At 32.1% G+C, this 51,498-nt stretch overlaps 1 protein-coding gene across 1 annotated transcript; it reads right to left on the reverse strand.

Moving 5' to 3' along the window:
* Positions 1-881: 881 nt before the first annotated feature.
* On the reverse strand, positions 882-41,465 carry LOC143047301 (protocadherin Fat 1-like). Its single transcript, XM_076220342.1, has 24 exons — positions 41,369-41,465; positions 34,941-35,030; positions 33,517-33,684; positions 25,864-25,939; positions 23,983-24,149; positions 21,874-22,059; positions 19,906-20,021; positions 19,025-19,193; positions 17,355-17,488; positions 16,402-16,573; positions 15,557-15,690; positions 14,584-14,755; positions 14,152-14,285; positions 13,404-13,575; positions 12,613-12,749; positions 11,893-12,061; positions 11,478-11,636; positions 11,107-11,247; positions 10,616-10,738; positions 6,315-6,497; positions 5,491-5,678; positions 4,108-4,474; positions 2,229-2,589; positions 882-1,672 (listed from the first exon to the last, which is right to left on the reverse strand). Exons 1-24 carry the CDS (start codon positions 41,412-41,414, stop codon positions 1,621-1,623), a joined length of 3,816 nt encoding a protein of 1,271 aa, XP_076076457.1. The 5' UTR covers positions 41,415-41,465; the 3' UTR covers positions 882-1,620.
* Between the last annotated feature and the right edge of the window lie 10,033 nt (positions 41,466-51,498).

A 51,498-nucleotide genomic window follows, 5' to 3' on the forward strand; every position in this document is an offset into this window, starting at 1 on the left:
TTCAGGTGCTATTGAATGACAAGCAAGTCTTCTCCAAGTCTGCTATCACACAATTTCAAACGAGATTTCAGGTGCAACAGAAGGCCAAGCAAAGCAGGTCTTGCTCCACGTCTGTTATCAATCAATTTCAAGAGGAATTCCAGGTGTAATGGAAGGCCAAGCAGGTTTTGCTCCACATCTGCTATCACACAGTTTTAAGACAGATTTCAGGTACAACGGAAGGCGAAGCAGGTCTTGCTCCACGTCTGCCATCGCACAATTTTAAGAGGAAATTCGGGTGCAACGGAAGGCCATGCAGGTCTTGCTCCACGTCTGCTTTCACACAGTTTTAAGACAGATTTCAGGTGCAACAGAAGGCGAAGCAGGTCTTGCTCCACGTCGGCCATCGCACAATTTCGAGAAAAGAGGATGGATTTGTGGTCATTACAATCAAAACATATCTATAGACATATGTCATTCTAACCAACTCATGGACTCAGTATAAACTTCAACTTAATCGCTTGGAACCAAATTTCCGTCAGGAAAATCCTTTTAGAAAAAACAACCAATGTAATATTATGTTTACTTTACATAGCAAAATTATTTTATTCAGATAAACTGAGACACATATACATGTATTACATGAGATAATAAACATAGTCGACACATGATATCGACAGATATGAATGATGGCTGCAACTCTACAGAACAATATTTACATAATTATATACATGAATTTATAATTGCAATATTCTAAATTGTTTTAAATATAACAAAATGCAAGACGTCCTTTCATTTGCTCAACATATGAATATCTACAGTAATACTTAGAGATATATATTCCTTACACTGGTGCTGCCGAAATATTGCTACAGACAAATGGACAGTTCATAATAAGGAAGTTCTCTTTAAGTTTCGTTTTCAACAGACTCTTATTTCAATTTATATATGTAAATTAAGAGATTGATCAGATTGAACTGTATTTATGGAATGCTTTATTTCATTTTCTATAGCAAAAGCTGCGTTTTTAAAGGTTACCCAACTAAGAACTTTTACGTCTAACATCAGATTTTCTTAAATAGATATCATCAATCTCCTTGATTTTTTCATTTTTTCAGTAGACGTATTTTTCAACAAACACTCGGCAAAATTTGCCCTTCGGCATATACATTTTTCCCTTTACACCATTCCCATTTGGGTGACCGTCATTGCATATCTTTAACACTTGTGTCCATTGATATATTTCAAATGTCTTAACCACAATCCCATCCTTTTCCCTCGTATGTGACATCCCATAATTAGCCTTATCACATATCATGAGCATCAAGACGAGTGCTACTAGTGTAGCAAGACCTGTATGGCCATTTCAGGGTACCTGCAATCCTCCATAGCAATTACCATGGAGTTGTCAGTTTATATCCAATGCATGGGTTTTGAATGTCACGATGGTACATTCAGCGTTTTGTTTGATAAAATTGATATTAAGGTTGTGTTTTTTGTAATAAATACATATACCAAAAGAATTCGTTTGAACAGGCTTGCAAAGCTATTAATATCTAGGATTTTTATCTAAATGAGATCGTGAATAGTTTTATCTTTCATTTAACATTTCGTTTTAAAAAAGTACGTGCTCCGACGAAACTAATATCTTTCAAGTCGTCTTCGAGGTCTTCTTTTTCTTTTATTTTTATTCCTGAAAATAAATGAAAGAAGATTACATAAAAGATAAGATACAACATTAAGATTTTTCATCTCGAATACATATATATAACTCGTTTGAAATTCTTTTTTTATTTGTTGCATCGTGAAATTCAGTTATATGCAATGAAAGTCATTAACAGGTTGTTGTGTGATGTCTTAGAACGGAGCAGGCTTAATTATGATGCATGCCCGTTTATTAATTCAATTCTATCGGTATTGCTTTTCTGTGGGAATTGCTAGTACCAAGTCTGTGAATTGATATTAATTTTCTTTAAATACTAGGAATTTAGTGTGATATGATCATCGGTACTAAAATTAAACTTAAACGTAAACTTTGAAAGGTTTTACACTAGTCATTTCGGGGCCCTTTATAGTTTGTTGTTCGGTGTGAGGCAAGTCTCTGTGGTTAAAAAAAGTACTTTGACCTTAATGGTTTACTTTTACAAGTTGTGACTTGGAGTGAGAGTTGTCTCATTGGAACTCATACCACATATTTGATCGCTTTAGAGTTTCTAAAGGCTGCTGGATTATTCAATAGATTTACTTACTGTTTGGATGATTTGCAAGAACACTTCGAAGTGTATAGTGTGTGAATAACAACAATCAATGTAATTGACAGGACAAACGTCAATGGAACAAACCAGGCCATATTTGGAGCATACGAAAAGAATGTCATGTACTGTATTTCATTTTGTGTTGAAGCTGTAGGTTCATATGGAACAGGAAGCATTATATAAACTGCAGCTGTATCTTGGTTTCCATCAGAGTCCACGGCATAAACTGTGAAATCTAAGACTGAACCTTCAGCATAACTAGTTAGACTTTGGATAAGTTTTATTGAACCGTTATCGTCAATTTCAAACAAAGCATTGCTAACGCCTTCCTGTGTAAGGTGATAATGGACATCGCCTGTAAAATATTTCAGTTGTGTACTAAATGTGTCATATCATTTAACATAACTTTAGTAGTTATAAAACTATACATTTACGTACTTCATTCCCAAACTGAAGTTTGTTCTAGCAAAGCATATGAATACAGGATTTTAAAGAAAAATACTGTGTTAATTGTTCATAATCGATATGGGTATGTTGAATACAAGTATGGTCATCAATGCATTCATCTATATTTTTTTTAATTTAACAAATGATTGTGGATTTATCCTTCTGATTGATTGCATTGCTTGGTATCACGCCCGACATAATGTTTTTTTAGAACTACTATGTACAATATATGAATATTTACACCAAAATTAGAAAGTACGACCAGTAAATTTTGTTGGAAAATTGGGAGAAATCAAGATAATTCTAGCGTGGGCATCTACATTATGTGTTCAGTATTTTGGTAAAAAACATAGGTTCTACCTTGCAGAGGAAGGAGTTTTCACAGACATAATGCTATCTTCGAAACGTTATTTTAACAATCTAATCATTTCAAATGGTATCACAACTTAGTGCATTTTTTTAACAATATAAAATCATTGAATGAATATGAAACAACGCTGACCCCTGAATTGGGTCAACGAAGCCATAACATATGAACCGACGTTAAGTGTGACCCTAACTTGTCAAGACGTTTCTAGAATGTAAAATACGCAAACACAACCCGATAATTCGTTTTTCGGTTGTCTGCACATTGAAATTGTGAAATATCAGCTGATCGACACGATATGAAGACTTATTAGCTCGTTCGCTGTGCTTACACGTCAAAAATGTTTATATTGTGACTATCAGCTGATATTTTACGATATCAATATGTAGACAACCTGATAATCGCTATTTAAAGTGTGCTTGTGACCTAATACGATATATATGGGGCCTTTGAATTTAAATACACTGTGTAGCGAATTCATCTTACAGACTATCTAAACATGTAGTATTTAGACTAGTGGCCTTAAAATTGATCAAGTCTGCAATATAAGGAGCCTACTTCTATTGGTCTATACAAACACAAATGCCAACTGCAACAACAACTAATAAGCTTTTAATGTGTTTACTGCATTTACTACGATCGTTCATTATTAATTTATTCCGTCTTCAGGCAAAACGTTTAAGTCGGGTTGTTTTCATAAAAGGTCATACCAACACTACTAAGGGTGAAATGAAATAAACCAGTCCCAAATGAAATGTACATCGTCTCCACGTTGGAACTTTTATACAAAATAAAATTCTTTAAATGTATAGGTAACATGAAGCTACACTATATATTTTAAATGTTTATATTTAACAAAACTGTGTGTGTTGCATTGTCGTTTGGTTTTTTGTTGCACTTCAGTGTTTCTGTTGTTTCGTTGTTTTCCTCTCGTAGTTGATGTGTTTACTTCAGTTTCAGTTTGTAACCCGGATTGGTTTTCTCTCAATTCGAATTATGACTTTCAAACAGCGGTATACTACTGTTGCCTTTAAATGCACAGTTATCTTATGTACTAACCATTACTTCCAATATCAATGTCTGTTGCTTGTGTCATACCAACAACAGATCCAACTCCTGTGGTAATTGGTACAAAAAATGTGTATTCGGGGTGTTCAAATTTTGGTGAGTTATCATTGTCATTAAGCACAGTTATATTCAAGTAAGCAGTATCTGTGTACTCAGTATCACTAATGTAAACATCACAGTTAATTTGGGATGCAGTGCCAATTTCATCTAAATCATAATTAATTGCGTAAGATAAGAGTCCTGTGGTGGAATCCATGTCTAATCTACCTGTGTCGACGCCACAGTTAAAAGAAAATGTTAAAGTATCGCCATCTTCATCTGCGTACTGGTAATATGGATTTTGTAAAACAGTCCCTGCCTTAAAAAAACAAAAAGAATGGAATTAATTGCTTGTAAGTACAAGTTCATTTTAAAAAGAGTATACAAAAGGTTTTAGAATTTTGTTCATCAACTAATGGTAAAAAGTAAAATCACAAAAATACTGAACTCCGAGGAAAATTCAAACCAGAAAGTCAGGGTGTCTATTTTGCAGAAAATCATTATTAATGGGGGAACAACTCTATCAATAGTTAACTGAAAATTTCAGACATGTTGACGTATGGAAGCATCTTATCCTGCTGATATTTTTTTTATTTTTAAGTTCTATTTATCTGTTATAGTTTTCCAGATAATCATGATAATAGGCAAGAATTCAATTATAAAAACATTGTCATTAAAGGGCAATAACTTCAATAATGAGTCGACAAACGATTTCGGTAATTCAGACTTATTTGTAGATTTCGTCTTGCTGATCAGTTGTGCTATCGAAAGTTTCTATTTATCTAACATAGTTTTCCAGATAAAAGGCAAATTAGGAAAAATCGTCTATTATGCAGACTTATTTGCAGATTTTGTCTTCTTGTGTTGTTTGCCAAAATAAATTCTGTCTAACTATATATATTGTCGAGATAAACGTCGAAACTGAAAAAAATGGTAAAATTGTCGTTTAAAGCCAACACTCGAGATATAGTATAGAGGTCGCCTGACAGTTTTTTATTTATCTACAGAGGTTTTGAAAATAACAGACATAAACTTTATTTGACCTCTTTGTTCTTTTTTCAGCCATGTTGGTCATTGAACATGTTTTTTTAACTAGATAACCCATTATGGGTTGTGACTAAGTTGAGTCAAATTTGGCCCAATGGTTTCAGAGGTAGATGATATTCGTAAAACTGAAATGACGACAACAGAACCTTGTGATGACAAAAGCTCACACTGGACGTTCGGGCATATTGAGCTAAAAAAAAAGAGAGAATAAGAAACAACGCAAATGATGTGCAGAGTTCAATGAGCTTATGTTTAAATTAAAATCAGTGAAAACACTTTGGATCTTACAGTATTCTCTGTGTCTGTGAATTGATAATTTTTCTTTGTAAATGTTGGAGGTTCATTCACATTCTGTATGTTCAGAGTTATATTTGTAGAATCTTCCATCAGAGAATCTGAACCAGAAATCACCAACAGGAATGTTTTGAAGGGAATAATCTCATAATCAATGTTAGCCAGCGGTGTTATTATACCAGCTGAAAAAAGAGAATTTTAAATCAAATGGAGAATAGTGTTGTATAACGGTGACTTCGGAGTTCACGATTTCAATATTATTCTTTATTAACTATATTGAATACACAATAATTTCTACAATGTACAGTGTATTTTCACAGCATTGTCTGAATATGATTGTTCAAAACATTATTGCTATTAGAGAGGTTGGTAATATAATTTTCTTTGTCTTATATACATGTCAACTATCATATTTTTGTATATTTTTAGAAATAAACCCATCAAATATTTTCGAAGAAATATTTATAGTCAAGTCACACGGTGACTTTCTAGTGTACAATAACTGAATGATGCGATAATTTACTTCTGTATTCATGGGTAAATATATTTGGTATTATAAGATATTGAACATTGTGTATACGACAAAGATAAATTCTGTAAAGAAATCATCTACTAGTATATTATAGTACATGAATATGATTATTGCGAGAGAAAAAAATTGTAAAAACATATATTACTATCATTTTCAGTTAATGCTACAAAAAGGGGGTAATTTGTGATTTGCACATTTGCGGAATTACAGATTTAAAAAGATCTTACTATTTGAATATATATAATTCATTTTCACTTTAAATATTGTTAAGTAGATAAAAACATACATGACGAGTCAACTTGGAAATAAACAGCACCCTCTGGTGGCGAGTATGACACAGAAAATGTATGAACATCTGACACATCAGCATCTGTAAGCACTGGTTGAAATATTGTTGAACCAATATTTATTCCTTCCAATATGGTAACAGTGTGAGAAGGAGTTAGAAATTCTGGGGGACTGTTGATTTCTGGGAAAAAGCATTAAATTTGATGCATCAATATGATATTGATTACTCTACAGTGCAAAATTTCTATCAGTATATGCTGTTTTAGTAATTATAGATAAAAGTAGTATATGCCGATTTGTAATTATAGATAATCTGTTTATCGCTATTTTACCTATGACTAGGTTGTCAATTTCATGTCAATTTCGTGGGATTTTGTGGGATTTTGTCTGATGCTTGGTCCGTTTCTGTGTGTGTTAGTTACATTGTAGTGTTGTGTGGTTGTTCTCCTCTTATATTTATGCGTTTCCCTCAGTTTTAGTTTGTTACCCCGATTTTGTTTTTTGTCAATGGATTTATGAGTTTGAACAGCGGTATACTACTGTTGCCTTTATTTATTCATGTCAATTTCATTAGCAACGCCACATGGCTTCTTAGTTTCTAGCGATAATTTTCCAACTCAAGCGAGTAGCATGATATGTAAAATTATCACAAAAAGATCAAAAGAAAAATGCACAAAATAGCGATAAAAGAAGATATTTTGTAATTGACAATAAATGGCACAGAAGCTTTCAACTAGTGTTCACCATATGACTATCATCATTAAAAATAACCCATTCCACAGAGTAAGCTAGCAAACGCCCCAAAATAACAAATGTAAGGCAATTCACATCAGAAAACGGTCAAACAACCTGATTGCTGTACCAAAATAAATAACGAAAAACAAATATGATATACATCAACAGACGACAATCACTAAATAACAGGCTATTGACTTAAGAGAGACACATATAGAGTAAAGTGGAGTTAAATATGTTTCTCTCCATATAAAGAACAGTAGTGTAATAGTACAAAATTAAAACAAACTATGATAAATCAGTTAAAAATGGCTTTACCCATCATATCGATACAAGGCACATGAAAACCACTTTTAGTTATTGGTGATGTTAATGTTTTTTATAGAAGTCTTCAAATATGACTCTATATGTGTGTCTGGGTGTATGAAAACGTTTTCAATCACTATTTCTTTTCTTTATACGTCATTTTGACTGGTTCGATGCCGCTGCTGGTGAGGCTTCCTCCAAGAGAGTATTACAAGATTAGTATATAATGTCTATATATCAAAATGGTGTTAAGAACTTGATATTTACTGATTGTGACCTATTCCTTATCTCGGTTTTTCATTTGAAATTCATGAATAACATGACATTTTATGCATGCATAGCAGGAGACGCTTATCCTATCGTTGCAAGCTGTTGGTTGGTTTGGTTTTTTAGCTCACCTGTCCCGGAGGGACAAGTGAGCTTATGCCATCACTTGGCGTCCGTCGTCGTCCGTCGTCTGTCGTCTGTCGTCTGTCGTCGTCTGTCGTCGTCTGTCGTCGTCGTAAACTATTTCAAGAATCTTCTCCTCTGAAACTACTGGGCCAAATACTTTCAAACTTTAACTGAATATTTCTTAGGGTATCTAATTTATAAATTGTATCCGAAGTTTTGATCTATCAACAAACATGGTCGCCATTGCTAAAAATAGAACATAGGGGTCAAATGCAGTTTTTGGCTTATAACTCAAAAACCAAAGCATTTAGAGCAAATCTGACAGGGTAATATTGTTTATCAGGTCAAGATCTATCTGCCCTGAAATTTTCAGATGAATCAGACAACCCGTTGTTGGGTTGCTGCCCCTGAATTGGTAATTTTAAGGAAATTTTGCTGTTTTTGGTTATTATCTTGAATATTATTATAGATAGAGATAAACTGTAAACAGGAATAATGTTCAGCAAAGTAAGATTAACAAATAAGTCAACATGACGGAAATGGTCAGTTGACCCCTTTAGGAGTTATTGCCCTTTATAGTCAATTTTTAACCATTTTTCGTAAATCTTAGTAATCTTTTACAAAAATCTTCTCCTCTGAAACTACTGGGCCAAATACTTCCAAACTTTAACTGAATGTTCCTTAGGGTATCTAGTTTGTAAATTGTATCCGAAGTTATGATCTATCAACAAACATGGTCGCCATTGCTAAAAATAGAACATAGGGGTAAAATGCAGTTTTTGGCTTATAACTCAAAAACCAAAGCATTTAGAGCAAATCTGACGTGGGTAATATTGTTTATCAGGTCAAGATCTATCTGCCCTGAAATTTTCAGATGAATCAGACAACCTGTTGTTAGGTTGCTGCCCCTGAATTGATAATTTTAAGGAAATTTTGCTGTTTTTGTTTATTATCTTGAATATAATTATAGATAGAAATAAACTGTAAACAGCAATAATGTTCAGCAAAGTAAGATCTTCAATTAAGTCAATTTGACCAAAATTGTCAATTGACCCCTTAAAGAGTTATTGCCCTTTAAAGACTTTTTTCACAATTTGTTCATCATGTTGACTTACTTTAAAAAATCTTCTCCTTTGAAACTGCTGTATCAATTTCAGCCAAACTTAGGCTAAACGAGTTTCAGAGTATCTAGTATAAATTTTATATTTTATTTCCTTGTATGTCAAGAAACATAGCTCCTATGGCTAAAATAGAACATAGGAGAAAATGACTTTTGAAGAAAATAGGACGATCCAAAAAACATTTAAATAAATTGAAAAGCCAAAATAATCATTGATGAGAGATTTAACCAAAAGAATTCAGGCTCTTGAGAGCCTCTTGTTTTAGTTGTGATTCTTACATTTTTGTTACTCCTTATTTAAAAATAGTGAGCCATTTTAACTCTTATACTTACATCTATAAAATGACTTATTAATACTTAAATAACGTATTCTTAATTACATTCTGTAGCTGTTCGAGAAACAATTGATTATCATGAAAGTGCCGAAACACTGACCTCTGAGTAGTTGATTGACGGGGAAACTAACAATGTTTTTTTTCTCAGATATAGCAATGCCATTCCCATGTTATATGGCCATACGATTCAAAGACCCAAAAGACACTTAATGTATTATTTCAGAAAGGATTGTAGTTTTCGCTGCATCCTGTGCACATAGAATGTGTAATCAAAGTTCTTTTATAGTTTTACTTTTGTTTTATCTTTTAGAATAATAAATATTAAACCACATTGTTCTTTTGGTCAGTCAGGAAAGTGTTCTACGATTTTTCAAATAACAAAGAAAAAAGTCTTTGCAATCATTATAGGATTAAACACATTTTTTCTAGAGGTTATTGATGTGTAAACCGGGGCGATTAACTCACAAACTGAATAAAAGTCCGAAGGACTTTTATGTCAAGTTTGTGAGTAAGAGACCCGGTTTACACATCAATAACCTCTAGAAAAAATGTGTTTAATCCTTATAATTCTGCATCCAAATATACGCAATTATTAATTCACATTATTTGATTGATGGCTGCTATATTTACCATCAAAAACACAATGGCATGTCGTAACTAAGCAGTGGCCGCCATTTTGACTTTCTAAAAACCATAAATGTCCGATAAATGCAACAGAATCTAAAATGAACTAGCACCTACCTCAAAAACTTCATTTTAATTAAATAATATCCGAATTTGAAGCGTACACGTAACGAAATAATCTCTCCCTTGGATATTTTCATTCGTATGACGTCGTGTTTTTCCATGACGTAAATTTGCCAAATCCTTCATGAAATTTCGCGGAATTTTATTCAAATTTTATTTTTATACATTTTCGAAGCTTTTGTGCATTTATTTGACTTCTTTTTTTTGTTAAATATGCATTAGAATAGAAACAACTGTTATGCAGTTGTTTTATAGTCTCAATTTGATGAAAATCCCAGTATCCCTGCAAGAATGTGTATCGCGCATGAATAGATTACGAAAGTAGTTTCGGAAACATGGTTTATCGAAGTGTAAACAAGAGAAAAATTCCCAATTGACCAATCCAATTCAAGTATTTATAGATATGCAAATGATATAAGAATTATGATAGTGCGTACTTTTGGAACAGTGTAAACATATCATCTATACACTTTCAAGCTGGGTAATAAATGTCAGGTTTTGTACATAATCATGTATTATATGATAATTAGTAATGAAATCATAATTCACATCCTTGCACTTACATGATTGATTCGAACACAATACAATAATGTGTGCACAAAACATTATTAAAGTGATAAAAGTATTACACTTGCTAGAATAAATCTAATCATAACCACGCACCTGTAATGCGTACTGATAGTGTTCGACTAGCAATCACATTCCTCCCATCTGATACACTGATGTAAAGCTCATATCCAGATACTAACTCAGCTGCTATGGAACGACTAAGTGATATTTCACCAGCTATAAAGAGTAAAAAAAATACAACATATGTCATTTGTTTAAATCAATTATACTTAAAAGATCATAAAACTTTCTCATTTAAAGTCTGAAAAACAACCTTGAAATAAGTACTTCTGTATTGCTTTTTATGTTTGTTCTTCATTTGGGTACTCAAGCATCATTGTATATCAGTCAATGCAATGGATGATACATCTTCGTTCTTTATTGTCTTGTCATTCTTCGGAGAATTTATATTTTAAATGTTAGCTTATTAGTCGACATCAAAGAAATGTTTGCGATATATTACAGCTGTATCTAAAAAAAATAATTTAAAAAATGTTTCATTACAATGTGTAAAAATCTATAAAACAAATTGTAAATATACTTACTATTTTGGTTTATAAGAAAAGGTGCGGTCAAAATACTAGTAGTCATGGTATATTGTAAGTTGTCATTTTCAGGATCTATACTTTGTACAGTAAATATAACCTGACCAATTGTCGTGGTTTTTGCAGATACGGTACTTTTATCTGTAGATATATAATTAATTCAACAATTTTTAAAAGTATCTATCTCAATTTTACCAATTATAAAATTGTTGATCTCGAACTTCTGAGAAACAACGACTAAGAAAGAATATTTTGCAAATTTGAAACTGACCAGTAAATAACGCGAACATTAATTCTATCGTGAACACTATGCTACATTACATATAAATTATAATAAACATTAACATATTTTTCTAATCAATGATATTTACCTTGGATATTAGTAAAATATGGTGGCATGTTACGCAGGATGTATATGTAAAACTCAGATGAATCATTTCTTTGTTGATCAGCACACACGATTTCCAATGTATACTGCCTTTGGGTGTCAAATACGAATCCTTGATTCCCTCGAACATATATCTCGGTTTCTGTGTTGAAAAAATGTAATTATTTTTAATTATTTAGTAGTTTTATATAAGATTGAGTGAAACTGTATTTTACAGAATAAATAATAAACGTGTGTTGATACAGATTTTAAGCGCATGAAAAATGATAATGATATAAACCTTCATCACGTTAGCCCAAACGAAACATTTTGACAAGTCAAATGACGTAAAAGTGAAATGACAAGGACAGATGTTACAATTTACAGTTCACGGAGTGAATTATTATTCGGATAGCTACCATACTGATTTGATCCAATTTGCAAATAAAACATAGTAGTGGCTGTTGTCAAAGTGCATGTTACTGTGTCATTGGTCGGGTCTGTAACAGATACGGTATACAATAAACTTTCTGCAGTGATGCTTTCTAGAATCTCAGAGCTCATTGGTAAGTTAACAATGGTTGGAGGCTGAAAAAAAAACAACAATACGAAATATAACTAAACGAAATTATTTTATTCTAAATGAACCAATGAAACAGTTTCTATTGTATAAAGTTAAGGTATTATACATTGTAGACAATTCAGGGAAAGTTTAATATTGTTACCAATTAAATCAATACTATGAAAATACAACACATATACATGCTTTTAGTAATCGAGGAAAGCTGGTCATCGATACTATAAATCTTTAATTAATATGCATCTTTATTTAATATGCATCCACATGTGGATCAGGATCTGCTTACGCTTCCGGAGCACCTGCGATCACCCCTAGTTTTTGGTGGGGTTCGTGTTGCTTATTTTTTTAGTTTTCTTTGTTGTGTCATGTGTACTATTGTGTGTCTGTTTGTCTTTTTCATTTTTAGCCATGGCGTTGTCAGTTTATTTTCGATTTATGAGTTTGACTGTCCCTCTGGTATCTTTCGTCCCTCTTTTATTGCATACAATAACAATATCTAACAAATATAACAAAGTCTAAGAAATATGAACATCAGTATACTACTGTTGCCTTTATTTACCTCATTTTGAATGATATTGACTGTCAGTACGTCAGTGACATTTCTACGATGATCAGCACATTCTATGTCAAGTGAATAAGACGGTGTTGAGTCATAATTTAGAGATGTTCCTCCCTTTAGAAATACTCCGTACTCATCTGTAAAATATAACACTTAAAGGTATATATATTTTATAGTGTGTCATCATCAATAAGAAGGCGTGGTATGAGTGCCATTTATATAACTCTCTATCCAAGCTACAATCTATAAAAAAGTTAACAATTATAGGTAAAAGTACGAGCTTCAACAGTAGATTTTTTGTAATGTAAATTGTACCAGTTTTACAGCGCCCTCGTATGGTCACTTCTGGAATGCTCAATGTAAAATTATTTCAAAATCCAAAATTTTATACAAACATTAGATTAATTGACTTAAATCATTTCAAACGAATAAATGTATTTACTTTAGAATCCGTGTTTTTCATCCAATCGATTAACAAAGAGCTCTTACATACTAAATATTTTTGCATCACTTGTTTCAATTGTCTTTTGTATGATAGAAAATAAACATTGTAATTTGTTACATTAAACTTATTCAACTAAACTTATACACCTCTTTGAAATTAAATGATTAAACATATTCAAAGTTAACAAGTATAGCCCCTTCATTGGCTTAGAACATATGTAATTTATTTTAAACTCGACTCGATGTTTGCCCTTCTAAACTTGTATCACGGTATTTCACATAATGCTGCTACTTTTAAATATTGACACCAGATAAAAACTGATAATATTGTTAAAAGAACTACAAACCTAAGGCAGGTGGTAATTTACTTAATTCAAATAAAGCATTGTTTGAATTTAATGTGCAAGTGATGATATCGGCAGCGTTAACGTCCGTTACGTTCAGGTTATGTATCAAAGTCCTGGTACTGACGTCCTCCGATATGCTTTCTGTATTTGGTAAACTGTTTATTTCTGGTGGCTACAAAAGATAAATGTATTTTTTTCTTGAATTGAAAACAAATCGTTGTAGGTCGGGATAACTTTAAAACACTTGTACCATAACTTTTAATGATCCCCATTCATAAAAAATGACACATAAAGAATAAATTGTAAACAGAAATTTATTTAATTAGCATAAACAATTTCAATTAAAATTAACTCTATTTAATTTATGCTTTGTTTTAAATACTTGCCATATACTTTCTATTTCCAGTTTTGATTCTAATAGTCATGAACAATTTTCTACATATAAAGCAAATGCTTGTATAGTGATGATAAATGGAATTTATTTGAAGCAAAGCAGACGTTTTCAGTTAATTACAAATGTGTGTTCAACGTGGGGTTTTTTCATTGTCCTACTTTTTAGGAATTTTAGTGGAAGAAACACTGTGTAGATATTTCCTTTTTGTTGCCGACAGTATGAAAAAGACTGTATTTGTTGTTGCCATTTGTTGGTGGTTGTAAGACATTTGATTTGCTGTCTCTGACATATAATCCATATCCCCTCTTATTCAAATGTAACAGTTGTTTTCTTTAAAGAAAAAAATAAACGTACAGTGTTTCGTATTAAATTAACAGTAAAGGTGCCAGTATCACTCCGTCTGTTGTCACTACATTCTACCGTCAGTGAGTAAGTGGAAGTGGTATCGTAATCTAGAGTTGTCCCTCCTGTCAGGTAGATTCCATATGCTGTGAAAAATATTGCAAAAAGTAAAATAACATAAATATGGAACTCCGCAGAAAAAAAACATCTGTCTAGTTTCTTTATACATAACAGTTACCGATATGAAAATAAAACTAAAATACCCGCAACCGGGTCCACTTTTCCAACATTTTGTAATCTTAAAATGGGTACCCCGACCACGAAAGAGTATATTTTTACTTGTTTTTATGTGAATATAGGTATACGAAAAGAATGAAAACATTGCAAAGTGTTTTTGTACCCCCATCAAAAGTTCAGTTTTACTGTAAACTAGGTAAAACATACCAGTGTTAGCAGGAGCAATAAGAGAAATATCAAATATAGCACTAGTGGGATTCAGAGTACACGTTATCGTGTCACTCTCTGCATCTGTTACAGTTAGTGTGTGTAGCAAGGTGCTTGTGTTGGCATCCTCAATAAGGCTTGTTGAATCAGGTAAGTTTTGTATAACTGGTGGCTACAAAATAATAAATAAACAATATAGAAATCCAGGTGACAGGTCATTTATATTTTGAAAGTTCGGAAAGACTTTCAGAAATGCAGTTATAATTCAATTATCCAAAGTTGTATGCAAAATTTTAGCAAATCTACGACATAGCCCTGGCATTAACTGTTTCTTAACCTAAAAGCAACATACATTTTTGATGCATTCATGCAAAGGTCAATTTTTTTCCTCTTTAAATAACCATCTATTGTTTAAAGGAATACAAAGGAGTCCTCACATTCATTTATGTTTCTTAATGTTATTTGTTTATCATCAAACAAAGGTATTATCTTTTACGTATATGATTTTTAAGGATTTTACAAATTTTTAAGTTTTTTTTAAATTATTTTCAAATGTTGATACATAATAAATTTTAATTATTTGGGTTTAATCTCCACTGACTCGAACTTATTTTCGAAATTTGTTTACGATGCCCCATATTGATATCAGTTTCTTATAGACGTATATCTTCTTCTATTAAAATGTGTTCCAACCAATCCCTTTTGAATTCATATTCCACAATTGTCCAAATTAAAGCAACTACTCTAAGTGTTCAATTATGTTACTGATTGCTGTTCATTTTGTCATGATCATTTCCCTTTATTATCATATTATCCAAATGAAATACCAAAATGAAACCAGTTTGCCTAAACGATGATTGAAACCTTTTCCTTCTCAGCCATTTTATTTTTATGATTACAATATGAAAATCAAATGCAGCTTAATTGTTGAAAAGGAGTTTCATCATTCTGTTTTCTATTTTTTTAAACGTACAGTGTTTCGTATCAAATTGACCGTGTAGGTACCAGTATCACTTCGTCTGTTATCACTACATTCTACCGTCAGCGAGTAAGAGGAAGTGGTATCGTAATCCAATGGTGTTCCTCCTGTCAGGTAGATTCCATATGCTGTGTAAAAAGTAAAATCACAAAAATACTGAATTAAGAGGAAAATTAAAGCGGAAAGTCCCTAATCAAATGGCAAGATCAAAAGCTCATACACATCAAACGAATAAATAACAACTGTCATATTCCTGACTTGGTACACGCATTTTCTTATGTAGAAAATGATTGACTGAACCTGTTTTTATAGCGCTAAACCTCTCACTTGTATGACTGTCGCATCAAATTCCATTATTTTTGCAACGATGCGTTAAATATTGAAATCAAATTAGTACATGCATGGCTTACAGTATTGCTTTTCAATTAATAATCTGTTTGATAATGATTGAAATGTGCAATACCTTAAATTTCGATAATCATTCAACCGTAAATGAACGTAGAACACAAAGGAAACTGAAATGGACATCAAATTACCCGACAGACGTATTATTATCCTAAGTGACCTGAACTCGTAGTATGCTAATTTATTTTATTATAACATATAAACTGAAATCATAAAGTCAGCGTTACTTTCTCAGAGGGCTGGTACGTTAATTTGATTTAATTAGACTTTCCCTGTGCTATAAACGCTCCAGGTTTTAAGATTTAGGGATTTGAGCGTTCCTGGTGCAAATAAATATAGTATAGAGCTTCGGATTAATCACATATATTTTCCTTCTACATTCAACGAGATTTAATAGAAAAAGTATGATTAAAAACTTCTTTTAACTTACATACCAGTGTTAGCAGGTGCAATAAGTGAAACATCAAATATATTACTAGTGGGATTCAGAGTACACGTTATCGTGTTACTCTCTGCATCTGTTACAATTAGTGTGTGTAGTAAGGTGTTGGTGTTGGCATCCTCTGAAAGGCTTGTAGTATCAGGTAAACTTTGAATTACTGGCGGCTGCAAAATAAATTGGTGTATATTTTTATTAACTATGCTTAGTCTCATTTTTTATATTGATGACCATAAAACTACCAGTTCACAGATAACAGAGATGTTTATTGATTTGTTTTAAATTACACTTCTTGAATCAAACTGAATTTCAATGAAACTTTGAAGAAATATGTAGTGGTTGATTGCAACTTTATATTTATTAACTTACTACATATATAGAAACAAAACAAAAAAGAAGACAATAACAAACAAAACCAAAGAGTAAACCAAGACTCACATAACCAAAGGACATTTACATCAACAGTTATAAATAATAAATAAGAAACAACACGAACTCCACTAAAAACGGGAGTGAAAGCAGGTGCTCTGGAAGAACATTGTCTATATCATTTCAAACATGCATTGCATTGCAGGATTCAAGACAGAAGGCTTTAAAGGGTGTTAATGGTTTTCTTTTTCAAGTTCCATTTGATCTATGAAAAACTATGTGTCCATGGAAATAGGAATCATTGATTGATTCAAGTTTTTCAATAGGTTTTTACCCTCAGTTTTGTCCATTTTTTATACAGGTCAAACCTTTAAAATAGATACAAAATTAACATTGCATTCAGTTTTGTTTTATCAATGTTACGAAAGAAATGATCCGTGGCAGTTGAGAAAACTTTTGATTGACTTTTTACCTACATTTACATAAAGTGACACAAACCCAAATGAATAATTTGATATACATATATATATATTATTGATTATAGATTGTTATATCAATAAAAAATAATTAATACCTCACCTGATTTCTTATTAAATTAATTGTCAATGTGCCATCATCTGTGTCATCTCCATCGCTACATTCAACCGTTACTGTATGGGTTGATGTGGTGTCGTAGTCAAGTGTAATTCCAGCGTTTAAATAAACTCCAAAGTCTTAAAAAGGAAATGCAATCATAACAATAATAGATAATCATATATACTTTGAAACTTATGAGCAAACAATTTGAAATAGCAGTTCAAACTTAGACTCACAGTCGCAGATGTTTGAAATTTAAGCTTCATGCTTTCGATCTTATCAACATTGTATGTTGTATTTTTTTTTTTTTTTTTACTTTATAATCTGTACTATAAAATTTTAGCTTTCACTCAATCCAAATTAGTGGTCAACTTAAAGTAGAACTTAGAAAGGAGTTGATGAGTTTTTAAAAAAAGTAATTGATTGACATGTAAGTTCTAAAAACTATCTAGAGGCTATAAAGTGCATGAGTTGCTCACCTGAAATTTTGTGCATAATCAGCAATGATTACCTACCAATATTACAGACTAGAGTATATTATTCATGACTCTTTTTAGTTGATATTTTTTTCTGTTCTATTGACTCTTAATCTCCGATAGTTTTTGCATAAAAACAAAAACAAACTGTGTAAAAACAGTCATTCAAAGGCGTTTTGCTTTTCAAAGGATTGGATTTGTTTTGTTTTAGCTTTGTTAGTCTATTTGTAGTTTTTGTCAAGCTGATCATTTTTGCTGCTAACAGGTTCCCTTTAATTTCAATAGTTTTGGTAAACATTACCTTAATGGCAATAACTCTCTTATGGATACAACTCATAATTTTAGTAGTACTAACTTATTTGTAGAACTTGTCTTAGATATTATTAGTAGAGATCAATAATTCCTATGAGAAGTTAACGGCCATATTGTCTAATTTGTAGATCTTATCATGCTGGTCTATGCCGCTGTATTCATTATATGTTTGATCAAAATGCAAAAATGAAAACAACTGTCACTAAGAGAAAATTACTTCTATGAAGAATCGAACGACCATTTTGGCTATCTTGAATTATTTGAAGATCATGTACTTTTGATCATTTGCATATTAAACTTTCTCTTATCTATAATAGTTTTAAAGATAAACAGAAAGGCAAAAACATTTGTTAAATCACCATTTAGATAGGGGTTATAACTTTCCATGATTTCTCCCATGTTTGACTTATTTCTCGTGCCGATCATTATGACACTGAAAATTGTCTTCCTGGTTATTATATATTTCATGATAATCGACAAAAATAGTTAAAAATCGTCATTTTAGGCCAATAACTCCTATAAGAAGTAACTTAAAAAAAAAGATCTTATCAACGCCAGATTTATTCTGAAATTTCACCCGTAGTTGATGGTATGGTTGTGACAGAAATTGTATTTGCAGTTAATGGTGCGGTTGTAACAGACATTTTTTAACTGTACATGTGGATGACGTTATTGTTGAACAATAGAAAGTTTACCTGAAGTTGATGGTATGGCTGTAACAGAGAAAGTTCACCTAAAGTTGATGGTATGGCTGTTACAGAGAAAGTTTACCTGAAGTTGATGGTATGGCTGTAACAGAGAAAGTTTACCCGAAGATGATGGTATGGTTGTAACAGAGAAAGTTTACCTGAAGTTGATGGTATGTCTGTAACAGAGAAAGTTTACCTGAAGTTGATGGTATGGCTGTAACAGAGAAAATTGTTGAACCTCCAATATCTGTACACGTTAATGGATCAGTAACTGTGTCTGTGGCATTGATTGTAAAAAATAACGTACTACCCGCTGTATCTTCTGATATTGATACAGACCCTGGAAGGTTGTTCATTTCTGGAGGCTGAAGAATCAATGCAAATGGAGTATTGTAATAGTTTCCAACAAAATTTAGGGGACGATTTTCAATGACCATCGCGAATTATTTGTTAGTTTAAGTTTGTATTGATTGCCATCGGTTATCGACCAGTTTCTTTCGCCTGGGAAGATAAGATTTAGTGCTTGCTTCAAAATGGGCATGACGATCCGAAAGGAGTCCCATATACCTATTGTATTTGACATGTGGGGCAATGCTGAATTATTATTTGCTCTAAATCCTATTCAGAAATACTCAATTTGAACCATTTAAAATTAATAGTCAAGTCAAAATGTTTTATAGTTATTAGTAGATTATTTTAATACGTTTTCAAAAAAAGGGATTATGCTTTCCTTTGTTAAATAAATCCACAGATAAACATTTAGAAAATTCATACCGGTATTGGTTGGTTAAAAGAGGAGTAATGTTTTTTTTAATTATAGCAAGGGTTTTTTTTTTGTGTACAAAATTGTTTCTCTAACACATTTCTTACCAAGTTTCTCAATGTCTAGGTTTAATTATTAATCGCTTCTGACGTCTAATACATTGACAATTGTGAAACAATTTAAATGCTGCAGCACGGATTCTTTTGTTTCGTAAAATTTTAATAAACGAAGACATGTATTTTTGAAATGAAGAAAATTTATCTAGTTATAATATGCAATGAACAGTGCTATATACAACTTTTTGACACACTTACTCTGTTGTTTATTGTTATAGCTTTTCCTCCAGTTGATGATAAAGTGCATGGATCCTCGACCTCCATCATTACCAGATAAGTTCCAACAGGCGGTACAGCTTTAACTGTTATATCGTCTATCAAAAAGTATATGTGCGCTATATCATATACATTATTGTAAATCATATTCAATGAAATTGAAATGTTATAGATTTCAAGTGTCCGAAGTGCTTTCTTGTTAAACATACATGTACATCAGGTATGCTTGAACTTAAACATTTGATAACAAGAGATGTATTAACACGTACAAAAGTTAGGAGGTATATTGACAGAAAAGAAAAAAACAACATAGCCAAAAGTTATCAAGTTATCATAATAAACAATACAAACACGTAGCATTAAAAAAGAAATAAAGATTAATTATATTAATTATAATACTATTTTTGACAGCATGCCTCCTCTATAGAATTATCAATTCCAATATTATGGTTATATAACATTATGATTTTAAGTCGCCAATCACACACAGTTCATATATTGACATTATAATTGTTTCTCTCATTACACATTTCACTTATATTGTTATCAATGATAAGTAAAATATCACATTTTTCACAAGAAAATATTCCTGGACTTTTGACGCAATTCTTTCATTTAACTGCTTGTTAACATTATAAACACTATAAAATAAAAACTCATTTTCATTTGAAATTAAAATATGTTACCAAAATCCTACAGAAGACTAAATGGACTGTATACCAATTGGGTACTATCCCCGAGGGAATTAATAGCTTAGTTTCTGAATAATCAAACTTGGTTCTATAAAACAAAACAAAAGAATAAGCAAGAATGGACATTCTCGATGTGACTCATTTACAAATCGTGAATGTTGGTGGAATATCAAGATTTTGTTTAACCTTTTCAAAAGTAATTTTTAATCACAAAAATACTGAACTCCCAGGAAAATTCAAAACGGAAAGTCCCTAATCAAATGATAAAACACATCAAACAAATGGACAACAACTGTCATATTCCTCACTTGGTACAGACATTTTTAAATTTAGAAAATGGTGGATTGAACCTGGTTTTATAGCGCTAAACCTTTCACTTGTATGACAGTCGCATCAAATTTCATTATATTTATAACGATGCGTGAACGAAACAGACATAATCTTCCTATATCAGACCACATCTTCCTATATCTATATAATATCTAGTAATTGGTTGCTGTGTGTACATTGGAGAAAAATACCCTTATATCTAATCAGTTGGGGCTGCATTTCATTTTTATGCAGCTCAAAACACAGTATCTGTTTAAAGGGGAATAATCCTTACAGAACTTGATTGTTTCCCATATTACTTTCTCTTCCATGTGCATGCAATAACTGTTCAGTGTTCTATTGTGATGTATTTCATTTTATTATGTCATTGTTATAACACAAATCATTGTAATAATTGTATGAAATTTAAAACCCGCAAGGGTCCATAATTGGATTAATAAATTATTCTTATTTTTATTCTATTCTTATAATACGTGAAATTGTCAAAATAGGGGCACAGCAAATATCACCGTGTCACAATCTCAATCAGAACATACATTTCTTAACAAAGGCTGAAAAAGCAGTGCAGTGATTACGAATTTTTAGTTTGCTAGTCTCATTTAAGGCATGACATTTCAAATCATAAAAGGAAATGTAAGTTCTGGATTATCGTGTTAATAACCTCCTCATTTTAAAAAAAAACTTTACATTTTCAAACGAATTTGGACTCTAGCTTCACTGAAGTGAAATTTATTGTTGATACGCAGATCTGGTGCAGTAAATTGGTAGCATCAATATTATTTAAAGTGACTAACTCTACAGTATATATAAATAACAGAATTATTTCAATTTGTGATTGATGTTTTATTCTATACAAATGATTAGGCAACCTTAAAAACTATTTCGATAAGTGTATTTATAGACGTCAAACGGAATTCAATTTACTTACTTGAACCAGCCACAATTTCAAAATAAGTGCTTCCACTATTCGAAATTGATAATATTGTCAGTGTTAAGCTTCCAATGTCTTCTGGATCGCTGTCAGTGGTCGTAATTGTACCTGCGCTGTCTCCTATCGAAAGTTCATCGTTGAAAAATGTTGATGTACCTAAGCCGGACAATGATGGAGTGGCACCTAAAAAAAGTAACAAGATTGCAATTTTTTTGAAACTAAACAAAAATGAAATTACCAGAAATCAAGAAGACAATAAAAAAAAACCAATAGAATGATAATGGTATCAATTCAGAGTTATAGTCACGTAATGAATGCATCATTTTATTTACGATTTCTACATAATTCATATGTAAAAGTCTAGGATTGTGCCCCCTAATTCGTTAGGACCGTCAAACAATAGCAAAATATATAAGTAAGGGCATTATGTATTTGATACATAGGTATGCATATTAGTGTTTTATAAAATTATTGTTATTGCTATCATCTATACTGTTTAGCAAGTCATTATCTAAAACGCGTCTAGTTAAAAGGATAAGGGAATTAAATTAAGACAAACATAGTTATTAATCCGATGTTTAAATCTATGAAGCGTTAAAGGTTATGGTAAGAAACTAAAATTGAGGAAATCGCACTGCAAAAAGAGCGAGACCAGTGCGTTGTGTAGTCCTAATTTAACAAGATTATCAAATTTTAATTATACAAAGAAACACCACACATAAAAAGAAACAGGCTATACCAAGTCACAAATTTCAAAAGATTTAAAAACCTCAGTAATTTGAGGTAATTTCGTATACGTATGATCACTTTTTAATTTGGTCCATAATTATCTTGGTATGAAAAGAATGAAAAAATTAATGAATAACGCATAATGACACAATATCTGATATCAATTTAAGCACTTTATTCAATTACATCAGTACTACAGTCAAACTAGATGCATTAAAAATGTTCTTATGATAACTAAGATATATATGAAAGTTTGGGAAGTTACTGAAACCAGCAGTGCTTTTGTTTTTGATAACGAAAATGCAAAAACAACTTATTGGCTGCGTTTAAAATTGCCTGGTTACGTCATATGTTTCCAATTATAATATGTATCCTCTTCTCATGGTTTTTGAGAATGCATTGTGACATCACAATTTTTCATTGATAAGAGTGCATAGTACGAAATAATATGACGTACGAAAACATATGATCTGACCATATAGTGCAGATATGAATAATTCATAGAAATATGAAACAATAAGTTGTAATCCTTTATAACATAATCATTTACATTTAAATAAAATATGGGCTATCTACTTTGAAATTGAAATATCCAACTACATGACGTACAATTTATTTCACAAGGAATAATACACGATATCAACCAAAGTTTTGTGTTTACAAATCATTTTCACATTCAGATTCGTTTCAGATATGTTAATAATATGTGTATTTTATATCTATAACTCTTAAACTGTGAATATGAAAGTGAATGCTTTTTTTTTATATTTAAACGAAACGAAATTGTTTCTGAACTTAAAAAAAAGAATTAATACACAATATCTGGGCTTGGTAACAACAATAGTTATTATCTGCATCTTTGTCTTTGTCGTTGCCCTTTAAAAAATCAATCTTGTTATGAATAACGCAATAAAGAAGATGTAATCATAACAAAATGGACTTATTTATCAATGGTTGAAGTTACACATTTTCTAGCGTTTCTTTTGATGCACAGGTTAATCTAAGAAAATTATTGACTCGCTTACAAGTATACCAATGACTGGTGCTGTGTTTTTATCTTACGTTTCACTTTTCATGATTAATGGATTTAACATATTGACCTTCTCTTGCTTCATACTATTGTTGTCAATAGTAAATGATAATTATTAGTTTCAAACTTGAACAATAGAGTAAATAATTCCTGTATACCGTCTGTTCCATATGGTTTCCAGTCTCATTAATATATAGAAATAATTTAAACGCTAGTTTTAGATCTTGCCAGGTACGATTACCATTCTCGATAAAGGTAATCAAATAGTTATTTTAGCACATTATACAATATCATCATCGGAGATATTTTGATACTCTTGCCCTGTAAAACAATTGGTAAAGACTTACTTTGTTGAACGTATGAGTATATAGCATATTTTTCATTTTTGTCTGCCGCAGCTGACCAGTCTAGATCTTGATATGCTGTCATAGTTGATGTTTGTCCTGTTAGTTTCTTCCTATTTTTACCCCCTCCTTCGTCTTTATGAGTGATGATGAAATTGCCTGTGGAATGTCTACAATACACAAATGTACAGTAACACCGAATTGACAGATGGGTATATATAATAGTAGAAAAATATAGTATCACTTAAAAGTTCTTCGTATGTTTAAATATTAAAATAACCCTCCTGACTAGTCGGCGTTGTCTTATAAATACAGATCAAATGGCATTCAACCATCATAGATGTGTGTCTCCTAACAAGTAAAAACCATACTGACCAATTACATTGATAAATGTATATGTATATAAGAGTGCAGACCGGATCTTTCGCAATCTTTGTTATGACCACAAAATAGTGGTACTTGATCTTTCACGATCATAACTTTAATTCAGATTCAGCCACTATAAAATAAGATCCATGCATAGATTACCTTAGGCGTATTTGGTACAACGTTTTTTTTAATTTCCGGTCCTTAATTCTCTTCGTACTTGTCTGGCTTAATAACTTTTTTATCTGATCGTCACTGATGAGTCTTATGTAGACGAAACGCGCGTCTGGCGTATTAAATTATAAACATGGTACATTTGAAAACAAACATGTTTGATTATATGTTCATTTCATTTAGATGCTAAAGAGTAATCATCTGCCTCTTGTAGATTTATCAAAACGGTAATTTAATTTTTTTAGATACTGATCATAATGTTGTTACATTTTGACAAGCAATTTTATGTTTTTAAAATTGTGTCCTTATAATTCAATAAGTTTCCTCCGAGTTCAGCATTTTTGTTTTAAAGTGATTAAAATGATAACACAATGTTTACTGCTGTACCCTTATTTTCGATATTTTTTTACCTATTGTCTCTGTTTGTTTTGTTCACGCATCGTTGTCAATATACTGGAATTTGATGCGACTGTCATACGAGTGAGAGGTTTAGCTAGCTTTAAAACCATGTTCAATCCACCATATTCTACATTTGAAAATGCCTGTACCAAGTCATGAATATGACAGTTGCTATCCATTCGGTTGATGTGATTGAGCTTTCGATTTTGCCTTTTGATTAGGGACTTTTCCTTTTGACTTTTTTTTCGGAGTTCAGTATTTTTGTGATTATACTTTTTTGAGTAATCTATTGAATTTCCATGTGTCTTCTCGATAAGATTTCCTTCAAGATGATGAACTTTCCATTACTATGCAGCAACTTGTTTTTCTTGTCATGATTTCCTGGAATGAGGGTTGCTGCTCACAAATAAACTATTAAACCAAAAGTTCCAAGTGGTGAAATCATCCCTTCGTAAATTTAACAGACGCCATCACGAGTTGGTTGACCATTATGTTGTGTCCGTTTCACAGATGACAACGGATATGTTCCTACTGTCGTAACTATCATCCAGTCAACTATTCCTCTAATGTGACCTACCGAATTAGACTTATCACCGGGTTTGTACTAACATGAGCAACACGACGGGTGCCATATGTGGAGAAGGATCTGGAAAAACCTGAGATCAGTTTTAGGTATAGTTAGTGTTGCTCAGTCTGTAGTTTTGTATGTTGTTTTCGTGTACTGTTGTTTATATGTTGTTTTTTAAGCCATGGCGTTGTCGGTTTATTTTCAACTTATCAGTTTGAATTTCCTTTTGGTATCTTTCTCCTCTCTTTTACCACCCTTACTTGTTCTTTTGCAACCATTTTTCTCTGTAAACCAAATGAGTGAGGTTAACAACTTGTTATGTAAAGCGTTATAAAATGTAACCGAAACTCAAATTAAGCTTTAGGGAAATGACTTACAATCCCACATAGTCGTCTTTATTCGTCCGAATTCTCTGTCCATTGGAAATGGTTTGAATTTTCTCGCTATCAGCGCCTATAAAATAAAACGATTTCACTTTGTGTTTAATATTTGACATTTTATAAGGTCTAGAACCTAGAAATAAATATCATATAAGGTAAGCAAATTAACTTATTGGCGTATTGTTAGCAAATTTCTTTATATGGATTTCTTTAAATAAAATATATATGTAGGACTCAAATCTGTGGCGGGTTCCAAATCTATGGCAAATATGACGTTACAAACGCCAAACAACTCAAATCTATGGCAGATTTTTGTTTTCTCCAAATCTATGGCAGATCTTCACAATTGAATAACGCAATATTACATCGTCGCCATCACATATTGCGGAGCTCATAGATTTGAACACGATCCCAGATTAAGGTATTTCCCTTGACAACAATATGCGGCATTAAAGGAAGATGTGACATATTATCTGGAATAGGGACAAAATGTGCTGTACCGGCCGAAACCCGCGATGAACAAACTAGGGCATTGTTTTTTTAAGTACCGGATATTTTAAAAATAACAGTTATAGTAAATATTTTACTGTCTATGGCTGGCAAAGTTTATTTAGTGAAAGATAAAAATAACGGATACCAATTTGATTTAAAGTATCACCAAATAAACAAGATGTATTAACAATGATATAAGTATTATTTGAAAATTCAAACTGTTTATTTTTATTTATTTTTTTAATAAAACACTCCTTTCTTGTTTGTTAAAGGGACTTACTAGTTGTTTAATGAATGGGTTAAATAGGTACCATGATTATATTTTGTTTTACGGGGTACATCATTTTAATCCTGAAGTCTGTATTGAGGTATACTGTATATGAATTCATCATTTCCAAAAAGAAAATGGTTATACCATCCTGATAAGGTTGACCATTATGGAATGCTTATTTCGCAAACATTTATAGACATGTCGTACATTTCCACTTGTTTAAGACAAGTTACTGGTCGTATATGTACTGTCTTGTTCTACATTTGCACAAAATCGTCCATAAATTCGGAAACAAAACAAAATCTGCCATAGATTAGGAAATTACAAAACTTGCCATAGATTAAGATTGTAAAACATCTGCCATAGATTTGGGATGGCACGACGTCATATTTGCTATAGATTAGAAATCTGCTATAGATTTGGAACCTACTACAGATTTGAGTCCTACATATATATTGCCAAATCCTGCTGATTCTTTGGAATTTGAAATCGCATCACGGGTGTTATATTCAGAGCAGATGCCAATTTTGTTTTTAATTAAGACGATTTATATATAAGTTCGTCAGAACCGGTGGCAACTCTACGACAGATTTTATCCATCAGACTGATCTGATTATGTCACAAGACTGAAAACCCATTATTTATGACTTTCGAACTGCAGTTTACTACCGTTGCCTTTATTTAGCATGTCGAAATTTACTATTGTATTGTTTATTTGTGTATTTCTCTGTCCTGGATGTTTCTTGCATTTATTTGTACTGTATTCCTGTCATGTAATGGTGTTATGTTAGTGTTATATTAAAATTGCCATAAAAGTGCAAGGTTTGACTAGCAACAAACCCAGTTTCAACCTACCATTTTTCTTTAAATGTTCTGTACCAAGTCAGAAAAATGGTAGTTGTTATCTTATAGTTCGTTTCTCTGTGGGTTACATTGTCGTTTGTTTTTGTTGCACTTTAGTGTTTCTTTTGTTTCGTTATTTTCCTCTCATAAGTGATGTGTTTCTCTCGGTTTTAGTTTGTAACCATGATATGTTTTCTCTCAATCGATTTTGACTTTCGAACAGCGGTATACTACTGTTGCCTTTACTAATGTATATATGTCGTGTACAAGTTGCAATTTCGTACAGGTTATAACGTTTACACAAATTGTGTACATGTTATAATTTGTACAATGCAAAAAAAAACAAGTTATAACATGTACGAAGCAACATTTCATACATGTTTAACATGTACAAAATGTTGCTTAAAAATGGTTTTAACTTGTACAAAATTTGAAAACAAAAATATGATCTACTATTACAACACATGCCATTCACCTCAATAATATTGCCATCATTTTTTTTGTTAGTGTGATACCTGTTTGATACAGTTTGATACCAGATAAATAGTTTTTATAATTTCTTAATACATTTGTACCTTAAAGGAATTCACATGTAGTCAATAAACATTATTCGATAATCTTACCTGGTATTCAAACAGAAGTAGACGTAGAAGTTATATATGAAGCAAGCTATGTATGCAATATTACTGACAGTGAATACCCTTTTACCGAGAGGGTAATGACATGGCGACTACATGTATAAAATTGGAATTAAAGACTTAGTTGGACAAACAAAGGGATGCTTGAGTAGAAACCAGGTTCAATTTCTTGCAAATGCAACTTTAAATTTGCCGTAAGTCCCAATGAGTGATATGAGTGTGAGAGAGATGGTGCGTAAGATATCATTAAGCGGAGGGCAAAGTGTTGTGCATTGTCAGTGTAAGAAAGGCAGTTGCAAGTCTTGTAGGTTTAAATGTAGAAGAATGAAAGTTTTGTTCAACTCAAAGGTATCACATGTCTCTGTCTTGTAGCAACAAGGAAAAAAACTTGTTTCTAAAATGTATGAAAATGTAGTATTTTATGCATGCTGTAAATAATGCCCCTTCTTTTTCATTTGATTATTGTTCTTTATAATTCAATAAATTTCATTCGTGAATGTACATTCTGCTTTATTACTATTTTTAAATTTTGTACAGGTTAAAACCATTTTTAAGCAATATTTTGTACATGGTACGAGGTACTTTTGTATATGTTATAACTTGTATTTTGGCATTGTACAAATTATAACGTGTACAATAGTTTTGTACATGTTATAACCTGTACAAAATTGCAGCTTGTACACGACATATATAATTCGTCTAAATATCAACCCAAAAATGTAACATAGGTTAATTTGCAGAAGCAGATTTTTGTTCTTCCCAGGACGGGATTCGAACTCATGCTGCTGAGATATCGTGGCACCAAATCGCCCTGCACTATGCCCGGCGCGCTAGCTAGGTTCGACAACAATCAAGCTATCGGTGGACGGGTGTTACCTTTACTCGTCAGTTTTATCTATCGTCGTAACACAGTACATTATATATAAAAATGAAGATGGAATATTACAGATCAGCTGAATTATCTATCGTAGAGGATCTTATAACTTAATGTAGGATGCAGTCACAGAAATAATTATATTATCAATACGTCTGAACCAGTTACAACTCTATGAAAGATTTTCAATCGGGTGACCAGTGATGATGATACAAGGCTGAAAACGCATTCTGTATATATAATTCGTATTTAACAGGACAACGATGAAAATTAATTGGTAGGCCGTACTTCGACCTATAATTGTTAACATTTTATACATTGTTAATTAGATTGAGAGTTGTCTCTACGGCACTCATACCACTTTTTTTTTATTCATATGGTAGACAGTTTTGTCAACTATCAGTACTATTCCAAGTTCCCCCTTCTCAAATGTTCTGTGACTGCATCTTACAATTTGTAGGATCCTTTACAACAAACAATTCAGCTGGTCTGTAACAATTCCATCTTCATGCTTTATGTAGCATGCACTGTGTTACGACGCTAGATTTAAACTGACGAGGAAAGATAACTCCCGGGCACCGAAAGCTTTATAATTGTAGAATCTGGGATGTCTCGAGAAGTCTAGCGCGTCGCGCACAGTGCAAGGTGATTTGGTGCCACAATATCTCAGTAGCATGAGATTGAATCCTGGCTAGGAAAGAACAAAAATATTTGCTTAAAAATTTACATATCTAACATTGTTGGGCTGTTATTTAGACGAATGAATAACATAAATATACAAAGGTAAAACAGATGTCTTATGCCTTGATATAGCGTTATTGTTACTGGCACGGAACATCATCGTCATCACCAATAAGTTAATATTCGATTTTACTTGTAAAAGAATTGGGGTTTTTTGTGGATCGAATCAGTCAATCAAATGATTTACATTTGTTTCACTTTCAATGTTGACATTCTTTTTTTTTCTTCCTCAACAGAAGACGCATAAATCATGCGTAATCAATCTCTAGTGTACAGGTTTAATTGAATCTCACATGAATACGGATACGGATTCAATGAGGTCGAATTGTTAACTTGCATGTGAATAATTCATCATCGATGTTTCCTAGTTTATTGTGACAAAATTGAACTATGTCACTTTCCTGAATAGATGAACCAAAAAAATCATTATTTTATTTTTGTATATAATTCGTGGCTACTGCCTCTTTAAATTATGCTAGTAGTAGAGAAAGAAAACATATAACTTTTGATATTTAACTTTCATTTATCAAAAGATTATTGTTCGGGCTGTATTTCCGAATGTGAACAAGGAGAATATTATAGAAAAGAAAAACTTAACATTGATTATAAACTTTTTCTATGTCAAAAGATTATTGTTCAGGCTCTTATGCCGAACGTAAACAGAGTGAAGATTATAGAAAAATAAAAATAACTTTTGATATTTCAACTTTAATATATCAAACGATCACTGTCTCTGTTTTTATGCCGAACGTAAATAGAGAGAAGATTGTAGAAACAGAATTACTTGACAAAGATTAATAATTGAACGTGGCTGCGTACTTACATCTCCCAAATGAATAGAATCCATTGATTTAAAGGGGCACTAGCTACGAGATATATGAAAAATCAAAAGCATAATTTTATTTTTGTTCAACCATTAATCAAGTGAAATAGTGTAATAATAATTTGCTTTTATCGGCTGAAATGGTTCAATTTTGTCAAATTAAGCTCATAAACATTGATAATGAATTATTCACTTGCAAGTGAATAATTCGACCTCATTAAATCCGTATTCATGTAAACTCCAATTTAACCCCGTAGAAAGAAATATAATAACGCATGCATTGTCCGTTGTCCGTCAACATTGAAAGTCACCAATTGAAACATAGGTAAATAATTAGATTAACTGCTTCGATCCACACAAAATCATTCTCATCAAGGTAAAAACGACGATAAACATAAATTTTTAATCTATAATACAAAATTTAACAGACCTATAAAAATCCAATTGCACGAGTTGCTTAATCTATTTATATCCATGTTTATGTTTACATCGCTTATATTGTCATATAAGGTCAACTCGATAGTTAATTAGATGGCGTTTGGCTAAAATTCACACGAAACGAAGCTACATCTTATTGAGACCATTTCCTGTAAATTGTTTATTTTATACTTTTGATAGTTTGGAAAAATGTTTTACATTATTATAAATAAAGTATGAGAATTTGAGTCAAATCGGTGACCATGAATTTGGCAGCTAGTGCCCCTTTAAACTGGTATATAAAATTCAAAATTGTTGACAAAGGTAAAGGAATAGCAAGAAAACATCCTAAACTATCTTAGATCTTTCCCAGGCCACCTGTACTGACTAAAAACAAATGTGTGAAAGACGCCATCGTGATTTGTTTGACCGTTATGTAATATCTGTGTCACAAATTATCATGGATATGTTCCACTATTTAGGGCCATACTCCAAATCTTTTTCTCAATTTTGGCATGCGACCTATCACCAATCAAATCACGTAAACGGAAGGGTTAGAAGTTCATCGTCTTCTTGTGGCACCTGTCGTGTTGGTGATAAGTAAACAATTGGTGATAAGCCGCTTGCCAAATGGGGAAATACTAGTGTAAAGGTTTGAAGAACTGAAAATATTCCATGTTATTGGAAAACAGGATTGAAGTACTAGTATATACAATCTGAATTAATACTATAGTATCTATTTGAAGTGACTCATAGGTCCATTGGGCCGGGTGTAATTTAATTGAAATATTTCAATATTGAACATAATTTGTTATACACAATGTCACTATAATAAACCTATTTGTATTGTATTTGTATTGTATTGTAGTATTGTTTTATCAAGTACAATTTTCAATGTCTAATTCCCTTAGCAAGCAGTTCATGTAACGTTTTTTTTTCATACAAAAGTTAAAAAAATTAATGAACTTTGTATGTGGAGCAAAGGCGTATTTGTCATTGAGGTAAAACAGTTGTCCAGCCAAATCCAGTCTTTGTGTTTTGATTGTGCGTGGATTTTATCTAACCGTCCGGTTTTTATATAAAGGGTACCATTCAAACTCAAAATTCGAAAATTAACTGACAACGCGATGGTTGCACTTCTTGCCATTTTAATCATTACTTAATATTCTGATTACATGATAGAATATCCCAATATCGAATAATAAGTTTCTAATGGAAGGAAAGTTCTTTCTTAGATGCTGGGGTTTTTCAAAACATTTCGCAAAATGTTTCCAAAATGTCAGCATAAAATATAGTTGTTTTTTTTAAGTGTATAGGGCTAAAATAGACTGTAAATTCTAACCTTGTTATATTTGCATTAAACCTATGAATTTTTCTTACATAGAGGTAATTCAACTCTTTTTTTCAGACATGCTCACCAGCCGGAACAACTGATCAAAATTCAATTCATCGATAATATTTGAATAGATATTCGTTCATACCATCCCATTAATAAAAATATTTATTCATTCGAGAAAAGTGAGGTTTTCCGATCATTGAGAAATTTTGAACTTTAATTAATGAAAGTGAAATGTTCCAAATTAATGTGGCGGAAAACTAAACGAGACAAATCTAACCATCTGTTTGATATACATTATCTAATGAATTGATGCGGGTCATATTCTTGTTTTATAACTATGACTTCTAATAATGGCTATCATAACATGGAAACCTTTTTAAAATAGACTTATTAAGAAGGGATATAGTTACGATACTGTTGTCAAGTCATTAAAGATTGCATATTTTGGCGTTAATATTGATTCACTTATAGGGTCTTTACATCGGAACTAAACACACTTATTATTAATAAACCAGTTGTTAGCATGACACGGGTTATGTTCTTCTCATATATGTTATGATGGTATGATACTAAACCCCTCACGGGGAGGATTTTGCCTGATATTCATATGATGAAGACATAATTTTTTAATCAGTTTAATTGAAGTCTGGAGCTGGCATGTCAGTTAACTGCTAGTAGTCTGATGTTATTTATGTATTATTGTCATTTTGTTTATTTCCTTTGGTTACATCTTCTGACATCAGATTCGGACTTCTCTTGAACTGAATTTTAATGTGCGTATTGTTATGCGTTTACTTTTCTGCATTGGCTAGAGGTATAGGGGGAGGGTTGAGATCTCACAAACATGTTTAACCCCGCCGCATTTTTGCGCCTGCCCCAAGTCAAGAGCCTCTGGCCTTTGATAGTCTTGTATTATTTTAACTTTTAGTTTCTTGTTTACAGTTTGGAGTTTAGTATGGTGTTTATTATCACTGTACTAGTATATATTTGTTTAGGGGACAGCTGAAGGACGCCTCCGGGTGCGAGAATTTCTCGTTGCATGGAAGACCTGTTGGCGACCTTCTGCTGTTGTCTGCTCTATGGTCGGGTTGTTGTCTCTTTGACACATTCTCCATTTCCATTCTCAATTTTAATAAGTTTCTACTACTAGTATTATGTGTTGTATTAAAAATGTCAAATGCTGGGTTACATCAAATTAGTTAAAATGCTTACTTGTCGCTGTTAATGTATTTGATCCAACCATTGTATACGTATTTCCAGATACATGTCTCCAAACTTGGGCCTCAGTTGTTCCAGTGCTACTCACATAGAATTCCCACTGGTATATAAACCCACAGCAGGTATATATGTACTTGTCTTGATTCAACAATACTACAGTGCCTACAAAGATGAAAATAAACAGTATCATAAACATTACTTTCAATCCGTTTTCTGCTTTTAAGTTGAACATATTTTCTTATAGAAATTTCGTTCAATTGCTGAAAACTACAATTGATTATTTCCTAGTGCTTAATTTTTAAAACTTTATAATTAATTTTCACGAAACATTAAATTCATACAAGCAAATCTCGTATTTGATAAATAACATACTGAAACGTGTATTCAAATTAAAAAAAAAAGTCCAAATGGAACAATTAACAATCTATGTACTCGGAATAACCTACTTATTTTAAGCTGAGTTTTACTTTTCGCATTTGACGTGTTTGTTTATTCTACATTGGCTAGAGGTATGGAAATGGAGAAGGGTTGAGATACTAAGCATCACCAAACACGTTTAACACCGCTGAATTTTAGGGGCCTGTCCCAAGTCAAGAACCTCTGATTCCCGAAAATTAAAATGGAGTAAAAAATACCATTTTAATATGACGTTTTTCTTTAGCTTTGCATACAAAGTCATGTTCTAATTCCAATAAAACATGGGCTGCACAATTGAAATTACAACGTCAGATGAATTTTGAACAACGCTGGAGATCAACTTGGACATTTTTGTTGGTGTTTCTCGCTAGGATATTAAATTAAAACATTATTAAAGTAAGTTTACATGTGCCTGTTTTTTTTATTTTTTTTGTCGTTAAACTGTCGATGTACTATAATAACGGTTTTGGCTCTTCAATCAAAATGTCGACATTTCGAGCGTGTATTATAGGTCCGCTTCGAAGTACAAAAGTTTAAAGTATTCCTATTAGAATATAAATAATTCTATCATGCCATGCTCTATGCTCATTTTAACATGGGAAGGCATTGACGCTCGGTATTAAGATATTGACACACATAATGCCTACCCATGTTAAAATTAGCATAGAGAATGGCATGAAAGAATTATGAAACATGCGGAGCAGTATTTGCTACCCTTCCGGAGCACCCCGGAGATCACCCCAAGTTTTTGGCGGGGTTCGTGTTGCCTATTCTTTAGTTTTCTATGTTGTGTCTTCTATAACAATGTGTTATGAATTGCTTTATAAAAGCTGAGACGTTAATAGAATATTGTATTGTATTGTATTGTATCTATACTATTATTTGTCTTTTAATTTTTAGCCATGGCGTTGTCAATTTATTTTCAATCTATGAGTTTGACTCTCCTTCTAGTATCATCCGTCTTAGTCACATTTAAGTTAGAAAAAGGATCTTATATTTACCTGTTTCGGCATCAGTATGATCTTTTTTCTTTTTAGGATCATGTTCCCCGACATAATCATTACCGGTACATGGCGTGATACCACTAATACCTGTAAAGTAAATAGTATTAAAATCTATGTTAAAGGGTATTGTTTGACTGTAAAATTAGGATGAAACTAACTTGCTATCAACTATCCATGAAATGTTGAAAAAATGCAAATGCCACAACAACAAAAAAAACTAAAAACGATGCAAAGACAAACAGTAGGCCTACACAAAACACAACATTTAGTTTTACCTTGGTTTTATTTGTTCCTTGAAATAAAATTGCGGATATAAACTGCTTGTCTAAATTGTAAAATCAAAAGCGTTAGTTGTATCTGCAAAACATCCGGCCAAAACATTAAGTGAAAATGTTTAACCGTTAAATAATGTTACTCTTTTCAAGTACGATTTTTACTTTAAAGTGTACTGCGGAGGTGTATAGATCATTCTTAAACTAAAACATATCCAATTTACAGCGCATGAGGGATTTCAACACTTGCAGATCTAAACTTATGATGTCCCATAACCGAATATTTTGAAAGTATATAGGTATGTTAATGATTTATGAACAGTCTTTGTGAGATTCTGTATGTGGGCATGTTGAAGACTTATAATTATAAATAAGAAGATGTGGTACGAGTTACAATGAGACAACTCTCCATCCAAGTCACAATGTATAAAAGGTTAACAATTATAAGTACGGTCTTCAACACGAAACCTTGGCTCATACAGAACAGCAAACTATAAAGGTCCCTAAAATGACCAGCGGTAAAATCTATATGAAAAAACGAGAAACTCATATAAACCACACCAGCAAACGACAACCACTGAACAACAGGCTCAATGCGGCGGATTTAACAGGAGCCAATTTTACCCTATCCTGAGACAGTAATGTATTACAGGGGCGGATCCAGCCATTTTAAAAAGGAGGGTTCCCAACCCAGGACAAAGGGGGGGGGGGGGTCCACCTATATATCCCCATTCAAATGCATTGATCGTCAAAAAAAAAGGGGGTTCCAACCCCTGGAACCTCCCCCCACCCTGGATCCGCCAATGGTATTATTATAACATGAAAAGACACACTATAAAATATCAATTGAAATGGCTTGAGTCGGTCAAAAAGACAATTAAACAAAAGCAAGTAAATATGAACTGAACGACTAAGTGTGATCAATGACACAATATAATTGAAGGATTAATAAATAATTTTTAAAAAAAATGTAGGAACAGTGTCAAAAAGACAATTCTAACCTGGGACGACATATTTTTAAATAAAACAGCGTACACAGGTACATGTATATCAATATATATAATTACTTTGTTGTTAGTAGTACGGACAATTGGTTTTCACAGTACGAGAACAGAAATGAATATTTATCGTCAAAATAAATACTTATCAAAGTAACTTTTTGTAGTTAGTCGCAGGATCAATAAAAATGTGGAAACAATTTTTATAAAAATTTTCCTCTCGATATTATTTTCTGGTTTATGAATCTTAAAAATGTTTTTAAACTTTAACTGTAGACTGCATGTAATATTAACTGGAAGAAAAAAACTATATTCATTTGAAAGTAATAAACGGAAAAACAATAAATATTTTTTACAAAATTTCCGTCCACTAGATACTGGCTTTTTTTTTTATTTATCATAATCAACCTTCTATCCAAGTTTGGTACAAAACCAGGATAGTTTAAGAAAGTTTTTATTTTTTTCTAAACTTTAACTTCAGAGTGAATGTAATGTTTACTTGCAGAAAAAACTGTCCACTGGGTTTCCACAGCGTATCGTCCTGAACATGCATTAAATATTTGCCACTAAACGTACAGCAACCAACAATCAATCAACCAATCCACAGTGTATTGATTTCAATAAAAAAAAATGTCGGGCTTTTTTAACTGATCAAGGAAATAGTACGCTTTTTGTATTGATGCAGAAATATGTATTACGAAAGTAAAGTATGACATCTTTAAGTATATGCTGCTATCCTTACAGTTCATCGAATAGAGGAAAAAAAAGGATGTTGGGCATTCATTCATGACACAAAACCTGTATGCACAGCAAAATGTCATACTTAATTTCCGTATGAAATGCAACATCTATAGATAAATGTCCTCTCCGTGACAACGTTGAATAAAATGCATACAGAAATAGTCAAAAGGCTTGATCTAATTAGTTATTTCATGGACGTATTTCATGGTTGTAGCAAACTATTTAATTATCAAAAAAAAATATGCTTCTTTTTGTAATTTTAAAGCGTTATAATTCTTATATGATTTGCATATTAGGGAATACGTTGATATGATTGGTCGAGAGGACTTCCGGTAGTTGATCTTGACGTTGGTTTATTTTTCGATAGACGACGTTGACCGAACTTCTTTTCGTTACCAATGTAAACAAGATGGCGGCGATAATAACACAGACGTTAACAAAATTTATTTCACTTCACGTTAATCGTTAAATAGAATAACAAAAAAAAATAAAAAATCGTTTGAATGATAATAAGAATTTTTGTAGTTTATTTTTATCAGATTGCAAATTTCAAGGGTACATATTTTTGCGTAAGTATAACCAGGAAGATTTGGACTATTTGCGATGAGAAATAAATCCAGTTCAGACAATATATTTAAAGTGCTATAGTAACAATTTATTAATCCGTTTAGCAAACCTTTTACATTTCTTTGTGTCTAATTAATTCTATTGTTAAATATATGTTTGTTGTGATGGAAATCACTCTGACCATGACAAGTTAATCCGTTGGACACTTATCCTTTTCTATAGTTACTGTTTTTATATATTCTTTTGTATGTCATTTTGTAGTCAGGTTTAGGTCTTAGGTCTGGTACTGTCCGGACCTTGCTAATAAAGATTAAAGTATTGGTATTCCGTCTTTGCATCACTATAACACGGAAAACTCCCGGTTATATATTGGTTGGGGTACCCGCGGCACGATCTTGAGCTAGTTCCCCCAAACTAGTATAGATAAATACCTCCTGAAGCAGCAATATGGAAGGATCCTGGAATTACCAGCCTTGCAGAAATGGACACCCGTTTCCGATGAGAAAAGCAGATACTTGTTTGGACTTTCTATGCAAATATTGCGGTAAGACATTGAATGTTTTCACCTACCATCGGTGTTATGCAGTTAACGCTTATTGTTACAAGTGCAGACACCATGGACATTTTGCCCGTATGTGCAATTTTCACGTTAAGTCATGTGAAATCCGAAAACCGAAGAAAAAGTCGAAATCCAAAATCCAAAGAGACAGCGATCGAATGAGAACGTTTATTGAGAAGAAACAAATGTCTCAATTTCCGTTTCAAGGACTTGAGGACAAGGAAATCTCTTCATTTACGTGCTCCGTACAGGACGAATCCGTGAAACAACACCTAAACAAGTTGGAAGAGTCTAACCGAAACTTCATCAAAGAAATCAGTATACTCAAGTGTGAAAATTCAAAATTGGATACCGTAGTGAAAGATAATGTGATATTAAGGAACAATTTAGACAAAGTACATTTGGAACGTTTAGAACATGGCCGGATAATTCAAAAGATCGAACATGAGTTAGCCGAACATGCAAGTAGAACTGAAAATTTTGAGAAGGAAATAGTGCGTTTGAAAGAGGAAAACATAAATTTAACCAACGCCAGACAACGCTTAACAATGGAGTTTGAAAATACTGACATGCACTACAATCGCATCTTAAATGATATGGAAGACGAAATTCAGAGACTGAGGGAAGAGAACGTAAACAGTAGACACGAGATTCAACATCTAGATATAAAACATTCAAACCGAGGTGTGCGTTCGACCCTTGCAATTTGCTCGCGTGGCAATTCGCAGCAACATCATCGGCGTGGAGGAGGATACCCACGACGATAACAAAATTCATTCGTCAAACTCGGAGACCGAGTTTAGGCGGAGTAGTGGCGAATATAACCAGGAAGATTTGGACTATTTGCGATTAGAAATAAATCCAGTTCAGACAATATATTTTAAGTGCTATAGTAACAATTTATTAATCCGTTTAGCAAACCTTTTACATTTCTTTGTGTCTAATTAATTCTATTGTTAAATATATGTTTGTTGTGATGGAAATCACTCTGACCATGACAAGTTAATCCGTTGGACACTTATCCTTTTCTATAGTTACTGTTTTTATATATTCTTTTGTATGTCATTTTGTAGTCAGTTTTAGGTCTTAGGTCTGGTACTGCCCGGACCTTGCTAATAAAGTTTAAAGTATTGGTATTCCGTCTTTGCATCACTATAACACGGAAAACGCCCGGTTATATAAGCCAACAATTAAATTCATGCGCCAGGCCAATGCAATGACACAAATATACAACTTACGTGGGATAGAGGTTACGAGTGTGGAAACATATATTCCTATTTCTTATTTTAAAGAATTATAAGGATTAAACGTCTTTTTAAAGGAATTTATTGGTGTATAAACTGGACCAAGTCACTCACAAACATAGAATGAAATTCAAAACAGTGTGGCTGTGGCCATTGATTGACACATTAAATTCATCCATTGACTGGGACAATTTACGTGAACGTTTGTCTGTAACGACCACTGTTCACGACGTACCTACGATAGACATTTATACTATGGGGTCACCAAAGGTTTCTTAACGCCTTTAATTATAAAATAATTCGAAAAATTAATCAGGAATAACCTTTATGTTTTGATTTATATAATTGATATAAATCAAAACATCGTGTTATTTCTGATTAATTTTTCGAATTACTTTATTAAGGTGTTGAGAACCTTTGGTGACCCCATAGTTTAAGTGTCTTTAAAAAATACATAGTGAGCAGTGGTCGTTACATACAAACGTTCACCTAAATTGTCCCAGTCAATGGATGAATTTAATGTGTCAATCAATGGCCACAGCCACACTGTTTTGAATTTCATTCTATCATAAAAGTCCGGACTTTTATTTGTTTGCGAGTTTATACACCAATAAATTCCTTTAAAAATGCGTTTAATCCTATAAGAGTGTGCAAATTTTAATTATGAAGCGCTTTCTTTGTTAAAAATAGAAACCTTTAATTCTTAAATAAAATCAAACATAAATAGTATGTTGTATTTATTATTCTTACTTTATTTAAACCATTGACCAGCATTCATCCACTGACCAACATTCATATGTTTATGTCACTTTATATATGCTTTGGATTAGAATTAGCAATGGGGTCGTTTTTGTTTATACTGTATTATCAACTATGGAGCAGCAGTATGGGGAGATAAAAACTTTTCCTGTGTAAACGCGGTTCAGAATAAAGCGATTCGCTTTTTTATGGGTGTTGGACGATATACACCAAACACGGCGATAATAGGTGACTCGGATGGATACCAGCTAATATAAAACAATGGAACAGTGTCAGTAACCAGTGGTGTAGGCTAAAAAGCATGAACCGTAATAGACTTAACTACAAAATTTTCAAGTGGTCAGAAGTTTGTAGCTTGAACAGTCATACAAATGTAAAACTGGAACTATAGAATCCGTCAACAATTTTTATCAGCAGACATGATGATCCTGTATAACGCTGAAAATGTGGATAAAGCCTAGGTTAAGGATGTACTATATGACAAACTTTTATCTAAATTGTACAATGAATGGTCAAACAATCTCAATAAAACTGTATCTCAAAGGAATGGTAACGGTGGAAATAAGTTGGGGACATATAGAACTTTTAAAACGTCATTACACACCGAGGAATACATGTACAAAGTGATAGTTCCATCGCATAGAAGAGCATATGCGCAGTTTCGGTGTGGTGTTGCACCGATCCGCCTAGAGACTGGACGATTTGAGAGGCTACCCGTGCAACAACGGACTTGCGAAACCTGTAAAAACATTGTTGAAACTGAGGAACATGTCTTGTTAGAGTGTCCGTTGTACGATGATCTACGCAATGAACTTTTTTGAATTACTTTGTCAGAAATTTCATCAAATCTAAGGAGAAACGAGCGCAAATGTCACCCTAACACTAATCGTTGTAGACTCTTATGTGACATGTTAATGCGTATGTTTGGTTAATTTATGTTGCCATATTGCTTCAATCCTGGTGTACAAATTTATAAAGCGGGATCCGAAAGTATTTTATTATATTTTTTCCAATTTTAAAAGTTTTGCTTCATATCTGTGTTTTTTTCATTTTGCCAGTGTTTTTTTTTTTTTTTTTTTTTTTTTTATTATTATACTTATCCTTGACTTGTATAGAGTAGACATAACCAATGTGTATTTTGATATAAATTAACGTAGTTTTAAAATTTTGTGGTCTTGCATTTTTAAAATGTTAAATCAAGGAACAAACAGTACAAAACAAATACACTATAAAAAGAGCTTTTTCTAAGATATATCATATATACTAAATTTTATTTCAATCTTACCATATATTTGCAGTAAAACAAGAAAAAGGCGAAGTAAACTGTTCATTCCAATATTATTATTATTTTTTAAATCATGTATACTACCTATGCATCATCATTTAACAAACAGAAATGATCGTTCGCGTATAGAAATCCGATCATTTAAAAATGACCGAGAAATAATTGTTTACATAATTATCAAATATGATTGGTTATAATTTTTAGTTCTTTTCTATTATCAATGAAAAGTAGAGACTAAACATGGTAAGGTTGTTTGAATTGGTTACAAATGGCCTTTTGTTGGCTGACGTCAGCAACTTCATTATGTGAGGAATAATCCAATTAATTCATAAAGATTATATGCTAAAAAAAGGAACAGCTCCTAAATACCGGAAAAAAATTGAACTATTTTCATTCTAAACCAGAGACTGAACAAAAATTAGTAAATGTTTACCCATTATTGTTAAATATTTATACCCTACAAACATATATTCCCGTTTGAATGGTTTTACACTAGTCATGTTTGGGTCCCTTTATAGCTTGGTCATTCTGGTCAAATATTCAATACTGATTTTTTTCCCCTGCTAATATGACTCTTCCTTCTTTATAACTCTGCATACCTATCCATTTATTGTTTAATTTGCCTTTCTCGTGTATGACTTGTACAGTTCTATGGGATTGTGACTTTTGGTATTCCTGTTAACGGTCGTCGTGTTTGTTTATTCACCAATACTTGTAAAAAGTTAACTTTAATTGAAATAAAATAATAAAAAAGGACTAATCACGTGAAATTAAATGTTGTTATTGTCATGAATATTTTGTAGAATTGCTGATATTTTCCCTGTAGTTTAATCCTTTGAAATTGATATGTTGGGCGTATTGCATTTCCGCTAATTTTTCCAAGTCCCAATACTACGTTTCCGCAATTTGTATTTATTACTTTTCCGGAAATTTACCTGGAATAATACAATGTAAGTATTTCATTTATAAATCATTTATTTTACTTTTTTAATAAAGAAGAGGTTCTGATCTTATATCTACACTCTGGTAAGGATAAATCAAACTTCATTGAGAAATCTTTGGTTTGGCTTACTTGCCAACTGACATGGTTGAAGAATGCTTTGTTGAATTAATAGCCGATGCTCCATCTGACGATAAAAGCATGAAGTTTGCCGATTATATATTGGAATTGTATATAGATGGCACCAACCATTTGGGCATCACTTCCTGACCCCAAGGAAAAGTGAACAACGAATGGTGCCGAGTCTTTTCGTGTCCACCTGAACGAGCAGTTAAACACTAGCCATCCTAACATTTTTGTCTTTGTCGATGTGTTATTGAAACTACAAACAACATCTTACATCCAAATGCAAAAACTCTAACTGTAAAAACACCCGTTCGGAAATATGAAAAGGAGAAGAAAGACTTCCTTCTTGAACACAATACAAAACTTGTTAACGGTGAATGTACAACTGTGGACTTTGTCCGACGTGTTGGCTACAAATGTTCTGCAAGAACTGACTTATGAACTCATATCAAGATATATCAGATTAGTGCTGACTTTTGAACATACGTTTTCATACATTTTAATAATGAATTTTACTTGCATGTTATGATGACCTTTAACTCAATAAATATTTATTTTTTATTATGGCTTTGCTTTCAATCAACAGGTATTTCTTAATTATTTGCGGAAAAGTAATAATTAATTTTTTCTGGAATAGTCACTTTTTTTCCGGAAAAGTAAGATATTTATTTGCGGAAACGTAAACTTTTTTTTCCGGAAACGTCATCTTTTTTTTCCGGACAAGTAATGCCAATTTGCGGAAACGTAAAACGCCGGATATGTTGAATATGTTGATAATAAGTTTTTTTCCCGTAAGATTAACCAGAATGATCATGTATTGAAACACTTTAGAACGTAAACTACATATGGTTAAACGTTTTACGCCTATTTGCAATTTACAAATCGCTTTTCCGTAGAAATTATATATAAATTCAACTTTAACTACAAAACGACTAATAGATAATAAGGAATAAATTAAGATCTCGTCAAACCTAGTTTAAACCCGCCGTTTGTGCATGTGCCTGTCCCAAGTAGGCATATTTGTCAGTAGTTTTTTTCCCCGTCAATTTTAGAATACGCAGGAGATGACAGATCTGTTATAGTTTTGTTATTTATTTCGACTCGGAGTAATTAAGAGCTTGATATATTGTGATTCATACCCATCTTTACTTGAATATAAAAAAGATTAGCTACGATTTCCAATGAGAAAAACCATATGACTCAAAAATGACAACTATAAAAGGTCATCGTAAGGCCTTCAACAATGAGCAGACACCATATCGCATAGTCAGCCATAAAAGGCCCAGAAATTACAAATGTAAAACAATTCAAACGAGAAAGCTAACGGCCTAATTCATGTTCAAAATAATGAACGAAAAACAAATGACAACAGACTTGGGACAGGCACATACAGAATGTGGCGGGGTTTAACATGTTGAAGACCGTATGTTGACCTCTGGGTGATTTTTATGTCATTGGCCCTGTGGTGTAATTTACGTAGATCAGACATCTTCTGTCGACTCATTCATATATGGAAATAGTAAACATATAGAAATAAGAAGATGTAGAATGAGTGCCAATGAGACAACTCTCCATCCAAGTCACAATGTGTAAAACCGTGTACGTTTAGAGGTCAAAGTACGGTTCCTGAATAGTACGATGCCTGAATCAGTTGAATATTGGGAAAATCGTCAATATAAAACTGTAACTAAATCGCTGTGCGATCATTCATCTACCATAAAGAGGCAGAACGATACGAGCAAAATAAGTGTATATAACGGTTTTAAATCTTACCGGAAACGCGTGTTTATTTTTCCCTTGATTGTTAGAGAACACAAGAAAAGATGCGCCTTCTATCAAAAACCGGTTTGAAACAAGTATTTGTTCTCACAGATCGACATTCATTCATTTTACTACGTCAAGTAATGTTAGTAAACTTATGTTCATATTTGAATTATGTAAGTTAACTATCAAATTTTAAATATAAATAACATAACATAAGAAAGGGTTAACCAAGATTTATTTGAAATTTAGAGTATCTTTATTGTGTATTTTAATATAGAATTTCTAATTTTTGAATGACAGTTCGTCATTTGGTCATTTCCTTAATAAATATACAAATTGGTTTGATGTTTGATTTATACTATCGAATTCATTCAAAATATGGACACTCAATAGCGTATGATTCAAACATTTAAGAAAGAAACAAAAGCAACAAAAAAGTAGGTTTCGGGGCTACTCGGTCAATTTACAAAAAATAAAAAGCAAAACACTTATTCTGACATCGGGCTTCTTTTAAACTGAGTTTTACTGTGCGTATTGCTGTGTGTTTGCTGTTTAGTGGGTTTTTTTTTTTGTTGTTTTTTTTTTTTGGGGGGGGGGGAGGGGAGGGGAGATCTTATAAAAAAAATCGCGCCTATCCCAAGTCAGGAGGCTACGGCCTTTGTTAGTGTGTGTATAGAATATAATATTTTTATTTCTCAAATGTGTATATATATTCTTCATTGAGGCTTATGTTTTTCCTTAAATTGTCCTTTTTATTTAAAATAGAATACAATAAAAGGGAATATGATAAAATACTTTATAATGAAAGTGTACTATCATACTTTGAGGTGCCTCTTGAAAAAATTTTTTTTTATGGAAACGTTCAGCAGTAATTTATGTTACCTTGTCCTAGATGGTTTTATATCTTTAGAGACAGCAATCTTCATTTCTACCTATCACACCCAAGTAAAGAAACAAGAAAAATGTGAACCAAATTTAGAATAAGCGATCATTGTCTCTTAATAGAAACTGGACGATATACCAAAATACCAGGAAATGAAAGAAAATGTAAAATATGTAATATCTTAGACGATGAATTTCATTTTTTCTTTAACTGTAAAATAAATGAAAATAAAAGAGAAATCTTTCTAAAATATTATATACAAAAATATGTAAATTTTAATACACTTAATTTTACTGATAAACTCGTGATTATACTAAATCCATCAACACCAAATGATGTAAAAGCAGTTGTTTCTTAATTTTATTAAAGATCATTAAAGAGTCATTAGAACTGAGGAAAGGAGAACAATAACTGTTTTTATCATATTTCTTATAATATTGTCGAGTTTTCATTATGTTTGATCATGTTTGTTTTGTCAATGTATTTGCCATAACCAAAATTGGTTTTTGTCTGTTTTGCGAATATAAAGAATTATTATTAATCATTGCAATAAATACTGACAAATATGGACCTTGACCTTGATCCAACAAAAATAGAAAGGTGTACTTCTGAACTATTTTTTTTTTTTTTTGGTTAAATGTACTGATAAAATTGAGAAAGGAAATGGGGAATGTGTCAAAGCGACAACAACCCGACCATAGAGCAGACAACAGCCGAAGGCCACCAATGGGTCTTCAATGTAGCGAGAAAATTCCGCACCCGGAGGCGTCCTTTAAGCTGGCCCCTTAAAAAATATGTATACTATTTCAGTGATAATGGACGTCATACTAAACTCCGAATTATACACAAGAAACTAAAATTAAAAATCATACAAGACTAACAAAGGCCAGAGGCTCCTGACTTGGGACAGGCGCAAAATTGCGGCGGGGTAAAACATCTCAACCCTCCCCCTATACCTCTATAGCCAATGTAGAAAATTATATGCATAACAATACGTGGTCTATGGTCTAGTTTGACTTATGCGATGAGTCACTATTGTCAACATCCAATTCTTGATGAGTTACCATACATGGCCAAAAGTGTTCGTGGCCTGCATTTTTTTGCTATGTATTTCATAAAAAAACACATTTAAAATAAATGTTAAGTCATTTATGGTTGAATTTGGGTGAAAAGATGAAGAATTTTCCACTGAATAATTTTACATCGCGATAACCGTAAGGGCATTAGATTTCCGTAACTTTCGTTTTGGGTTTATAACAGCTATAAACATGATAAATACGTGGATATTAACGAGTGCAAAATAACATCGTGTGTTATAAAAACATCTCTTCAATGATTACTGATAAACATATTTTTGTTCCCAACATAACTTAATAATATGAAAATGTTTCGTCATTTAATCATCATCCACGCACGAACTTGTCACAGAAAAATATTTCTGTAGATTAACCTCAGTTTATAGAGATGTGATTTTTTCTGTGACAAGAGCTTTTGACCATCCACAAGAACTTGCGGTCATCCGATGTTCAGTACTTCAGTACTATGATTTATTTAGTCATATAGTTTGTCTTCAGTTGTGTTTGTTGATTTTTGATTTGAACACAGCTAACAAAATATTACAATTAAATTTGGTTGAATGAAGCATTCAAGTTCAAGTTCAATACTTTATTATAGTCTCATCAGATACAATGAAAGTAATCCACAACATAAGTACAAATAAAATAAACAAATAAACCCGTAACACTTCCGCCGTTTCTATTGATACCAAGTTGCTTAAATCAAACCAGAAATGACCCCAAAATATTTTTGAAAAATGCAGTTTTATATGAAATTAATATAGTGAAAAATCTCAAGTGACGAATAATTTTGGCCACACTCCGTATACATTAGCATAATGTGCTGAATCATATAAGTATAGTTTTAAGCATGTTACGACGTGTGAAATTAGTACTTTTAATCATACTTTTTTCTGCATTTTTATCTGTATAATGTTTCAGGACTAACTCACTAAGTGCGTGTGCTTAATAAAACGAACTTATCCTGCTCGAAAATAAATAGTTGAATTAATAAATAAGACTTTTATGGATCATCATAGAACAATTAATTTTTGACCGATATTCTTCAATGAGTTTCCTAATTAGTGGGTTAAAATTGGAAATGTTGATCCTCTTGGGGTTATTCTGTTGCATGAATAGTCCGGGGAACTGTACCATCATAATTTATCTAAGATTGTTTCAATTTGTGAAGACCGAAATTTAATTTTACCTGCTGTACCTGATGAATTTAAAAGAATCATGGTTGTTATAAAGATTTTACTCCCATCAACTCTCGTGGAGTGATGCGCATTGAGTGCATGATGCCAATTAAATGATTCACACACAAAAAAACGGAATGACTCATATAAATCCAATATTTGCTATACCTAATAAATTTGCATATAATCTAATAATGAGTGGAATGATATCGTAGCAAGACAAGACAAGACAAATACTTTATTTAAGTCTAACCACTTGTTACATATAAAATATACAACTTTTTAAAACACAAATTAACAACAAGAGCCACTCTATAAAGAGTTATGAGAGACTATATATAAAACAATTTTTCATAAATTATAATACAAATACAACTTAAGTCAACTATCATGAATATAAAATACATTTTCGCTTTATTAAAATTTCATAGCAGATTTTGGCAGTATAAAATACCATATTTTCATTTGTAAAAAGAAATATATTTTTTTCATTATCAGACATAAGTAAAACAAAATCTCATCAACAATACTAGCATGGTTAAAAATAACATTACGAATATCTGAATATGCAGGACAGTTTAACAAAACATGTTAATTTCATCTTTAATTTTCATCTTCAACGTCATCATCAATATCAATATTTTCATAACGACCAGTTTCAATTCTGATGGGTGCTACACCACATCTAAATTTTGCTAAAGCACTCCTGTATCCACTTGGTATATTAAAAATTAAATAATTTTCTACGCCATATACATTTTTGAAAATTCTATATGTACGTAATTTATTTTTATCATCTGACATAATCTTGTCATACCATTCTTCCTTAAATTTTTCAAAACATACATTTTCAATATTCTTTAATAATTTAATTTTGGATGTAACGCGTCTTCTGATTGGCTGACGTTATTTTGTTATCAGCCCATAGACATAATTTAGTCATGTGACCGTGACGTCATCAACGTTTTTTCATGGTTTTCTACGGTTTAAAATGGAATTTAAAATTAAATTATAAGAAATGACTGTAATATTTTTTCTGTCTATTCGAAATAACATAAAAAATGTGGTGCACACTGTTAAATAACCCGCGTCCTTAATTAAATCATTGTTCAAAATAAAACCATTGCATCAGATCTTTCACGAACCTTTTCGCGATCATCAAAAAGCGGTACACATTCTTTCACGATCCGATAAATCAGCTTTTTGTTAATCTTTGCCTTTTTGCAAATTTTGTGATTATAGGCCTACTAGCAAAAAAAAGTGTAAGAACCATTTGAATCATTAAAACAGAATGACATTTTTCAAAGAAATTTTTTTTGTCATTCGAGTTATGAAAAAAAATTGTTTGTGTACATATTTTATGTCATTGAAATGTCGAGTAGCAATCTGCCTTTTGTAGTTTTGTATGAAAGGTTTTCTTTTAAAACTTGATTTTTCTAAGATACTGATCATTTTGTTGAACCATTTTGACAAACAGTTTTATTTTTTGGTAAATTGTCCGTATAATTCATTATATTAGATTATTAATTGTCCTTGCATATGTCTTGTCGATAAGATTGCATTCACGATCCTATACCAAGGCTTTCACGATCCAATCGTAATACTTGACCACCGTCAGGTATTCTTTCACGATTTTTTTCTCGATAAACAGAATGACACCCGTGTCTATTGTCTAAGAGTACACCTCTATAGACTTTGATGACATTTGGTTTTACAGTGTTGTTGTGCTGCTGCCTCATAGTCTTTTATCCCACATCTCCATTTATTCACTTATAATTTAATTTTGGATGTAACATGTCTTCTGATTGGCTGACGTTATTTTTTTATCAGCCCATAGACATAATTTAGTCATGTGACCATGACGTCATCAACTTTTTTTCATAGTTTTCTAAGGTTTAAAATGGAATTTAGAATTAAATTATAAGAAATGACTGTAATATTTTTTTCTGTCTATTCGAAATAACATAAAAAAATGTGGTGCACACTGTTATATAACCCGCTTTGCGCGTTATTCAGTGTGCACCAATCTTTTTATGTTATTTCTTCATAGACAGAAAAAAATATTACAGTCATTCCTTAAATAATAAGACACGGTGAATGTTTGTTTTAAATTACACTTGTTATAAATAAAGTTTTAACTTTACCATATATTTGCAGTAAAACAATAGAAACAAGAAGCAGTGTGTACATTCCGATGGTTTTATGGGAAAATCTGTATGTGGTCTTTTAACATGTCATTTTAATATTTAAACATCCAATGAATTGAAATTGACCAGCAAGTATTTATTTGTATAAAAAGATACTAAAAGTGATTGGTTTTACACTGTGATTTAATTCTTTTATTTGGAATAATAGGATAAAAGATGAAATCAAAATGACTGCTATTAACCTATAATTATTTAACTTTGACGTCAGAAATGTAATTATTAAGTAGGTGTTAATCTATTTTATTGAAAATACAAAAAAAAATATTTATCCCAGTTGTACCAAGGATATGGGATAATTCATTCTTTCTTTAAGAAAATTAATGATTTTCGTATTTGACAAACTGAGCTCAGCTTTCTCAGTGTTTCTAAAAAAAAAATGAATAGAAAAGAAAAGACAACATTTTTTTTATCAAATCTGACTACGGTTTTGTAAAGTTCAATTCTATTAATAAGGAATGACTGTAATATTTTTTCTGTCTATGAAGAAATAACATAAAAAAAATGTGGTGCACACTGAATAACGCGCGTAGCGGGTTATTTAACAGTGTGCACCACATTTTTTTATGTTATTTCGAATAGACAGAAAAAATATTACAGTAATTTCTTATAATTTAATTCTAAATTCCATTTTAAACCGTAGAAAACCATGAAAAAAACGTTGGTGACGTCACGGTCACATGACTAAATTATGTCTATGGGCTGATAACAAAATAACGTCAGCCAATCAAAAGACGCGTTACATCAAAAATTAAATCATATGCCGACTATAACTACAAAAGTACCATGTGTTTGATAGTTATTTGACAGGTATTAGTTCTACTTAAGAATTGAATGCTTCTTTTTGTAAATTTATTGGGGTGTAAAAGCGTTGACCGAAGTACATTTTGTATGAAGCGCGGAAGCGCTTCATTCTAAAAATGTACGCACAGTCAACGCTTTTACAACCCTTTAAAGTTACAAAAAGAAGCATTCAATACTTATAATTACATTTTTTAGCTATGATTATGAAAACACGAATTTTATATATTTTATTATTTAATTCACCTGTGCACTTTATTGTTGGAGCACGTGTTATCATGAATGAAAAGTTGTATTGAGCATTGCAACTGATTACGGAATAACACGTGATGTTCAGTTAGCCAATCAGAATAAAATATTATAATGAAACATACATCTAATCAGAGACATATATACATTGTGTATATATGTCTCTGATCTAATGTAATTATTAAGAAGACAAATGATAAACAGCGGGTGGGTGGCCGGGTTGGTCATGAAAGTTGTTGCCTGGTAATAGCTGAAATAATAACATTGCCCAAACACGGATGAAAATAATTTGGCCGAACAATGTACATAAAATAAAAGTATGGAAAAGTGAAAATAAACAAGCGAGACTCGAAAGTGGGAAAATAAATATTGATTCAGGGAAAAAATACAAGAGCAGGAAAATGGACGCAAGAAGGAAGAAAAACACTATCTACCAATCTGACAAACAAATAGACCTGTATGGCCAAAACGCCGGGGAGCTACGGGTTAAAACCTATGAAACTATATCGATCCCAAAAAGAAAAATAATAAAAAGAATCTGTTCTTTTATGATCTGTATATTGACGCTGTCAAGCTATTTCTTCTTCGGCTTTTTATATCACCAAATGTGACAATAATTTACAAAGACTTGTTTGTGGGTAATGTAACACCATAGGATTAATTGCAAGGATGAATAGTGGTGTAGTATACCACAGGCGTAGTATAAAACTATATCATTAAGACCGTAGTTTATCGGCAGAAATGTGGTTGTTCTCTAGTATCTTGTGTTGTTAAGCTTTGCATGAATATTGAGTTAGCTCTGTTCTGTTTTGTTCTCTTTATTTTATGACGATATTTGGGTATTTGCTTTGCAGTATGTCAATTATTTCTTTTTTTTTTTCTTTTTTTCATTTTTTCTGTTTGGCTTTT

Source organism: Mytilus galloprovincialis, chromosome 1 (genome assembly GCF_965363235.1).
Source record: "Mytilus galloprovincialis chromosome 1, xbMytGall1.hap1.1, whole genome shotgun sequence".
Lineage (NCBI taxonomy): Eukaryota > Metazoa > Mollusca > Bivalvia > Mytilida > Mytilidae > Mytilus > Mytilus galloprovincialis.

What these genes read in the sequence shown, in the direction of transcription:
- LOC143047301 (XM_076220342.1), bottom strand. Translation starts at nt 41,414, where the DNA reads ATGAACAGTTTACTTCGCCTTTTTCTTGTTTTACTGCAAATATATG. An exon ending in TCATACTGATGCCGAAACAG is followed by an intron (nt 33,685 to 34,940) that starts GTAAATATAAGA and finishes TCATCTTTGTAG; the next exon opens with GCACTGTAGTATTGTTGAAT. An exon ending in TATTGCACCTGCTAACACTG is followed by an intron (nt 15,691 to 16,401) that starts GTATGTAAGTTA and finishes CTTTTTACACAG; the next exon opens with CATATGGAATCTACCTGACA.